We start from the raw sequence: 72,089 nt of genomic DNA on the forward strand, positions 1-72,089 counted from the left end.
GGATGATCTTAATTAAAAAAAAAAAAATAGTCTTTCCGATTCCTTCCTTCCTCCTCCCTGGTATAGACTATTCTCAGGGCCACATCAGAGAAGTTAATCATGTATTGTCCAATATTTCACTTTCCCTTTCTCTGTGATCAGTTGTTTGCTTCAACTTTGAAACAAGCAAAATTACCATCACGTGAAAGCTAACTCCCTGTAGACTACAGCCAGTTTAATTACTCCACTTCAAAAAGCCCAGTATCTGTAACTGTAATATCTCAGTGTAACTGAGCAGTGAACAGACATATTCCGTGGGCCACAGTTTGTAACAGTTGCAATAGTTGCAAATCAAATTCCTGGCTTCCTCTCCAAAGCGATACCTGCAAGGTAATTACAGAAGTCCTAAAATGTTCTACAAGGTTAGAAAGTCAGCATTATTTAAACTATCCGCATTTAGCTTTGGTATTTCATACTTTGCCTATTTCATGATCTTGCCTTCACCTTCCCCTAAACAAATCAGACTTGTCTATTTTCTTTGATTATTTCCCACCTAGACATTGAGAATACAGTTGATAATTATTACTGAAATCTCTGTAGTGATTGTAACCAGAAGACTTTTGTCTGCGGGAAAACGGGAAACGTTCTCAAACCACATAGGTGCATACATGAAGACATGAAGGCTCTGGATATGGAGGTGAGTCTCACCTGCAAAGTTAGGTGAGATGAAGCCCCCAGTTAAGCCACTCAGGTTATGTGAATTAATTCCCATGTAGTCTATTGAACTGAAGAAAAAGCATCCAAACATGGTCGCACTTTAGTCACTTGCAGTCTTTAAAGTTTGTCATTTTTATTAGGAGGTGAGTGAGGAAGGCTTTTGCCTGTGTTTACCGTCTAGCTTCATCTTTAGTTTTTTGGGATGGGCATAGAGCCAAGTCACCAACTGCAGGAACACAGCTGCTGCTCAGATCCCCCGGTCAGCTAAGACACTTCTCGGAAAGTGAGGTCTTCAAAGATGGGATACTGTCCTCATGTAGTAATCTGTGATCTGTGTTTATTAATGTCAGTATTAATAAACGCAGAGAAATAGATACCAGTCACTTGTTTTGAGTAAATCAGATCGCTATCTTCAGTAATAAGGGTTACAAATGAAAAATTCCTTCAGTAACATCATCTCAGCACAACTTTCTAGTGATAACTAAACTCTCTGTGATCTCCTAATTATCCTAAAATCCAGATATTCCTTCTCTACATTATGTAGAATCAAGATAGGCACTCTCCTTCTGGTGTGAATGCTATGAGTTATAAATAAGTAGCTTTCTACTCTTTTAAATATTTAGATTCTTCTCTAGTGAATCTTTAAATCTTTGTTCCAGGAATTGATCATCTTGTTTTGACATCAATGGCCAATACTGAGGTTATTGAGCGCAGTAATTTTACAGCCAGCTCCTGTTTTCCCTCATGTTTTACAATTAACCAAAGTGTTAGCAGAAATGTCAGCTAGGAAGAAAGCCCCTCATCATTTTAGATTCATCAGCTGCAGAAGCTACCAAGAAAAGTCAAAAACAAAAGCAAACATATGCCTTCATATTTACATTTAAAACAGGCAGCCCAAACAGCAGAGAGCCCTTTGCATTTGTTAAGCACAAACAAAGCATCTTCTTTACTGAAGTGTGAAGGTGACCGATAAATCAGGCAACAGTCTTTTATGTTAAGTGTTTAAAAAAATCAGAATTCAGGACAGAAAACACCACCTACACCTGGGAAATTTTCTTACCCAGAATTCTGCCTTGAAAATGGCTTCACATCAAAAACAAGAAATTTGACTTTGTACTCTCATTTTTATGGGGTTTTTTGTTTTGTTTATTTATGTACCTAATTTTTCTTTTTACTTCTTTTTCTTCCTCTGTAGACAAATCATCTGTTTGGATTAGTGATTTTTTTTATTCACTAACACATTTTCCTAATGGTACAAATTGATAAACTAGACCAATTTGGTTATTATTTATCTACTATTTTTCATATAAACCGTCCCCAAACCAAATTTCACCAGTTTTTCATTCAACTGAAAAATCTGTACGTACCTAAATTTTATTCAAACTTTCTGGTGCTCTGCAGTGAGCCAGATTCTGACTGAAAATTATTTTAATCTTTCCCTTCATGATAACGTAGCTCACTGCCTGAGCCACTTAAATCATGGGAATTGCATAGCTGTGCACTGTGGGGTACATAAAACAGGCTAGGACTTGTATCCACAGTTAAGGGTAAAACTATGAAGCACCTGAACTACCCTTTCAGTACAATTTTTTTCAGAAATTATTCTTATCTGAACTTTCCATCCTTAAAATAGTTCAAAATTTTGACGCTGTATCACAAAATTTATTCAAATACAGCTATTTTTCATGGGGCAGAAGAGCAGATGCTTGATCTGTTCTGACTCGGAGTTCCTTGCCTTTCTACAGCCAGTGCCTTAGTCATATGGGAACTAACACCACAAACATCCCATGTAGAAACGTCTAAGGGAGCTCTGGACTCAGCCATGGTCAGTAAGCCAAGAGGATGTACCTTCCATCTCATTTTTTCAGGTCTTCTCATTGTTAGGAAGAATTTTAAAACATTGGCTTGGAACCCTTTTGAAGGGAGCAGAGTACAAAGCATCCTGACCCTACAGAGATGAGTTCTTCCCTACTCCTAACAGCAAGTAACTAGTTAAGTGGTTGCATGGCTGTTCCTACCTTCTGTGGTGGTTGCTTTCATTTCTAGTGACCAGGATTTGGAAGCCCTTCTCTCTCTGTTGGAAACACCATATCCCTGCAAAAAGGGAACCCTTCCAATACTTCAAACCCTCCATCAATGGTGTTCAGCAATCACCTCAAGAAACACTAGTTGAAAACTTATGGATAAAACTGCATGAAGTATATGCAGTTATACTGGATAAAGTATGAAGCACTGTGTTATAATAGCTCTGTGAAAAATGGCCACTCCATGAAGCACAGAACACTTCTCATTGAGAGGCACTTCATCTACTAACTCTGCTTTACTCATTGGCTCTTCGGTTTCAGCTATTCTATATCAAATCTAGCAGCAGGGCCAGGCGCAGCCACTGCAGCTTCATAGTCTTGGAATAGTCCATGGCGTGGGTTTGGCCCAGTTTTGGATTTGGGTCCCGAGCACAAGAAAGATATAGACTAGGGGGAGTCCAGAGGTCACTAAACTAAGTGAACATGAGGTGGTCAGTAAAATAGTTGGGGGCTGGAGACATATATGACATACAAAGAGATGTTGAACTGAGGTTCTTTCAACCTGGAAAAAAAGAAAGCTAGTAGGCAGATTTAACCAAAGATTTCCACTATCTAATGGGAGTTAAAGAAAAAGGATAAGAGGCAGACTTCTCTCATATGTGCACAATGAAAAGACAAGAGGCAATGGACATGAGTAGCTACAAAGGAAATTTTGATTAGATACAAGTAAAGAAAGTTTCATAATAAGGGTAGGCAAACACTGGTACAGGTTGCTTAAAGAGTTTTTGAAATTTCCATACTTTGGAGATACCCATAACTTAGCTGGACACAGCCCTGAGCAACCTGAGTAACTTTTAAACTAGCCCTGTTTGAGAAGGAGGTTGGATTATGTAGCCTCCGAAGGTCGTCTTCTATTTCCAAACTAAATTATTCTATGATCTCAGGATTTTAAATTCTAGTAATTTATTTTAATAATATAGACATCTTCAGATTGTGCCAGCTGGCTTCTGAACCAGAGAAAGGACCCTGGCACTATTTATTTCTAATATAAATTGAGCTTTTCTGCTCCAAAGATTGGCCACTGTGTGCCAGAAGTCTCTCATTTTCTTTCCTTGTCTTCTGTGATTAATCAGTGTCATGCATATATAAACGTGTATATATATATATCTGCATCAAGAAGCATTTGCGGGAACAGGAAAAGATTTTTACATTATTAAGCACTTTTTTTCCTACTTTTTGTTTCCTATGGAAATTTTTGAAGAGCTATAACAAGGGAAGAAAGAAACCAAAGTGATATTTATAAGTACTGGTTCACATTCTAGGAAAGAGAGAAATACGGAAAATAGAATCCCTTACTACAGTTTTCCTGCATATTCAACATATATAGCCAGCTCTTTGTCTAGAGTTGTCTCTGGTCTTTCAATTTTAGTTAAATCAAGACCAGTTTATCTATAACAACAAAATATGACATATTTAACAAATAATATCCAAATTATAACAAACATACCATTTGATTTCCTGTTGCAACAAATCTTCTCTATTCTGCTTTTGGATGCGATATGTCAGGTGCTTTTCAGAATGGGAATGCTCCAAGATGTCTCACTGGTGACCCATGGCAAATAGACCTGTGCGATAGGAAAAACTGGGATTGGATGACCACTCCAGAGAAGACACCTTCTTCATGGCATAATGAACTAAGAAGTGAAATCTAATAAATCACCAGTATAGATGAACGGACAAACGAGATGCAGCTAATGCTTTCTTCTCACTTGAATCAGTTTTGGCGGTGGCCATGCTTAAGTCCTTCTCCTACACTCCTCTCCGCTTTTATTGAGCTTGGTACTAAACTCTCATCAGCTTTACTATGAAGAGGGCTGGATCTACTATTTTTATAGCAGGCCTTGAAGCAAGTTCTTTCTAATATATTAAAAAAGACACATATCCAAATGATTATTTAAGTCTTTTTCTTCATAATTAAGGCCTGAATCACTGAAGTAGTTAATATATACAATAACCTTTATACTGTGGCTGTACCCCGCAGGAACAATGACTGTGGTTTGAAAGCTGCCTTTGGGATATTGCCAACTCTACTACCTCTCAAAGAGTCAGGATGAAGGGTAATGGAATAAAAAAATTCCATTTATCCCATTGCTGGGTCAGTCTGGGTGTATCCCATGTATTAGGTTTCAATGAAAAGACAGAGTGTGTGTCTCCAAATCACATGCTCTTTGGGAATTTATAAAGGGAATACTGCAAACATGAAAGAAAATTAAACAAAGTAAAGTATGCTCAATGACTTGAAAGAATTAGAAGTTCATTTATTTTCTTTTTGTTCCTTTTTCTTTTTAGTTGGCCTTTCCAGATTCTTACTAAAAGCACAATTTAGTCAGAGGCCCTCTTCCTTTTTAATGCTAAATGTGTAGGTTGGGAAGTACACATTGTCTGGAATTCAGGGCTACAGATGAAAACCATCCACTTTCCTCCGACAATGCAGTCAATGACTGGCATTAGAAATTGTCCTGACTTCGGCAGATTTTACAAACTGCAAACCTGCTAAAACCAAAGATTTTTAGATCCTAAATTATCATCCAAACTACTATTACTGTATTCCAGATATTATCTACTTCCATTTCAGCCCTGGCAAACCTCCTTCCCTCCGATTCCACGCAAGCCAGTCAATCTGCCAGCTACAACTTCATATGATTATACTGGTAAGATAAATATCCCTCTTAATATAATTATGAATTGGTATTAGGTAAAGTGTTCGTATTCAAACCACCTGCTAGAGGTCATCATCATTATTATTATTGGATATAAATTCAAGAAAGCAACAAATGATTCCTACTATTCATGTCTACTAGACCCAGGTTTCCATCAAGATGACAAGAAGTCATCACAGGTCCCAGTTTGGGTGGGCTTGCATACCTTGATCTGCTATTGCCTTCCAGATTCTAGTGGCCTCAGATAGGAAATCAAGTGAGTGGCCCTCATCTGCATTTGCTACCTGTGTCATATTGTCTAGATACGGCCTCTAAAAGAGTTTTTGAAACTGTCATTTATAGACTTGTGTGTTTGACTCTCCATCAGAGTACAAACTACCATTCTCCTACATTGTTTTTGGCAGCAGAGGACAGTAATTATCCTCACAGAAGGATTCAAGCAAGCATGAACAGCTGGCTGTACAGACCACAGCAAAGGATACCTCGCTGGGAATGAGGCAGAGCTAGTCCCCTGCCAAAGGCTGGTGAACTCTGTGGGCTCAGGGTCCTGCCCAGGCCTTTATGGGCCCTGGAGGCACACTGCATCTAAATGCCCCAGGATAGTTTGGGCAGCTATCTAGTGAAGACTATCTATGTCTTAGCATGACATTAACACAAAATGAAAATGCAAGGTCCTTTCTCCTAAGCAAGGACAGGGGTGGATGAACTCCACTCAGAAGAAGTTCCAACATGGTTACATGAACCTGTGGCTCACCAATGGATTATATTCCAAGGATGTTACCTCAAAGAAAAATACTCCCCAAACTCTTGTTTTTTTGAAACTCAGCTTAAATCCTTTGTGTGAACGGGAATTACTAAAAATAAATGTCTACAGCAATTTGACATCTTAGATAAAGCTATATGTTTGCAATTGCCACATTAGGTAAAACTGAAGCTGACAGCTATATGAGCATACCAGTTGTCGAATAGTCACACCAACAAGTTAATTTCAAGAATCTGTCATTTACACAAACAAAGTGGTGATGAGCAAGGATTTATGAAACTCAGCTGCAGCAAACAATTGAAAATAAATTTTTGAACAGTCTCAATTCATCAACACTTTTATTTGAGGAACTAGGCACTAGACATCATGAAAAATGGGATCTAAGTACTTGCACTTGGATATTTTCCCTCCAGGTTTTTACATTGCTATAGGCAGGAGCAAGGTCACCTTATTGAAATCATCAGACTACTCAGAAAAACAGTATTACACTGTCTTCTTTCAAGCTTTGTAGTACATTCTCTGCTTCCCATCTCTCTAAGATAATGTCTGTGGCCTCAGAAACTTCTTTAGCTAATTCTTCAGCAGTTGAGGTTACATTCCACTCAGTTGAGCTAATCTGTATGCATTTAGATTTTCTAGCTAATTACTTTGCCCTATTTGTATCATTAGTTTTATTGTTGCTACTTTTAAGAGGCTTTTCCTACCTAACTAATTTCCAGACATTTTAGTCTTCCTGAAATACTGAGCTACGGGAGAAGGCAGCAGACTTCTGTTTCCTCATAATACCCAATTTCTGAAACTATTGTGCTTTCTCATTACTACTCCTCTTCTAGAAAAAAAAAATAAAAACTCTATTTCTCCTCTTAATGCCCTGTAGCAATAAGTTTTCCATATGCAAAAATGCCAACTTGTAGGGCATTTTCAAGTTACTCCTGGAATTTTAAAGGCTGAGAATAAAGTGCAGAGCAATCTTGTCCCTCAGATCCAACAACTTGTCAACACACTTTTGGAGCGAAGCAGCATGTTTGTACCCAGGCAATGTCATATCACCTCCTCAGATCACAACGGTTAAGATCTCCACTATGCAGCAGAGCTGTATTCTCACTTGTTCCAACTGCTAGTAGAAAAAACTTGCCCAGGTACTGCATGAGTAAAAGACACGATAAACCAAAGGGTTTCATTTATCTTTCTACTGCTGTGACACTGCTAATTGATCAAAATAAGACGAAAGGGGCTAACAACAGCTCAGAACAGCGGCACTTGAATAAAAATATTGTTCTTGAGAAAACACTACCTGTTTGGTGGACATTGAACTGATTCTCTTCATTTGGATTTACCTCAGATTGCTAGCAATAACACTGCAAGCATCCTAAAGGGAGCAGTGTAAATAAATATATGCAATGAGAATGTGCATATCAAGTCAGCTTTTGATGCCACCTAGACAGCAGTACCTTGAATATCAATCTGTTTAAACAAATGCATTTCTTTCTGAGGTGTGCTTTCAAGTTTACTGATGCTTTCTTTGCTTCTGGCATGTACATGGTCCCTTTTAAGAACAGGAGAAGAAAGAATCTATTTGTGATAAGCAGGGAGATTTTTTCTCTTGATGGTAATTTTCTTAAGCATTTTCGTAGGCTTGAGAGTCTGTATTTTTCTTTTCTGACAATACTCATCTGCCAAGTATGCTCTTTTATTAGTACAAACATATTGGAGGTGTTACACTCTTCTACCTTCTGCTGAACTTGACCTTGGAAGATCACTAGACTTGTTTGGTATATGGAAATGAAAAAGACCCCAGCTTGCTCCATACTATATTCTCAGAAAGTTGCCATCCTTTAATAAACCAAGGAACTTTACCTGGAAGTAAACAAATATATTGATATATTGATATATTTGAAACCAAATTACGGCAGTATTTTCTTTTCGGAAGCCTTCGAGACTGAAATCCTAACAAACAGCTCTTCATAAGATATACTTTGCCTCTTTTTATTTGCCTGAAATATTTTCTCCATTGCTTCATCTTTCAGCAATTACTCAAGCCAAAAAAATGCTGCTTACTGACATAAACATATTTCTAATATTTAAGCAAAACATACAAGCTATTCTCCAAAACCCAGGTTGACAGCAACATTTCCAAAATGAGACTATAATGTAATGAAAATATTAGCTGGCCTTGTTTCTGCACAGAGAATAAAAAAAAAATAATGAAATGTTGTGACAAGTGAGGACTGGGAGAATTTTCCAGACAAAGTAAAACCAAAGGAGCAGCTGGAGAGGAAGAAATCAAAACCTTACCCAAAAGCCATGTTTAGCTATGTGGAGTTATGGCTTCTCTTCGCATGTCAACGGACCCTCTGTGAAGGCACTCCCTGTTCCAAAATCAAATGGCTCGTCAGCTGGCTGCAAAGTCCACTTTCTCCAAAAGGCTTATTCTCACAGAATGATGAATTTCCTGTTTCAGATAGCAGATCTTAGTGCACCCCTGAATGCATGCCTGTCACTGAGGTTAGCAGTGATAAACATGGCAGGCTGATGATGTATTCCCAGCAGGACTTTGACATTGCTTAAAATAAGTCCCTATATGCCCATTTGTACAGAAACAAATCTGTTACTTGACTATGTCTCTTTCTCTTCAGCTGTTCAGTGAAACATTTCTCTGGCTGTTGCTCCTTGATGAACTATAGCTTTCCTATGAATAGCATTGTAAGATGATTTCTTTCTTCTGCTCCTTCAACTCCTGAAGCAAATGCTCTGGGAACAACAGGGTCTCCTTACAGCCCTGAAAGTAGATGAGGTTTATGATATTCAACAAGAATTTATTATGCTTTACCTTGCCTTAGCACTGTTCAGTATTTGCCAGTATTAATCCTGGTGGCATCCCAGGAGAGTCAGTAACCCAATCTCTTGGTATAGGTGGAGGAGAAAGGAGCTATGAGAAGCTCCACTGTCACCCAGTGTGTTGACTCTCAGAGTTCAAATGGGCTGTTGCCCATTCCAGCAGTATAAAGGAGCCCAACTGACACCGGGACTGAGAAAAACCTGGAATAATGGTGTTCTTTCATGAGATAGAGAAAAAAGCAGCCAACAAAAAATGGTCTTGGGCTTGTTGGAGTGTGGCCAGGATATTACTGTGCTGCAGGTGTTTTTTTTTTTTTTTTTTTTTTTTTTTTTCTCTGAGCTGTCTTGGAGAGTCATGGTGATCCTCGAAGAGTCAGCCATGAAGCTGCTCCACCTTACAAGCTATACACAAAGGAAGCACAAAAAAAAATGTAAATCCATCTGGGTGGAACTTCTGAACAGCAGCATTCAGATGATATCCAATAGCTAACATCCAATATCTTTAATCACATGTTCTGTACTTTGAGACTTCTGTTCACATGATGCCACCAAAATGGTATATAGAGGGAAAGGAGGTAGGTAGTAACTATGCAGGGCCTGCAAATGTCCTCAGTGCTCTGATGCTGGCCATTAAGGGAGAAAGCTTGGAGTGAACAGTGGATAAGCAAGTGTGTTTCACCTCCTTGCAGCCTGACATTCAGGCCACTATGCCATAGAAGCTGACAAACAATCTTTTCATCCTCTTGCCAAGGTGCTACATATCCCACTGTCTACTCAAGAAGGACGGTGATGCATTAGAGCATGTTAACCTATTTTCACATGACTCCGTATGACTAGAATCCAATGCATATTTCAAACCTTCTGGAAGACTGTGCATCAGATAAGAAAGGAATAGGACTATAAAACTTCAAGGCTTCAGTTTCAAATCCTATTTTATTTAACACCATCAGTTTTATCTCTGTGTCATTCCTGATGCCTTTATCCTTTATCGCACTTCCTTTACATAAACATCATTGAAGCATCAAGAAGAAAACTTATCTTCCGTTATCCCCAGATCTACCCTACAGCAAGTGTGGCACAGAGCATCACGCTGCATGCAGCTAGAGTAGGAAACTCATTTTGTTCTTCCTGTAGGGTTAATCCATATTGGTTCCTGAGATAAGCACAAAACCAAAATCCTGTGGCTATTGGTTCTTTCAAAACTCTAAACATCCTTCCAAACTTTCCACTGGGGAATGTCAAAACCCAAAGGTTTATGCCAGGATAAATTCTAAGTTGTATAACATTTATCTTCATATTAATGAATGAATTCCTTGCTCTAAGTCTTTTCTATTATCATGGTGATGGAGCCATAATCACAGGAATTATTTTTAGCAATAAATGATTTCTTTACTTAAGATGCTGGTCACTACGAGTGAAATCAGTGGAATAAAAAATTTCTGTAAAACAGAATTTAGAATTTTACATGTATTTCTGGAGTGTTGTTATCACTGACCAATAGATCTAGTGAATTAAAACCAAAGGTATTAAAACATTTGTGCCACCCACCTTTCCATAGATTTATTCTGATTTCAAGGTTGTAGAGGTAGGATTCAGCTCACTTGAGCTCTATGGCCTGTGATGGACGTATGCACCACTGGCGTCTACAGCACAAGTCATATGGTTTTAGAAATTTACCCTCCAATGGGATGATTTTCTCTCCAGAGGTGCCTATTCCTCTCCATTGCCTACAGAGGAGGTCTACAGTGAAGACTGCAGAGCGTCCTCTTGCTAAGATTACCTGGAAACAGCAGACGATTTGACAGGAACGTGAGTCTAAAGCATGCATGTGAACGGAATAACCAAAACTATCTGTTCTGAGACGTTTGCCCAAAACTAATAATGTTACAGGGGAATTATCAGTGATGTAGTTTGCTTTAAACCACATCAGCTGGATTCAACAATAGCCAGAGGATTACTGAGAAACTTTTGAGAAAAGACGGAGTCAGTCTGAAAAATTTGTTCAAATAAACCACAAAAATTTGTCAGAAAAAAAAGAGAAAACAATTATACAGACATGTGGACGAGAGCCTTTGAAATAGAGCAGACCCTGACTAAAGTCCCTATTCCTAATGAAGGGGAAGATCACTCCAATCTTCCACATGCTCTGCACACACCCAACCCCCTGCATGTTCTTCTGGGTCTCAGGAAAGCTTTCAAAGGTCTTAACATAAAATGGGGAAAATATCATTATTACACTTGATATATAGGGGAAGAATTTCAGTAAAAAGAAAAATTTTGCTAGAGCCTACCTTTTAACTCCCACTGCATATATGTAGCCTTTAACTCCATTACTGCTTTCCTTCAAAAAGACAAATATATGCTATTTGCTTTACACGGTTTTAAAATACTCTTTTGCAAATCAAGCATGCAACATTCTGAGTGAAAAATTATGCATGCCATTTTTTCCTCAAAATATCAAGACAAATGGAAATGCAGCAGACTGTTTTCCAATATATTTAAGAAGAAAAGAATTCTGAAAAAAATATTTATAGTCAGGATAACCGGAATCAAAAGTTATAGTTCTTCCTATCCATCAGTACAAAATCAAATTTAAAAAAGGGTCAAATTAAAAAAATAATATTCCAGAGTAACTAAATCAGTGAGTGACCCACTTCACATTTTGTCCTATTGAATCACCCCCCTCTCTGAAGTTTGTTGTTGTTCTGCTTAAAGGTCAAAAGCAAAGGAAAAATTGGGGAAAAATATTGAAAAACAAAACTGAAATTATCCTGACCATCCTGAAATATCTTAATAGAGGACTGCCTTCCAGGAGATGAATGTCCGTCTTTTTTTGAGTAGTAGATGCCTAAAAGGTGCCTTGCTTTCAGCATCCCATATCTAGCAAACTCTTTGGAACATGCTAGTAAAACTACTGACATGTTTAGGTGAACTTGTTTTCCTGTTACCTGATGGCTTTACATTTACCTTGCCTAAGCTCTCACAGCTCACATCATTATTTTATTCCTGAAAAATCCAACTCACTTATAGAAAGAACCTTATTTTAAAAACACCAGTGAAAACAATATTTTATGTTGATATTCAAAACCATATTTAATTTAGCTTGCTGCAAACTCTGGTTGTTTTAATATCTACACATAACTCCTACATGCATTGCAACTCATTTTTTTTTTCTTTTAAATCCTGATTTAAATCTTCTATTTTCGTCTTCCACTAAAGAAAAAGCTTACCATAAGCAGAAAGCTCCTCAGTAATCTCCCAAACTCCATGGGGAGCGCATTTGCTATGGTGCGGTCTCTGATCTTATAGCTTTACTACTGATCTTACAGTTTTTGGTCTTTTTACTCATAACTTTTTCTACAAAGCAAGTTCTTTCTATTTCAGTATATCAGAGTAACAGATATGAATTAAAGGGAAGAGAAAAAAAATCCTGTTCTTTTTATTCTGTCTTTAAAGAGATCTAATGGAAACAACCTCTGATTCACTCAGAGAAATATTTTCATGTCATTTTTAAGCACGACCTTCAAAGAGAGACAAAATACCTTCTTCGCTGCCTTAAAATACCTGTCTCTGGATCTAAACCTGTATCAATGAAACTCAAACACGGCCCCCTCGGTTCTGGCGAACCCACGCGACGCAGGGAGGAGCTCCCTCCCCAGGCCACTAGTGCAAGATGGCTCAAGTGGTCTTGAAGGCTTTGTCGGGCACCAATGCTTTAGGTCACCTCTGCGGGACCAGACCCTGCCAGGGCTGCTGCAGAAAAAGTCTCTTTGTGCCTTGCCCTTTGTATTATCCCTGAACAAATCTGCGCAATCGGCTGGTGGCCTCGGTTCTGCTGCGGGATGAGAGCCCGCTGCAATTTAATGATGTGCTGCATGGACAAAGTGCTTCCTTTCATTTGCTTTAAGCCTGCTGTTCTATGCCAGAGAGTTTTAGCTGGTGCCTTCCAACTTCTGTGTTATGAAAAATCATAAATTAGTTCCTTTCACCCTTTCCTTGCCATAAGTGATCTGTACCACATCCCATCAGTCATCACACCACATCACGTCACATCATCACATCCTTTTCCAAGTCAAATCAATTTAACCTCTCATTATATGGGATCTGTTCCATGCCTTGTAACATTTTTTTTTCGCTTTTCACCAGCTCTTCTCCTTTTCCACTCTTTCCTCCGAGATAGGACACCTAGACCTCCACATGGACTGTGGGAGTGCAGGCAGCAGCATGACGCCTTTTTCCAGCTCAGTTTCTTTGCCTGTAGTTCTTCACATTGTGTTTTTGTCTGTGACTGAGCTCACTGCAGGGGGAGAGTAAAATGAGATTGAAACACTGCCATATCCTGCCCATACCACCCTGCATCCTGCTTTGCACCGGTGTACGCTCTTGCAGTTTCTGAGATTTGGCTGATTAGCCCTCCTGACACTGTTGCTCCACGTGGAAGTGGAGTCCCCACTTAGCCAGGCTCTGTTGGGTACAGGGACACTGCAAAGAGCTAGGACAGCCTAGCTGTGGGAGGACAGAGTCCGGGCATGGTTTCTGGGCTCTCCTATCCATCTCCACTGAAGCCTGACTCAATTGCTCTCCCCTAGCCCTAAGCTTGCAATTCCCCTCAGTCTTCTTCAAGAAAAACAGAACAAATCTATGAATGGGCAGGAGAGCATCCACCTGCATGTCCTTTTAGGGATCAGCAACATAAAAACCTGGCCAGCTAGCACTCAACTGGACCAGGCTGCCCAAATTGTGATGCCTCCTGATGCCTAACGTGTAGGACCTCTTGGCCAGAGGCACTCACCCACTGCAGCCCCAGAGTCTGAGAGCATCTCCTCCCTTGGGAGTGGGCTGACCTGCAAGGGTCCCACAACCACAGGGGGAGCTGGGACTGGACACGAAACCCTGAACACCATTTGCCAGGGAATGCTAGCCCTCACACTTTGCTGTCAGGGCAAAAATATCTGAGCCACCTTAATTTTCTCCTTTGCACTTATGGAGGTGGAGGGGAGAAGTGGTACAGAAAGTACACATTTTGTTTTTCATTTGGAGAATCCTTTTGATCTGGATGGCAGAGACAAGGGCAAGTGATTTATTAACCTCAGGCTTTGGGTGTTCCTCATTACACTGAAACCGGACTCACCCTCTTTTTGTTTGCACTCGTCATGGCAAAGCACTTGACATGCAAGCTATGGAAACAGCACCAAAAGCTGCCTGAATATGACAACGTACAACTTTGTAATCCAAACACAGAGACGAAATAACATGTAACAACATCAATCCATTATCTTGCTTTATTTGAAAGCACATTGAGCTAACAAAGTGTGGAAAATAAAGCCTGCCTGTGATGCCATCAGTCTGGTTTGTGTGTTTAGGGAAAAAAAAAAAAAAAAAAAAGAAGAAGAAAAATAAAAGGAGGGCAGAGAAAAATGAAAACAACCAATCTTTGTTCCAATACAGTAACAACTAAATGGCCCCTAGTGTTAAGCATAGCCAGTATATTAATTTCTTTTTTTTTAACTAACTGCTTCATAACAAATCGTTATATACTACCAATATATTAACTCAGCAGCACTACTTGAGAACTTACACAGACAGTATTTACAGGTTCATGTCATAAATTTTCTTGTATGTTGTTGACTGTAATTCCAGGACTTTGCACTGACATATAAAGCATTTAAAACTGCAGCAGTTTATGAACTCTCCCACCTTTCTGACCTCTGAGGTCCATTAATAACCTTACTTGGATCTCTCCTGACACATATACCAAATATACCAAATATACCCAATATACCAAAAACATCAGAAATAAGTACTCTGTATTAATTAATTCCTTACAGCTGAATACAGCTTTGAACGTTGTTTGCAACACCAATGTGTTATCATATTTCTGCTGTGTGGTCTGGTAGGCCATTGGAAAGGTTAAAATAGCTTTAAAAAAAGATATAATGAAGCAGAAAATGGAGGAAGTTTAAATCATTCGGCAAAAGGAACAGCCCAGCCTTCGTCCTTCCTTCCATGTATGCTATCAGCCGGTTAAACGTGCAGTGCAGCAGGTAGGTCCTCGCAGTGGGAGGAATCATGATTGAATTACCTTGGTCGGATCTGGAGAACTAACCCCAAGAAACAGGGCAACACATCTGGCCCTTCTTGTGTCAGGCACGCTCCCAAAAAACTGGGCTGAAAACACGCATTTCTCTCTGCACTTCCATCACAGCTGCTGAGCACGGCCGAGCCGCTAGCCTCAGCGGTGTCGCTCCTGGTGCGGCAGAAACGCAGCCCACCGCCTGCCCTTGCTCTTCCCTCTGCACCCAACAACTCTCCTTATCGTGCGCATTGCAAACCAAACTCCAAAGAGTTAGTAAGGCTGCTGTGGCAGGAAACACAGGAGAGGAATAGGAAATACAAGATCTCTTTTTACATTAGAAACATCAGGCATAGATGCAGACCATGGACCTCTAAGGGAGCGAACCTGTTTTTACCAGGAAGGAATGTGATCCCCCTAACAGAGAAGGAAAAAGCTAGCTCATACATGCCCGTGATTTTTGCTCTGGAATACTAAGGACAGATGAGTATTATGACATTAAATGCAAACATAATTTTATTGCTGGTGCACTAAAACCATGAATATAGCACACACTGAAAACTACACTTGAATTATTCAATTTCTTAATAGGACACACCTTCAGGACTAGGAATGCCTTCATATACAATGAACACACCTAAGCTTTGAGGTGACTTTGGGAATTCAGTTGTTTTGCGTCAACATCACTAAATGTCTGTTGATATCTTCCTAAATTTAACTCTTTTAAAAATAAAATTCCCAAGAGATGAAAACATAGATCACAACTCATTAAAAAAAAATTTTAAAGATAAATTACTTATGTAGTTCCCCTGTGGTTATTTGGTATATTTTAATTTAATTATTTTGAGATTCTGAATTTGTTCCATTATTCTCAACAGCTCAATAGCATAACCAGAAATATTTTGTTCCAAAGAACTGTCTACAACAGAAATAACAGAATTTCTTTCAGCTTGAACTGCAAGTGTTGCAAAAATGATACCTCTCTAAAAGGTCATCTAATATTGGAGGAAGTAAAACTATTTCTTTCATTACAAAGATTTACTTGGCATCTACACACGCCACTGCATTGCACCAACTTTGGACTTTGGATCCACTTCATTAGACATGAAGTTTTGCTGTATGACAGTTCTTTGCAAGTTAGTTTTAGTATACACAATGCAATCAGTACAAAGGAGTCAATACTCATCTCCCCCAGTAATACAGCCACATGTTAATATAAGATAGTATCAACATTTTAATTAGGAATTTTTTCATAAAATCAGATATCAAGACTAATATTAACCATTGAGAAGAATCTAGAGCTGTAAATCATTTCTGGTAGTGGACTAGTTAATTTGTTCTTGAATATCTATGACAAATCACACCCCAACTCCATCCCTTGACATCTCTTCCAAAGCTCAGTTGTTCTTCTAGTCCAGAATGTCTAGTCTCAACTTTTTCTGCTTTAGCTTCAAGCTTTGATTTCTTATTCTATCACCTTCTGAGACTGTGAACAATTCCCTTCCTTCATTTACATTATTATTGCCTTAAAGCTATTTACAGACTAATATAATTTACCCTCAAACCCTTCCTCTTCTAGGCTACTTTGTTTAACCCTGTCATCTTCTCCTTTTTGCTTGCATTGCTAATATGTGATCATTTCTTTTCTTCCGTGTTGTATTTCCCCTTAGATCCTGTAAATCTTTCATAAGTTTTAAAAATGAAGGCAGCCAGGCAGATTCTTCTCTACATACAAATCAATCTAAAATAATGGCTTGTAATGCAGTATAAAGGATGTTCAGGTGCTTTGGAGGAACACTTTTCAGTGTTGTAAATTGCCTCCATGAAAGCAAAACCCTAAAGTAAGATACCTTCTTGATAAATTTTGCAAGACTGGCACAGAAAGAGCCAGACATTTGCAGCAGCCTCTGAGTTTAGGGTGCTGAGCCTCTTTCTGGCCTCTTTTTCCAACTGAGAAGACCTGTACATTTTAATCTCATACCAACTGTCAACTTCCACTATTTTCTAGATGTTTAATATTTGCACTAATGTAGGATGGTAAAATTTGATGTCATGTAAATATTCTTTGTTACTTAAAATCAGTTCTATACTATTTACCATCTCTGACTGAATTGAGCTCTGTGAAACAATCATTTTTTTTGATCTGGGCAATCTTTTGTTTATTTGGTATTTCACAAATATTCTTTGTCATTTTGCACAAAGACTAAGTTAAACATTGCCAAATTTTCCTTTAGCTGTTTCATCCAAAATACAGACTACAGGTCTGTCTTACTGACTCAAGGAGCATACTAAGCCTTTGCTATTTACTCACATTTAAGACTTCCATCTAACTCTTATGGAAGTTACTTGATTTAATACTGAATGTCTCTCTCAAAATAGATCTCTGACAAACTGAGTGGCAATTTTTTAGGTTTTTTTCTTTACCTGCTTAAGACATAAAACTACAGTCAGTGATCAATAAAAAGCACATTATACATGATTAATGAAGAGTCGTTTAGGGCTAGAAATAAAAAAATAAAAGCACAAAACTCTGAAACCAGGCATTGTATTTCAAAATATTTTGTTCGGACCTATAGGTTCCACCATCCAGAAAATGAAACAGGGGCATAACTGAAAAAATGAAGATTATGCCAAAGAAGACAAATATAGCTCTGTCACTCTATCCACCATGTACTAAATGAAGGGGGAATATAAGCCATCTTGAAAAATGACATAGACATACAAATAATAGAGAAAGCTCTGTATGGGATGCAGAATGGCTCAAAAATGTGTGAAAACACGGTGATGATAATGCAGGCCCCCTCCCCTCTTTGCAAAGCCCTAAAAGCAGCATCTCTCCAGAATTTCTAGTTTCAGGTGGCTAGAGGTCCTTCCTTGGGGTTGAAAGAACTACAGGGATATACATGACACTTAGAGGGATGCAGGTGTAAAGGAAACTAATCAATCATCCTTCTATCTTGGGAGAGAGAGAGAGAAACGAGTGTTGCAGTGAATATTATTTACTGGAAGCTTCTAACTCAGAGCAAGAGTCATCTGGAATCACCTTGAGCTCAGAAATATACTTTTAAAAACGTCAAAGAAGCTCTCTGAGGGAGACAGATGAAAGCATTTACAGATCCTTTGGTGAACAGGTGGATCCAGTTTCCAGAAATGTCTGAAAGTTCTTAGTAGGAAGAAGAGATGGAAGTGCAAGCATGAAACAGGTGATGCCAAATTACAGAAGAGCTGAGTGCCTGCTCAGTTAAGAACAATTCAGATTTGGTCTCCAAACTAAGAGCACCCTGCTCATTGGAGATGGGACCTCCTCCAAAAGATACTGTCCATACACAGTCATTCAAGAAAGAAGTTCCACCAAAGAATGCAATTCATTGGCATCGTACCTGTCAATTCATTAATCATACTCTCTTCATATGCTCACATTGACTTACTCTTTCCCTTTGAATGTCACAAAGCCAAAAATCCTCTGCTGCTTGGGATCTTGCAACATAGACCATAAATCTTTCAAACAAATCACTTCGTTTTTTTTTTCCTCATTATTTTTATTGGTGCAAAAATAAATCTTGCTTCAGCTAAATAGGTAAATATTCTCTGAAATCTTCAAAAGCTCACTACCATTACTTTCATTTTAGTGCACTGCTTTTGCCAGTTTCTCCTGTAAAAGTTTCTGCTTAATTCCCCTACTTGAAGTGTTTCCCAAGTATTGTAAATCTTATCAGCTACCTCTAAAAGGTTAAAAAATTTCCAACTCTATAGAGGAAGATTGAGAGACATTCTACATCTATAACTGTCAATGGCCTAATTAAAAGTCTTCATATCCACATGCTTTACATGATTTCACTGTCTGTAACCTTGAAACATAAATTAGCGACTCAATCTCAGTGGAACTACCTTACCTTCAAGGTCAGATCTTACCCCATGTCCATTATTTCCTTCAAGCCACTGACAGTGAATTCATATAATGTTTTGATTCTTGTCGGTTCTATATGAACACGCATATAGGATACATATCAAAAGATACATAATTATAGTTAACATTCTTAATAGCATTACTTCCACTGAAAATCATTTGGTTTGATGTTAACATGTAACTTCCTTAATATAACAAGGAAGCTCAAATATTGAAAATGCAATAAAGAAATTTTATTTCTGAGTCTTATTCCTTACTCATTCACAGAATTACAGAATGGCTGAAGTTGGAAAGGACCTCTAAAGGTCATCAAGCAAGGTCACCTAGAGCAGGCTGCATAGGACCATGTCCAGATGGCTTTTAAATACCTCCAAGGATGGAAACTACAAAACCCCACTTGGCAACCTTTTCATGTTAATTAGGTTTCACTTGTTGATGCTTTGGCTAATCTCTGGTCACAAAACAATGTAACTTTGAATCTTACAGGACATTCAGAAGACTTGGGTAGAAAATGAGAAATTCTTGGCCTTTTGATGACCTCAGATCAAGGTTACCTGCCTTTGTTTTAGATAATTGGGAAATACTAAACTTAACACACGGAGAGGACAAAGGCATGTACTGAGCATACACGGCAAATGGCTACCCAGCACTTTTTGAACATTCTTCCTCAGTCTATAGATTTCAAATCAGATCAAAATCAATGCTGAAAATTTTACTCCGTAGTAACACCTTTTAAGGAAAAGAGATAATCCATTAGATAATTCATCTAATATCAATGAATTGGATGAGATCCATGAGATCTTAGATTCAGAATCTGCTTTTAAATTACAGGACTGTCTGCTTGAAGGTTCATGGTTTTATTCAGAAAAATATCTTTGCCTAAGAATTCACTTGAACATATGCGTAGTATAAACACGTCTCTAACTTCTACTCAAACTGGAGTCCTATTGCTTCTTGCAGAACAAGACGTTACTCAGCAGTGGTGAAATTGGGCCTTCAAACAAACATAACTATGACACTGACTAAAAAATAAGTGTCTTCAAGTAAATCATATGAAACACATTCCTGATTCTGGAAGTTCATGTTCAGTTTACTAAATCACTAACCTATTGAAACAGTACATGTATCTAGTACATCATTACCTCTAATGGAATCAAAAAATATTTAAGTCTTTAAGTATATGAAATTCAGACCTACCACAAGTATGTGTCCATTCCTGAGCTAACCTCACAGTTGTTTCAGAGAGAGTATAAAACTTTAAAAAGTAAAAAGAAAAGTTTCCTCCACCAAAACTGCAGGAAGGGTTAGCCACAAACTATAAATTGATCTGTCCCAAAATCTGGCCAGAATAGTGAGAACTTATCAGGAACTGCGCTCCAATGAATCTTTATAAGGTCACAGTATGACTGCCTTTAATCAGACTTTAATTATGATACAGATATCAGCCAAGGCTTCTCTTGATGAAGAAAGGAATAAAAGCTACAGGAAAGTGGACAGAAAATTGTTAATGGCTTTGTAACCAAATCTGGAAAAATTGTAAATCAAAATGGTAAACATAGAAGAGAAAAAGAAGGGGATGTAAATAATTATGGCACAGATCCAGGGTAACTATTTTGGCTGTCTGATTTACTCTGCAGGTCTTTTCAAGGCATGCTGGTTTTCCATTAAGTATATTAGGGACGACTTGAATGCTTTCTTTAGGAGTGCTGGCTGAACCATTCCTAATCCTCTTCCTTCCAGGCCTCAGTGCTTAAATAGCAGACACAATTGCAGCTGTAAAGGACGTCTGTTCCCCATGCCGTATCCTTTCCCGTGAATTCTCTAATTGTGAGTTTGTATTCATATTTAGAAGCGAGGAAGGATTTGTCTTTTTATGTTTAATATTGACCTCCTAAAAGATGATAGAAAGTACAATATAAGGCAAAAAAGGTCAGTTAGCATTTAAGACAACGAACTGCTTTTTGCCATCATATATCATTAGCTTTCGCTAGCCAAAAATGCAAAGAGATGGACAAAATGCTAGTTTGCCCAATTTAGCTTGTATGGGGCTGAGTCCATTTAGGTTCTGATTTTTGTTACACAGAAATTCATGATTCCGAATTCTTTAAATGAAACTAATATTCGGGTAAGACTTCTTCCCCTCTAACTCACAAATACTGTCCATCTGCGATGCATTTGTGACCACATGAGCATTGCTTCTAAGCTTGCCTTGACTAAAAAAAAAATGTTTTTGAAAAGAAAAGGATTGAAACCAAAGTGGTTTTAAGATGGCTTGTAGCCACAAGGGTTTGGAGGGATATACAATCACAAAGGATAATTAATGGGGCTAATGTTGCTGTGTTTCTCCAGTGGGTGTTTCAGAGCCCTGATAAATCAAGCTCCTGCTCTGATTAGTCCTATAGGGAATCCTTTCTCTCATGCTCCGGTTCTCCAGTGACTGTAGGAGGAATCTAGGGAGATTAACTTTAGCAGAGTAAAACTGGCCTTTGTGAACACTTCACTTTTCCATGAGGGGAAAAATATCAATTCAGTGAGTGTTCAAGAAAAAAGGAGTAATTTTTCAAAGACTCTCAAGTGAAGCCAAGATTTTTATACAAGTGAACCACCTCTGTTTCTCCTTCCTCTGAGTATTTAAAATGTTTGCCCAGCCCTAATCATACTTTTATAGCTGGTATACAAAAAAAATACATTGTACATAGGACTAGGGAGTAAAATAAAACTGTTATCATGTTTTCATTTATTTACAGAAAAAGGAACTTGAGACAATATGATTGTTTGTCATCAGGTTTTCATTTGCTGCTCATGAAATGAGCCTTCACACTTCCAGTTGGGTTTCGTTCACTGCTGTCGAATCTCTATGTGCAGATATGGTATACATCCTATAGGGAGGAAGCAGAGAAGTTATATTGTTTACAAAAACAAGCATATAAACTTAATCAGTTCTCAGTGCTGGGAAGTGTTTTTCCCAGAACATTTTGTTCACCACACAGGCCTAGGAAATCTTTCATTCAGCATGAGAGACTAGATGAAACCTCCTTTCTCAGTTGGAGTGCTAACAGGGAGGTTAAACACAAATCCAGCCATCCCACACCCTGGAGACCTCCAAACTCAAGACAAAGCCTGTGGAGATGCTGGGGACTATAATGGCATCGGTGTGGAGGGCTCAGGAAAACACCTGTAAATTACTGAGGTTTTCAATAGGTCCCAGAAATCAAGCTGTAAGCCTTTCTTTTCCATTTAAAAATCAAATTGGTGTGAAGTTGACCAGAATTAGATCTCCTACTTGTGAGGCTGTGGATGGCAGGCGGCACGGCAGGTTCTTGCTCTGCAGTGAATGAAGGTCCAAAAAGCTATGTAGGGACTATCACTCATCTCCATTTCTGCACACTACATACAGATTTAGGTCTTTAAATTTATTTATTTATTTATTAACCTGAGTCTGAACCCTGTTTTTAAAATATAGCATTTTTCTGCCTATGAGATTGCTCCGGCCTAATCAAGGCCCCTAAAATTATTAGTCTTGTCACCCTGTTCACCTTGTACAGAAAACAGAGAGAGAGAGAAGGATACTTCAGACTTGTTTCCCATTTGCCTAAAACTGCCAAAGTAAACTGTCACTTAGGCATCTCAGTTAAATGCATGCAACATATTTGGGCTCTGTATGTTCTGATGCAATAAATCTGAATGTAAGGTTGTAGAATGACCTGCTAAGGGAAGTTGTGGAATCTTGAGGTGTTGACACCTTCTCTGGACATTACATTGAAAAAAATGCTAGAATTGGTAAGGAAACAATATGAATGATGAAGTAGGTCTTCATGCTTATAATAGATGCAATACGGAGGCAAAATCCAGGATTTTGAAGTAAATAATTCTCCTGGAATTCTAGGAATTTCCAGTCAGTAAGATCTAGCAGGTTAGCTGTGGCCTTTGTACCAACCTGCACTGTCAGAGTAATAAATAACATTGTCTCATTTTAAGTCTATCAGAAAAGAAAGATTCATGTAACATACCACAGAACTAAGTCAATTTTTTTTACTGTATTTACACAGTATTTCCATGAACTTCACTGATGGTCAGTACAGATTTGCCACAAAGATTTAGAAGAAACAGAAACTTATTATGAAATGTAATTACACTTTGTGCTTTTTTTTTTTTTTTTTTTTTTTTTTTTTTTTTTTTTGGTGGAAGAGAAAAGACAGTTTGCCTTTCCCCAAATCCCCCCCTTCCTATTATTATGATAAAAAGATAGATATAACCCCGATCTGATCAGGACAGGAGGGGAATGAACAGCTCTTTGGATTCTGTGTGTCTTCTATATAGGAGCAGACACAGACCTTGAATGGTACCTAGATGGTGACTGAGGAACTAACATCTCTCTCTGCTAACTCTGTGGTTGAAAGGCCTGGTATTAAGAGTTTAATTATATACGAATTGAACACTGTTCTCTTGCATTTTCTTTATTGGGAATAGAGGTCATATAAACACCTTCTGGAGGTGGCTTTTATGATGACATTTAAAAAAAAAGGAACATAGGAAAAACACCAAATTCAAAGGGATTGTTTCCCATCACATTAATGGACTTACAGTCCTTGTTTCTCTTTGTAAAGCTAGAATGATGTCATGAAGTTTCATAGCAAGAAAGACCCTGCATGGGTCAAGGTCAAAAACAAGAAATAAGATCAGAAGAGCCATGACTCTGGGCAGAACTTATGTTGGGTAAATTTTCAGAATGGCTTTCTAAAGCATTGTGCACTTAAAGATACCTCACTACTAAAAAAAAAAAAAATACCTGGATTTATTCAAAGAGCTCTTCTTCTTCAGTGTCTTCAACCCACCTGACCGGCAGCAACCAAACTTACAATCAATGACCTGGTAAATAATCGGGTTGTACATGGCTGCTGACTTTGCAAGCAAAGTTGGTACCACGGAAAACTGAATAGGAACTGAATCCGGCTGTCCAAACGCCGACCACACAGACACCACCGCGTAAGGGATCCAGGCAATGAGGAATCCTGCACAGATCAACATTGCCACCTTGTGAGGGGAAAATAGAAAAGGGAGAAAGGAGTTAATCTAGCAGAATTCTTCTTGCCGACAGCACAGCACACAGCTATGCAGAACGCCAGGGAATGCGCCACAGAATGAAAAAAATTATGACCCACTTCAGATAAATTTACAGCATGAACAAAACCCATCATGCATTTCACTTCTTTTTATTTAGCTCCTGTTTTCCTTTGACTTCTTACAGAATAGCTAGTGAGTCTGTTAACCCAGACTTTTTAAAAAGTCACAAGGTCAGTCTAAATGTGAGGAAACTAAATGCGATCTCAGAAAATAATAATTTATTGTCATCAAATTTAAATTATTTAAGGTGGACAATCCCTTTAAAAATGCAGATTCTCTTGTTTTAGAGCATTTAACATAAAAATGTGAAATTCTTGGAAAACTTTAGGAAGATCTGAAATTATTTGAAATTAATGCTGATTAAACTGGAAACATTTCCTGTAGAGTTTTTCTTTTAGGGGAGTTATTTGAAGAGTCCCTCATTCCTAGTAATTGGAAGAGGCTTTCCTCTCCAATATCCTATTCCAATCAAATTTCCATTGGAATATCCTATTCCAATCAAATACTCCTTGAAACTGTCAAAATAAACAGGCTCTTTTTTTTTCCATTTTATAATGAAATTGGCATGCAGCAGGTAAACAAAACGTTGAAAGATTTAATCAAGAGCAAGTCTTCCAAAATCTGGATTCTTTGAAAATCGGACTCCAAACATCATAAAACCAAAGTCTTAGATGAAGTTTCCAGGGCTGAAATGGGCCCTGATGGTATTTGGGAGTAGTAGAGTGTCTCTGCAGGTGAGCTGGTTTAGGAAGGGATATTCCTGTCTATGCCTGTTGCAGCTCTTTCTTCTGAATTACTCACTACAAGGCAGTGAGGGAAGAGCAAAGGGAACTAGGAAATGAAGGAAAAAGAAATTGCAATGCCCTGATCTAATGCAGGGCTGCTTCTCCTCTTATAGGCTCTGCTGATGTTGCATAGATGTTGTCAAAACCTGGTGCAACTGATAACCCTTCATGATGGAAGACATCTGCAAGAGGAGGAAGGAGAAGAGCTTTGCCAAAACAGGTTCATCTTGTGCCTGCACCAGGGGTGCGGTCTGTGGCCTACCTTCCAGTGAAAAAAAAAGCCAATAATTTGAATCCTTTTCCACATGGAAAAAGCAAGCATGAAGTCATTCAAGAAGGCACAGACTGCCTCTGGGAATACTCACTACAAGAGATAGAAAATAATGTGTTTACCTGTATAAACCAGAATTTTAAATTAATGGCAATTTAATTGAGAGTGACATCTCTAGCACATCATCTAGTTTTTCTTTTGCCAAATCATACTATGGATTTCATACTCCATTAGAAGCTGCAGATGCTTTGAAAAAACAAATGTCTACAGAATATTTGGGTTGAAATTCCTAGCAAATGAGAAATGCACTTCCTTATAATGTCAAGGAATGTAACCATGGAAATATTTAATTTAAATATTAAATAAAATATATGTGGAAGCAAGATTTATGATTCATTTACTTTACCTGAACCAATCTGTCTACACTCAATCACAGCATGACATAGCTTCATATCACATCATGTAATAACACATACTGAAGAGCATATTCTGTCATATTATACTACCATTGACAGACTATTATTAGCATCCTGACTGATATTAGCACATGAATGGTCATTTTGATTCAAGCAATCAGCAGGTTTGCAACACAAAGTCATCAGCAAGCAAAAGCTTTGGGGATATTGCGTTGTTCTCAACCTCTGGTTCCACATCTTGATGGCAACATTATTGAGGAGAAAACTTTATGCTCTTTTCTTGTCCATCACTTAAGATACAGTGAATATGAGCCAGGGATCTCAAACTGATCCTGTTTTAGAAGTTGTACTGTGGAGCTGAATGGGTTGTGATGGAGACTTATTTTCCAACCTATATATATCCCAACATCTTTACCAGCTGTATTGGCAGCACTGACCACACTGGTGGCAAGCTAAGCTTCCCAGATATACTCTGGCACAATGTCACTTACTGCCGTGTGTTGTATAAATTTCAGTTCAATTCCCCAAAATGTAATAAAATGAATGTTTGATCAGTCAAGTAATCAAAGCATGTTGCTTGTCTCCCTCCTGACCAGATTCACAGAGGCTCGTGAATCTTTTACAAGAAATTTCATTTTGCTTACTACAAGCCTTCATTTCGAGCAAATTTCTGGCAGAATAACTGGTATTAGCAAGGATCATGGCTGTCACCATTGCCAAAAAGAAAAAGAGATTAAATCAGAATGGGAAAATAAGGCATAGACTGAGAAGGAAAACAATTTTTATCACTTACGTGCATTTTTTCAGCAGTTTATGGCTGAACCTAAATGATAAATTATTCACATAAGAAGAATTGCAGTATCATAAGAGTGCCTTTTGTTTATATCTTCATTAACAGAGAACTATAAGCTATCTGCAAAGTAGTTGCGCTTGTCTCAAATATCTTAAAAGAACCCTTTACAGTAGTTTCTGAAAGCTAAAGGAGTTTTATGATGGCTACAGGGCTACAGAGAGGTGATACAACTTCTATAAGGTCACATAGGAAGTTTATGGCAGAGCTTCAGACTGAATCGTGATCTCAGGAACTCTGGTGCACCAGTCACAAAATGATGTTTCATCTTTCTTCGTATCCCAGCTTGACAGCATTGAAGAAGAAAGCTGGAACAATCACTTTGAGAGCACTGTCCTATCACTCAACATAGTAGACATAGTAGAGCATTGCTATACTGGGAACTAGATATAGCTGAATTTCTCCAAGGATACTTTTAGGGTCTAATGAAGCAAAGTGAGTTAAATTTTCCTACTTACCTTAGTCAGCTTCATTTCAAGTATGTGGCTGTTCTGAATCCTGGTATCATAGTGAGCAACCTCTTTGGTGGATGACTTGACTTTTAAAATGATTTTGACATAGGAAAACACAATCACTGCAGTTGGGAGCAGGAGGCAAAAGAAAAGAATACTCAGAATAAAAGCCTGTCCAGCCACTGATGCCTGCGCCAGCCACCAGTCCAGAGTGCAGGAGGTCCCAAAAGGCTCAGGAGCATAGTTCCCCACACCAGCAAAAGGCACCGTAGCCCAGAATGTAGCATAGGCCCAAATTATTGCCAGACAGATAAAGGCATGGTGTCTCTTTAGCCAGGTACCTGGAAAATAATTCAAGAGTTACGACTGCATATCCACGCATACTGACACAAACTTGTCTTCTATACATGCAGTAACAGCTTGTTTGACAACCACTGTAAGGTTCATCTCACCTTCTAAGTATCTACAGAGACACCTGAGCTAGCTACCCTAGGCTCCCTTCATACCTGATGAAGAGAAATAGACACCTGTAGGAAGGACTCCACCTTACATATTTTAGATCTTTACTTTAAGTTGTGATCTGTACTTTAATTACAACCTGAAAAAGTCCTACAAAAGCAAGCCAGACAGGTAACTCAGATACAGTCACAGGTATCTTGTCTAGCAGTTTTCAAAACTGCTTTCTGGTGTGTAGAGGTATATTCATAATGGCTATTTGCCAGCTGACATGGAGATCTGACCCACTTTCATGACTTACTTAAATTTTTGTTCATCCCTTTCGTTGTTCAGCAGAACGACTCACTAGCTGGAATTGTATGACGCAACTTATACGATTTCCTATTCCTGTTGTTATTTATTAGCTGTCTGAAGTTTGATCTCAAGACACTTCTCAACATAAGTCATTAACCCAAGGGACTGAAAGACAAGACTGTATGGAGGAAATAACACACAGGTTTATTTTTATCTTGTCATTCTTTTCCTATCTTTCATCTGTAAGAATAAGCATTGTACTTAGCCATGTACATGAGAGACTGATTTAAAAATAGATTGTAGTATATAAGTAGCAAAAAATGATTACTCTTATTAAGCTCTGTGAAATCAAAAATTTTCCCACTTTGTGGAATACTGCATGAATACAGAATATGCTATAGGTCCTGTCTTGGAGAACACTATTGAATCTAAATGTAGAAAAGTTCTTACTTTACACAGCGAGAAAGGCAAATTATAATCCATCTCCCAGATTTCACATGCGGTTTGTCCGTTAGAACAGTTTCCCAAGCAAGCGAGTACTCATGAACTAGGTATAACTTTAATTCTGTCATCTTAACTGTATTCCTCACTAGCTGGGCTAGTGCCTGAGGGCTAGAGTTCTCACCAAGAGTTTTGAGAACTGCTATGTGTTTCCTCACCCCAAGCACTATGCAACATGTCTTTTATATACACACACATATATATATACATATATGTGTGTGTGTGTGTATGTGTGTATATATATATCTGCCAAATGATCCCCACTCACCAGCGCCAGTAATTCCTCAGGTACGCATGGTCAGAAGTATTTGTGAGAGATGTTTTCACATTTCCTTGCCCATTGACTTTATTAAATGCTAACGACAGGCACAGCGTTGTGGGATGTATTGACTCACTGCCCATCTTGCATACAACCCTATTTCAGGTAATAAAAGCTTCAGCTTATCACTTATATTCAACATATTGGATTCATATAGGAATTACCAAGTGACATTCTATGACTTACGTGGAAACTCAGACTAAAATGTTATAATAGAGCTTTTTGCCTTAAGCTCTAATCTGTCTCCATTCCCCAGCCACTGACACAAAAACAACAGCAGTTTCTGTTGGGTAGCTTTCTTGAGGGTTTGAGAACGACTTAAAATAAAACCAAAACAAAACAAACCACTTCAATTTGAATGCACGCAGGTGCCTCTTCTCCAGCTGAATTTACCTCTCGAGATCGCTCAAAGGACAACGAGCACTGACGTACGCAAACACAACGCCTGAGAGGAAGGAGGGAGGTTTGTTGCATTCAGGTGGCAAAACTAGAGAAACAGTAGCACGAGGACCTAAAGATTGGCATTATTTTCATAGCTATTGTGAAAAATTTCACATGGAAGGAACAGGCAGCAAATCCTAGGCCTCGGGAACGGGAACCTGACCAACAGTCTTAACACATAAAATGGTTACATTAAATACATAGACTGAATTTGCTGCCTCTTTACTGTTCTCCATCATTGTGTTTAGACAACCATGATCAGATAGCATGGACAAAAACGATTTCAGTGTTCTGTCTCTCTTGAACTCAGATGTCGTGTTAGATACCTAAATTTGTTCTATGCACCAGAGAACTAAGTTGATAATACCCTCACAAGAAGAGAACTGAAATCCTGCTAAATGTAAATGATGTAGGTAAAATTCAGAGAATGAGATATTCCCTGCATTCAGATTTAGGAAAAAAACAAAAAACAAAACAAAAAAAAGCATACCCACAGACATTCCAAGATCTATGATGGCAGATTGCAGGGCAGTGCCACAGCTTTTAATTGACGTAACACTCAGCTATTGGACAGACCAGCTTACTCACACTTCCTACCTGAAAACATTTCTTAATATTTAACATTGCATGACTGATACTCATGTCATTACAAAGGGATCCATTGGATGTCCCTCAGTCACATGCGCATGGTGCTTCTCATACAAAAAGTCACTTTAAGGATTCCTCTTATTTTGTTGTGGAATTTGTCTTTTCCAATGCAAGAAAAATAACTTTCCAAACTCGGCCAAAATCCTTTAACTGGGAAGAATGGAGCATATAATACTTCATATTCAAAAGTGATTTAAGATATTGATGGATATGTTGATAACAGCTTTCATTGCTAAGTTCATTTCATCCTCTCGAGATCCACCTCCACATTAGAGAGACAACATATTTATTATGTCCTACCAGATAGCCAAATCTTGTAGATGCTTTAAATACCTTCCACTTATCTTAAAGGAATTTAGGCACCTAAAGAGGAATACTGTTGTGTCATGCCGTAAGACCCTGCAAGATGTGCAGTGTTTGAATTTGCTAACTTCAACAGGCCTTGATAGGCACAAAGTGGTTTATCCATGTGCAGTTTCTAAAACTCAAGGCCTCCATGTGCAATTACTGAAACTCATGGCTTATACTGGCAATAGAGGGACAACAGTGAAGGGAATATGACCAGCAATATAAATTTAGTTGAGACTACTTGGGCCATGAAAATATGCTTCTTTTATCTGTGTGTTCTTCCTTCTACTTACTAAAAGCATTTTGAAGAGCTTAAGGATAATTCGATTCTGGAAAACTTACAATACAGTGACAGGATAAAAAGCTTAAGATGCCTAATTTATCCAAGAAGAGGTTAAGAGCAGTGCTTTAGTGGTGGTGCAGGGCTTATGCAATTTAGCAAAGAAAGTGTAACAAGATCCCATAGCTGAGAGTTGAGTTTGAATTATACATTTTCCTGGACATTGGTTCGTGGACTAATCGACCGTCAGTGCTACTTACTCACCAGAACTTTACATCTTAAATTGGAGACTTTCTACTTTCCTGATAACATGATCTAATTCAAGAGAAGTTCTGATTTTGATTCAGAAATATTTGACAAAATTCTAGCCTATATTATGCAGAAAGTTGGCATAGATGATCAAAATAGTTGCTTCCGGTCTTAGGAATCCTTCACTATTTTATTTGCATTTGCTATATATTTGATTCTTCTCTTATTTCACTCTACTTGAGAGCAGAAAACAATATGCAATTGTTTTGTATTCCTTACCCTGTTTGCTCACAAATCTAATAGCCTAGAGCTTCTTGGAGGGGAGGAAAGGGGAGATGTAGTGTCACTTAATATAGTTTTTCTTTCGTACCATAAGACAAATGACAGATTTTTAGATATCTATCCAGGCTGACAGCTGTCATGGTAATAAGGCTCCCACAGCCATAGAAGAAACCAGCCCATCCGTACCAGCGGCAGCCCATCCATCCAAACACCCAGCGGTGAGAAAAGAAGGAAATGATACTGAAGGGTTTTCCTACAACTTCAAAAGGAGAAAAAAAAATGTCAGCTGAAATCCATCACTGCTTAAATCAGAAAATTCAGAAAAGCAAAATCCCCCTTTGCCCAAAGCTGATACCAGTAAAAATGCAGAAATGTGTTAACTCTGTAAAATGAAGAGGGGACTGTAGGTATAACAGATGCGATGACTTACGTGATCCCCATCCACAGGGCTTAGCCTAATGAAGCTTCACTGTTGCTTCACTGTGCAGACCACATGCACCAGAAGTTAAACCCATACCAATTGCTCTAAGCCTTTGCAAGCTCTTCCCATCAGGAAAATTCAGAATGTAGGTTAAGACCACATGCAAACACATGGTAGTCTGCAAAAAGTATGGGTAAATCTGGACTTGAGGATGGGCACAGATCCAGTTAGGCTACACCCCTGTAATCAACTGAGTATCTTCACACACAGGATAAAGAAACTTGCCTTCAAAGAGGACATCTGTAAATGTGCCAAGGCCCAAAAGTAGATGCATCCATCCTGTGTTAAAGCATTGTTAGGAAGGAGGATAGTGCTATGTTTGGGGTGCATGGATGTGTGCTGCAGAGGAGGTGGCTTTAAATTCCTGCCACATGCATTTCCTAGGTCACCCTCAGCAAGTCACCTGGCCACAGAGTGACTCGTTACTTAGCCATCGAAAGGCTACTCGAAGGGAAACACCTAACTCTTTTGGAGATGCTGTCCTAGTAGCTCGCTAGCTCAGTTCTCCATTTGTAAAAGTGGGTGGTGCATTATGGAAGAGGTTAGATTAGATAATATATTGTTCCATTCTGACCTTATAACAGCCTAATATTACTCATATTCTTCCCAAGTATTGTGAGAATGAGTAAGTTCAGACATTGGAAATTTCTAGTTGGAAATCTCCACCTCCTAATATTTATTATTTATTTCTTCATCTCAAACTAGACGCAAAAAAAAAATGGAATGGAAGAGAAACTCAATTTAATGGAAGAGCAAACTCAAAAATTTATGCTTTAGAAACATCAACATGTTTTCAGAATGCTTCATTTCTCCCTATGGGACCGACTTGAAATGCTGAAAAGCCTGAACTTATTGCAGCACTGAACTGCAACATTAAAATAGTATTTAATGTTTAACTTAACCTTCCTGTGACTGCATATTCCTGTAGGCACATTGCTGGAGCATCTCAAGCAACTGAGAGCATCTGCGGGTTTCCCTGGCTGAACTTACAGTCTGCAATATCAAGGCAGCTCAGTGAATTCCTTTATGGAAAGGGTGCTTCCAGGGAGCATGGCACACAGGAAAAAAAATAGTCTCTCAAACTACAATTCCCACAAGGCACCTTTCTGATGGAACTAGGGACACAAGTTTCTGTTTTGTTGAAGTCATCTTAAGTGAAATATTTTGGATGGTTCTGTAGAATATTCCAATTTAGATTAAACTGACCTGAAAGTAAATATTCCATTTCGTTCTCAACAGAAAACTAAAACATTTCTACTCCTGTCTAACACGCTCTAGATGACCCTGCTGAGCAGGGAGGTCGGACTAGATGATCTCCAGAGGTCCCTCCCAACCTTACTGATTCTGTGATTCTGTGTACATCTTGCAGAAAAGGGTCTTTGCTCCATCCTAAACCCATCATTCTGAAAATCCCTGAAAATGAGACATTTTTAAACAACATATTTTGTCATTCTTTTCCTTCAGCATAAGCCTTCAAAGAAAATTATGCCTGAGCCTGAAGCACTTTATCAAATCATATTTATAGGTTTTTCTCCAAGCAGAAAGGGTAAAAATGTATGTTCCTTTTCAAGCAAAAGCTGATCTATGAAATAAAGGCTTCAAGAAAAGCAAGATCTAGGGTAAATCCCAAGAGTCAGCAACTTAAATAATATAAATCATTGTCAGCTGTAAAGGAAACCACATTTAATTTGCACAAAACCAACTTCTCTGCAGCAGCACAGGAGTCAGAGCTTCGCATTAGTGAAAAATGAGCCTAATTTTGTTTTAAACAAGCAGCTAGTGCCACCCTGTGGAAATCTACAGGAAGCAGGTCCATCGCAGAGCTTGCTTCTTGAACGGGGGACCAAACCAAGTGTGTGAAATCTAAAGATTTTGGAAGGAGTCCCATCTCCAATAGATCCAACACAGAGAACACATCACATTTCTTAAGTCAACATCTTCATTAACAAATAAAAAAAGAAACAGAGAAAGAAATGAGAGAAAAAGTACGCATGGCTTCACCAATCACAATTATTTTTGATTATAAATCTTCTATACATAGATAAATTGAAATCCCCAAGGAAGAGAAGGTGACCAAGATCACATGGTATGTTGCTGACAAACCTAGAAAGAGAAACAAGAAGAGCTTGTCCTAAGACAGCAATCCCAAACCTGCTGTAGTTTGTATGTTAACAGTTTATATGGTTAAGGGTTATCTCTTAATGTTCTTTACACCCTCAGATTTGGCTAGATATATATTTCTGAGGCACCTGGATCCCTCCTGCAACATCTTGCGGCAAGAAAATACCATTTTTTCCAACTATAAAAAAAGAAAAATGGAAAAAAAAAAGTTGTTTTGCACTTATCATATCAGGATGCACATGGGAGCTATCTTTGAAGGCCTGCCCAATGCCAAAGCGAACAGGAGTTTTACCCAAGTCAGGATTGGTAGATTCAACCTTATTTTTCCCTATGTACTTACCAATTATTTCTATCAAGTTGTTCAAGAATACTTTTTTTCCTGTCCTTCTCTTTCACTTATATACAAATAATAGTACATACAAACAACATCAGTGGCAAAGGCATTTGGGGCTCCTCATGACTTCCAGAGGAGCTTCTCATGCTGCTGCCAAAAAGAATGGTAGGAAAGTAAAAATGAATAAAAATAAAACATCAAATTACCTGAAATGCCCAGATCACACACTGCCAAATTAACAGTCATTATCTCAGCAGGTCTTAGCTTCTTTTTTCTCTTTAAAGACATAAAAATAACATACCCATTTCCCAGAGTTGAAAGAATCCCTACAATAAAAAAAAGAAAAACAACTAAATTAGGATTCTCCTCAAAAACAGTAATATTATATCTACCTTGTGAAATTCTCTGGCATTTTCAACCTGAATCAATAGCCTCAGAGTTAGGCCTTTTAATTGAAAACACGATCATCTCTTCCTCATTATGTAGCCCATAAAGACATCTACCACAAACCTCTCCCTCTCACAACAAATGTTATTTTCCCTTTTGTAGCAGGCCGTTGCTTTTACCAGCTGAGCCTGCACAGTTATGGATTGAATGCATGTAGTAGAAACCCCGTATTTTTTCTGTTCTCATCAACTCCATTTGTCTCATGCTTGTTTAAACAACAATAGCGATGAAATTCAGCTGTCAGTAGTTGTGAGAACCAACCTTAATTTCAATAAATGCCAGAACAGAAGGTTGAGAGATACGTTTCTAAACCAATGTCAGTTATTAATATTAATATCGCATCACAAGCCTTACAATAGAAATTAATTTCTATCGTAAGATGAAAGAAAAAATAGAGAAAACATCTGATTTTACCTTCCAGCTGAGCTCACTGCATGAGGAATCATGCTCTGTTCAGGCTGGTTGGACTTTCTTACCCGCTGGCTACCACCCGAGGACTCATAAAACTTTGCCTGCAAGCAGCTAACCTACCATGGAGCTATTGCACTGACACCAGGAGCTATGAGCTTTCCCACCCCCTTCAAGAAAGCTATTTCTTCACCAGCTAATATTTGAAAGAGTTTGAAGCTGGCCTGGATGTTTTGCAGGCGAAAAGCAGCAAAGGACATAACATCAGTTCAAGAAAACAGAGTATAACAGCACATCTACCCCCAAAAGAGTCCTAAATAACCCAGCTTTCCTCTGACGAAGAGGCAGCCAAGTCAATTCTCGAAGTGCCTCCCAGCTTTCACATTGCCTTGCTGGTGCAAACTGCTTAACGGACAGTTTGCACTGTCCGTCCATCCTCCCCCACCACGCCCCCCAAAATGTGGCACATCCCTCAGCAAAATGGCAACAGCCACTGCAAAACCCATCCCAGCTGAGAGGTTTTCCACTGGAGATCGCAGGGCCATGATTTCATTGCAGTCACAGAGACATGGTGGGATAGCTCCCATGACTGGAATGCTGTCATGGATGGCTATGTGCTTTTTAGGAGAGACAGGCCAGGTAGGCGAGGTGGTGGAGTTGCTCTTTATGTGAGAGAGCAACTGAAATGCATCGAGCTCTGCCTAGGCGGGGAGGAGGAGGAGGCAGTTGAGAGCTTATGGGTAAAGATCAAAGGGCAGGCCAACACGGGGGACACTGTTGTGGGTGTCTACTACAGGCCACCTGACCAGCAAGAGAAGGTTGATGAGGCCTTCTATAGACAGCTGGAGGCAGCCTCAAGATCACAGGCCCTGGTTCCCATGGGGGACTTCAACCGCCCTGACATCTGCTGGAGGGACAACACAGCTAGACACAAACAGTCCAAGAGGCTCCTGCAACACATCGGTGATAACTTCTTGTCACAAATGGTGGAGGAGCCTATGAGGAAAGGTATCCTGCTGGACCTTGTCCTTACCAACAGAGGGGGACTGGTTAGAGATGTGAAGGTTGGGGGCAGCCTTGGCTACAGTGACCATGAGGTGGTGGAGTTCAGGATCCTGCAGGAAAGAAGTAAGGCAACAAGTAGGATTGCAACCTTGGACTTCAGGAGAGGGGACTTTGGGCTCTTCAGAGACCTACTTGGTGGAGTCTCACAGGTTAAGGCCCAAAAAGGAAGGGGGTTCCAGGAGAGCTGGCTAGCAGTCAAGCATCACTTCCTCCAAGCTCAAGAGCGGTGCATCCGTTGAGAAAGAAGTGCAGCCAAAGGGGCAGGAGACCTGCATGGGTGAGCAAGGAGCTCCTAGCTAAATTCAGACAGAAGAAGAAAATACACAGAAAGTGGAAGAGGGGACAGGCTACTTGGGAGAATTATAGGAATGCAGCCAGAGTATGTAGAGATGCGGCGAGGAAGGCTAAGGCCCAGTTGGAATTGAGTCTGGCAAGGGATGTCAAGGACAACAGGAAGGGCTTCTTCAAACACATCAGCAGCAAGAGGAGGACTCGGGAAAATGTGGGCCCGGTACTGAATGGGGCGGGTGACAAGGGATACAGAGAAGGCAGAATTACTGAATGCTGCCTTTGCTTCAGTCTTCACTGCCAAGGGCAGCCCTCAAGAATCCCAGAGCCTGGACGTGAGGGAGAAAGTCTGGAGAAGGGAAGACTTTCCTTTGGTGGAGGAGGATAGGATCAGAGACCTTCTGGGCAGGCTAGACATCCACAAATCCATGGGCCTGGATGGGGTGCACCCACGGGGACTGAGGGAGCTGACGGATGTTGTTGCCAGGCCACTCTCCATCATCTTGGAAAGGTCCTGGAGAACTGGAGAGGTGCCTGAGGACTGGAAGAACCCCAGTGTCACTGCAGTCTTCAAGAAGGGCAAGAAGGAGGACCCAGGCAACTATAGGCCCATCAGCGTCACCTCCATCCCTGGAAAGGGGATGGAAAAGCTCACTCTGGATGCCATCTCCAGGCATACGGAGGAAAGGAAGGTGATCAGAAGTAGCCAGCATGGATTCACCAAGGGGAAATCCTGCTTAACCAATCTGATAGCCTTCTCTGATGGAATGACTAGCAGGGTAGAGGAGGGGAGAGCAGTGGACGTTGTGTACCTTGACTTCGGCAAGGCTTTTGACACTGTCTCCCATAACAGCCTCCTAGGTAAGCTCAGGAAGTGTGGGCTAGATGAGTGGACAGTGACGTGGATGGAGAACTGGCTGAAAGGCAGAGCTCAGAGGGTCGTCTTTGGTGGCATGGAGTCTAGTTGGAGGCCTATGGCTGGTGGCATCCCCCAGGGCTCAGGACTGGGTCCCATCCTGTTCAACTTCTTCATCAGTGACCTGGATGAGGGGACGGAGTGCCTCCTCAGCAAGTTTGCTGATGCTACCAAGCTGGGAGGAGTGGCTGACACACCAGAGGGCTGTGCTGCCATTCAGAGAGACCTGGCCAGGCTGGAGAGTTGGGCGGAGAGGAACCTCCTGAGGTTCAACAAGGGCAAGTGCAGGGTCCTGCACCTACTGACCTTGTGGAGAGCAGCTCTGCAGAGAGGGTCCTGGGAGTGCTGGTGGATGACAAATCGATCATAAGGCAGCAATGTGCCCTTGTGGCCAAGAAGGCCAATGGTCTCCTGGGCTGCATTGGGAAGAGTGTTGCCAGCAGGTCGAGAGAGCTGATCCTGCCCCTCTACTCAGCCCTAGGGAGGCCTCATCTTGAGTCCTGTGCCCAGTTCTGGGCTCCCCAGGACAAGAGAGACATGGAGCTACTGGAGAGAGTCCAGCGTAGAGCTACAAAGATGATCCGAGGGCTGGAGCACCTGCCCTATGAGGAACGGCTGCGAGAGCTGGGCCTCTTCAGCCTGGGGAAGAGAAGCCTGAGGGGGGATCTGATCAATGTGTTCAAGTACCTGAAGGGAGGGTGTCAAGGGGACGGGGACAAACTCTTTCCAGTTGTCCCATGTGACAGGACAAGAGGCAATGGGCAGAAATTGAAGTTCTGCCTGACCGTGAGGGGGAATTTCTTCCCTGAGATAGTGATGGAGCACTGGCACAGGTTGCCCAGAGAGGTTGTGGAATCTCCTTCTGTGGAGATCTTCAAGACCCGCCTGGATGCAACCCTATCTAACAAGCTCTAGGTGACCCTGCTGAGGGGGGGAGGTTGGACTAGATGATCTCCAGAGGTCCCTTCCAACCTCACTCATTCTATGATCCTATGAAAAGGCCATTTTTACCTATAAAAATATCCTTCTGTGAAATATCATTCCAGGTGATTCTGGGATACCAAAAAAAGCACAGTAATAAATCAGTCTCCTTTTCCTTCATCTCAACAGGCATTAAAGCTTCTAGCAGATACCTAGTCTTTTTCCATATGTTCCAGAAAGATTCCAGCAGCTCCCCATCTGCCCAGCAATGAAGCCTACTCCAAATATATTTCTCTCATATACCACATAATTTTCACTGGCTTCTCTCGGTGGAGTCTGATGGGAGGTCCATGCCTCAGGAGTGAAGTGAGTACTTGCGACAGCCAGAATAAACCTGTCACCTTACAAAGTGCCGTGTTCCCCCAGAACCAATAAACCAAGCCTAGGGACATTCACGAGGCAGAGAGAAAAATGATTCCCAGAGGCTAAAACTAGGCTATTTCACAAGAAATATGTGCAACTGTGGAATTCAAGATTTAGCAAACTCAGGAGAAAAATATTTTAATTCTGAATTTTTCATTAATGAATGCACAACAGTTCTAACTCGAAAAAAATCCAGTATTTTTATATTGCCAGTACTGGTCTGTAGCTTATTTTAAAAAATCAAAAAATAGATCAGAACGTGGCTTATCTTTAATCTTAGGTTTTCTTGGTAAATTTGATTTATCCTTGGTGAATGAAGTTTAAAGAACATCCTATTCTTACAGATCTGAAAATTCAATTTGAATTATAAGTAGATCGGGTATTTTATATTCCATTCTTTTTTCTTTGCAGTTAAGTGAATGAATCTCAGTGTTGTTGAATATATTTTATCTTAATCTTCTTTTCATTCCCTTTTTCTCTCTAGTGAAAGTCAGGATATCTCATCTCATGTGCCAAGGCCCAGGCTGGAATACTTTTCAAAAGCACCTGACAGTTTCCCAAGAATTTCTCATCAGACTGGAAATCTAGAAAGATCTGTACAAACCTGAAGCAACTCTTCATTACTAATAGCAATATATCAGAGGATCTAAATCCCCGTCTAAACACAAACCTAAGGCTGGAAGGTGTCAAGTGATAATTTAAGCCCACCCTCATCTCTACTTGCGTTATTTCTGACAGTCACTTAGCTAAAACTTTTTTGAGTTCCTTGATGGTAGAAACTTCAATATCCCTTAAGACAAGCCATCTGAATGCTTTATTTTCCGTATCAAAAAGGTTTTTTTAGTGGCTAACTAAAGTCGTCTCCAGTGCAGGCTCCCAGGCCAGAGAAAAAGACAGAAACAGGCTTACGTAGGGAGTCTGCAGCAAAAGGGAAAAACACATAAAGGAACCAGTCTAAACAAATAAGACTCCTTTTCCTCAATCTGACAGCAGTGCTAAACCATCAGAGAGAAAAAAAAATACACTAGTTCAGGATGTTGCTTTCAATTAAGCTGTTTCATAACACACTGCGGACCAGTGCAACAACAATTTGTGAATCGATAGGTACTTGCTAGTTAGTTATCCGATGGCCTGCGGGTCTCCGCTCAGCCATGAGTCACCAACCACTCCTTACAGAAAATCAATCAAGTCAGTGATGAAAAACCTGGCAGAGGAAGTGACAAAGTAGACAAAAAGACCTGGATCCTTAAAACCAGGTGCAAGGTTTGCTTTCTTCTTTTTCTATTTTTTTAGACAATAAAAAAGATACACATGGAAATGAACTATTCGGATCAAAAGATCACATGTCAGCAAAGAATATTTCATAATTTTTCCAAGACCTCTCTTTTTCTAAGACAAAGAAAAGCATTCTTCTATTTTCAAACTGAAATATTTAAATTGTTCAGACAACCAGCCTGACCCCCAAAGCTCTGCTGAGGTTTCTGAAAGGCTCTCACTTTTGCTCACCCATCTACCAGCTTCTCCACTCTTGGAAACTTACTTTAAATTCACTTCACCTTACAGGCCTCAAGCACAAAAAAATGCCCAATAGCAATTCCCACCTCCTGACTCTCGTCTTCCAAAGCTAGTCGCGCTCTCTGTACCTCAAAGAGGAGAAAGTTTCTTGGAAGAGGTCTGCCAGGGAACCAGGGACACAGCTCAGTGCCAGAAGAAAATGGGCAGGTTTGGTCCAAAAAACAAGTTGCGGTAAAAATACAGGGAGAGGCTCATGGGGAGGTTACATGGTTTACAAAATAAATCCACAACACTGCATAATTACTACAAGATACCACTATGCTCACAAGCTGCTGAGGCACGGAGCTTTAACTGACTACTTTGAATAACTGGGGGCTCTGATCAGTGAAACAGCTGCCAACTAAAGTGCATTTACCACGTAAGCAAAACTGCTGTATGGAATGAGATGTCGCTGAAGTTTCACCGAGCTACACAGCCTTCTCCACTACCTTAGACAAACTCGACTGTTCATCCTAGAAAATCTCTGCACGGCAGTGCCCAGCAGAAATGTGGGTGCTCTGAGCTGTCAGAGCTGTCAGCTTAGCAGAGAAGGAACCTTGAGTTTATTTTTGTTTGCAGCAAGTAAAACAGCTACTCAGAGATTTTGCTGGGAGAAAGAAAAAAGATGAACTACCTTCTAAAATATCGTCGTTTTTTCAAGCTCTAAATATTATTAAAAGGTTGCCATCCACCTAAATATGAATGAGTAATAAAATGTGCATTTGCATGCTGACAGCTAATGGTAGTATTCTCAATACAATAAGCTAAACCAATCTTGTGAAGTACAACCTATGCACAAAACATTAGCCCAAACTAAGCCTTTTTTTTCCTAAAAAAAAAAGTGGTGAAAGAGTTCTTCACCCTATTTACACACAAGCAGAGAAGGAGGAGCTGACGTTCCTTCCACCTTGCTTCCCTGAAGTGTAATTCTGCTCTATTGATAGAAATCATAACGCGTTCCTCCTTCACAAAACCTCTGGAAAAGGTTTCTGACTTCTCTTGGCCTCTAATAAAACAATATTACACACTGCTGTCTAGAACAGTGGTCTAGGAAACAAGAAGCCAGTTACTGCATCTGAAACAGCCGAAGGCACAACTGACCAGCATCAAGGCAATGAAATGTAAAATCCACAAAATGGCTAAAACAATATCTGTGCAGGATGCCAGTGGTATCGTATGCTATAGATGCAAATCCAAGAAAGATGCAAATATAGCATTTAGATGCATATAATACAAACAGTATACTTGGCTCTAATAAGAGTCGGCACTGGAGTGTGTAATCACCAGCAGGGTAATGTAATTAGCCAAGTCAAATACAAAGCAAACACATGAAAAAGGAAGTTAAACCCAGAAAGGAAAAAAAAAAAAAAAAAGTAAGGTATGATTTCTAAGGCAGAGCTTTATACGTATACGGCAGAGCTATAGCTTGAATTTTCTTGGCTTGTGCCACTGAGTGCATCAAGTCCACGCTGGATTGGTTGATCCCCAGCCTGCCGCATGGCGAGCAGGTGGGAATCTAACTGATGGGTTATCAGCCACTTTTAACTGTTGATTCAGCCTCCTCTTCCTACACTGCTCATGTATATCCGCGCCTGAATGGCCAGGTTTGGATTTTTTCTGGAAATTTATTATTTCTGTTCTTTGCCTTAATTTTATTATGTCTGTGTTTTTCAAGACTTTTCACACCTGGCAGGGGTATTTCTTTGGACGTGGATAAATCTACACTAAATACAGCCAATATACCAAAGCAACACAAGGTACAGCAGAACGATTCATTTCGGCTATTCAGACATATTTTCTGGGATTAAAGCTAAGTTTGCTCAACTGAGAGAAATAAGACAAAGGATAGAGGAATGTTTTGGATGGTTCGGTGAAGACGTCTGTTTGCGTAGCAGCCATAAAGGAAAAAAAAAGATAAGATAGAGAAAGCTAGGACAGTGTGAGAATATTGAGACTAGCAAAGGGTCACTGAACAGAGCAGAAATATAGCTTCACCTGCAATTTGTTTAGTTATGAATTCTTATTTGAATAGAGATATAAATGGAAGACTAATGAAGGACTGGTATTATTCAAACCTTAGTGAGATTTCCTCAGCAGAAAATATTAGATTAATTAGATCAGAGGAAAGCCAGTGAGAGAGAGAATAGGCAGGAGGTATGCAAAAAGTGGTAAACATAAAGGTAGGGCCAAACAGTTTTATATTAAGTGCAAAACTAACATAACGAGAGAATGAAACCAAAAGGGAATAAATTTGAAGGAATACCCTGTAGCCCTCAGTCCAGAGTTGTCAATGACCCAGAACACAGCTTGGTGCAGTGCTGTTGTGTGACCTTGACTCATTTTAACAGATTTTGAGCAACGAGAAAGTATATAAGGTAAAGCCATAAAACATAAGGATAAAAAAGTCCATAAAATCATGGACTGAAATATAAGGGTTGAGACAACAGTTAGCAGCTCAACTATTTGAAAGGAAAAATACTAACACAAAAAGATACAAACTCCCCAAAAGAGCAGAGAGTCAGAGGATGGCAAATCAGCAAAAACAAGGACTAGCATGTTCTGTCAAGCAATGGAGACCGGTATTTCCCCAAATGAATGAGAACTGCCTGGAATATAAATACTTTACCAAAAATCAGACATATCTATTATCTTACATACACTTACCCAAAAAAATAATTGCATTTATTCTGCTTGCAGAGTCACTTTGCACACGATAAAAGATGCCAGGACAAAAGTATCTCAAGTGAGGGGAGGGTCACAAACACAAAATACTGTTCAATATAGTGAGTAACAAAAGAATTGAGGCTAAGAATGGAACAAGATTCAAATGAGCATTTTTGAGGACGTTCTCTTTTGCTGTGTAGACACATGAGAGAGGCACTGCAAACAGGATGTAGAACCCACACTGCATAAGGGCAGAAGTCAGCTTTGTCCAGGAACAATTAATCTGCAAGACAGTTACCTATCAGTGGAAATTATTAGAGGATTTCTTGCAACTTTTCATGGAAGGTCCACTAATAGTCACTTTTGGAAACAGGCTTTTTACCTACTTAGACCAGCATTCTGTTATGAGGCTAACCATATTTCTGATATGTTCTTCTCTATCTTTGCCTAGATTTTTCCTTCTAGTATGAAGAAACTTGTAATTACACATCTGATGCCCAGCAGTCACTGCCTTCTTTGTGAATGCCTGAAAGGGTGCAGTGACATATTCATGTTTCAAAAATAAATTAAAAAATCATTACCAATCACTGTCAAATAAATTCCAGCTACTATGTCAGCCTCTCTAGAAAGCTTTGATGCAAAGGGGTCTTCTTTCTGGAGGTAGTGTGGGAGGTATTCATCCTGGGATGAAGTGTTGTGATCTGATGCCATCCCATTCAAGTCCAGCTCAGTGTCTGAAAAACAAAAGAATAGATTCTGCTACAGATCACATCCACTACCAGAAATTGCAATGATATTTTCATTCATACAACCCTCTGATCTTCATTTCTGTTCTACTAGCTCCCACGGCATATCAGCATCCAACTCAAAATTGCGCAAAGCATCCTGCCATGATTTATTTCATGGCTTTATTTATCTAAGTATATCATTATTCATACGGCACTCATCACAGTAATCCATTTGAGCAGCATCTAGCAACTGCTGTATTGCAAGATTAAAGCCAGAGGGATCTGAAATGCCTTCTCTGAATATCTTAAGGAACCTAATGCTACCAGTTTTGTGTAAGAGTCAGAATCTGGGAAAACTGAGTAGGGCAATTATTTGTGTCTGAATAGCTTCATTGTTCGATGTGTTTAACGCATGTTGAATTTGTTGTCTTTGTCTATTCAGTCTGTTCTAATGATACCTAAATTCTAACTGAAATTGGGAATTATCAGTTAGACAGTCAAAGCAACTTCTTCATATCTTGAGGGGCATTGTGTCTACAAATGGTAGCTCTGCAAGTTTTATGGTTAACAGTTGTATTCATAAATTCTCCTTAGAGTTATTTAGGTGATTCTACTGTAAATAATTTGTATGGTTATGGTTATGAGCAGTAATTAGGTATTATGGTTACAAAGAAGCAGCAGTGGTACTGAATAATAGGCAAGTAATAATATGCATCTAGGCAAGCTCATTAATAGCTGGAATTTTCTTACTGTTTCTACTTTTATGGAATGGACTATTAAGTGTAAATGTGCTAAAATAAATATAGTGAACCCTGATATGGAAAAACTAGTATCTACCAGGCTTCCATGCAGGTTACTCCTCCAGAACAGCTGAAGAAGTAGAGTGAGGAATTCTAGCATAAGATGAAAAACAATGAAAACAGTGTTTGAAACCACCCAGCCAAGAATTGTTCTGGACATTCAGCAATCTCAATTCTTTTTGCCAGTGTCTGCTCTGCCTATGAGGCAGGCGTGGCACACAGGGACTTCAGCTTTTCCATACATTTTTCAGTGAAATCTGGGACAAATTATAAAGCTTTATATTTCTCCCACCAAAACATGAATGCACATTGAGCACAAGCTCAGAGTCTCAGCCTTCTACTTCTTGGTGGAGAGAGTGGGCTAAGCTAAGGTGACACTAGCTAGCTTAGACTGAATCATCATCTACAGATGCCTGCTCTCAAAATATGACAGGAGTCCACAACAGCCAGGCATCTAACTTCAGGCACCTCAGCAACTGAATCAAGCCCTGTATATGTACTTTAGGGTGTGAGGACTCTATAAAGCACACGGCTGGCTGCAGCTGGAGGCTACAGCACCTCTTTGTCATGTAGGTCACCTTCTCTTCTGCATCTTGAAAGTGGACAGTGTTCTCAAGAACAGTCCAGCATGGCCAAACCTGAAGCAGATGACATCCACCTACCCCTAAACTATCCACAACCCCCTCTCCATTTGTCCCTCAACCTTTGAAGACAGATTTAAATTAAGAGAAGTAGACTATAGGAAGGCACATTGTCCCTCCAGGCACTGACAAAAGGCTATTAACATCCAGCCACATTCCCCCTGCTTCCAGATCCCGGCTCCTCTGTGGCTACCACCTCCTACTTTAGGATGAAATCAGCATCACAGCAGTGACATTTGTATGCCTCATCTAGAGAGGTGTGTATGTGTTTCCCAGATTGAATGAAGAACCACCATGGTTGGTGCATCCTTTAGCACCAAGGCCCCAGCCAGCTGCTTTGGTTGATGCTGAGGTGCATTTTATTGTTATCAGTAACATTTCATTGGTGTGATAATGGGAACTTGGTGATTCATAGGATAAATTGAAAGATGAAACCACAAAATGTTACAAGAAACAAAAAGGTGTCCCAGGCATGCAACTCCAAGTAGTATTACAGTCTTTCAAGTTCAGCAATTTCATTGATTTTCTTTGTTACCAATGATGGAAAAACTAAGCAAAGGCTGGTTAATTAAAAAAAATACCATGGGTGGCTTCATAAGCCCTCTTCTTCTTCCACAACCTTCGTGAATAAGCAGTTCACATTTTTCACTGCTCCCTTAAATTCAGATGTCAAAAGAGCTGCCTGGGCTTGATTAGGTGCCACAATAGGGCAGCCTGGAGGTGGCCTGGAAAGACTATCTCATACAAAAGGTCAGGTACTAATCTGAGAATACCAGACAATACCAAGTCAAGTACAAATCTGAGAAACAAAACCATCAGGCTAATTTTCCTCCCCATCAAATCACAGTCACAGGTCTTGATCCAGCTGCTGCCTTGCCTCTAAAAGGACCCCTATGCCTTTCTGTCCCCCAGCTTTAACAGTCCTGCCAGTTTTATGCAGCTGCTGCATTTGAACCACGTAGCGGTTGAACTGATGAAAATCGAAAAGCACATCTGGAACTTGTCAGGACAACTTGGGGGTGATATAAAGAAATATCAAAGTGTTTAAGGGTGTGCTCCTTTCCTGAGTCACACTAAAAACTCCTAGTCATGACAACGTTAAGTAGTGCCTGAGAGAATATTGTCTAACTTAACAACCCCTCACATAAAAGCAGTTTTATAGTGAAAATTTTAACTTCTGCATATGCTAACTTCAGCCAGAAGCCCAGACATTATTGATTTGTAGCCTATCTCTGAAGGGAAGGTGCAGGTTTCCCATTCAAATCAGAGCCATCGGACAGATATGAAAGCTTAATTGGTCAAAATGGACCGCAATAATATAGCAGAGTTTGCTGTTTCTCTCAGTATAAATTGTTACCTGTGTGTAAATATTAATGTTATGATAGACTAGTCCTATTCGGCTGCTGAAAGAAAAGAAAACAGCTTATCTTGACTTCAGCCAGAGGGAGTACAGTATTTATGGGAACACAGACTTAATGAAATTTTTCTGCAAAAAGAGAGAGGAGACTAGTGTCTAACTTCCAGAAAGACGCACACACAAAGTTTCCTCATTAAATTAATTATATCTGGGAAACCAAGAATGGGAGACATTTCAGGTATAAGAGAGCTCATTTGGAGTTTAATTTGGCAAGGGTTGTCAAAGACAGCAAGAAGAATTTCTTTAAGTAAGTCAGCAACAAAAGGAAGACTAGGGAAAATGTAAGCATGCTACTGAATGGGGTAGTGGTCCTGGTGCCAAAAAGTACCAGAAAGACAGAGATACTGAATGACTTATTTGCTTCAGTTTTTACTACTAAGAGCAGCTCTCAGGAAACACAGATCCTTGAGACCAAGAAGAAGGTCTAGAGAAAGGAAGATTTTCTCTTGGTGGAGGGGGATCAGGTTAGAGATAATTTAAGTAAATTTGACATCTGCAAGTCCATGGGCCCTGATGAGATGCACCCATGAGTGTTGAGGGAGCTGGCCAGTGGCATTGCAAGGCCTCTCTCAACTGTATTTGAAAGGTCATGGAGATCAGGAGATGTGCCTGAGGACTAGAAGAAAGCTAATGTCACTCCAGTCTTCATAAAGGGCAAGAAGGAGAAAATCAGGGAATTGCAAGCCGGTCAGTCTCACCTTGATCCCTGGAAAGGTGATGGAACAACTCATCCTGGCTGCCATCTACAAACATATGAAAGACCAGAAGGTAATCAGGAGTAGTCAGAATGTATTCATGAAGAGGAAGTCTTGCTTAACCAATCTGATGGCCTTCTGCAAATGAATGATGGACTGGGTAGATGAGGGAGAGAGCAGTGGATGTTGTCTACCTTGACTTCAGCAAGGCTTTTGAGACTGTCTCCCGTAACATCCTCATAGACAAGCTGCTGAAGGGCTCACTAGATAAGTGGTCAGTGAGGTGAATTGAAAACCAGCTGAATGGCACAGCTTGGAGAGTTGTGATCAGTGGCATAAAATCCAGTCGGAGGCCAGTCAGTAGTGGTGTCCCCCAGGGAGTCAATACAGAGTCAAGGATTGTTAAACTTACTCATCAGTGACATGGATGAATGGACATAGTGCCTCCTCAGCAAGTTTGTTGATGACACCAAACTAGGAGGAGTGGCTGATACAGCAGAAGGCTGTCCTGCCATTCAGAGAGACCCTAACAGATTTGAGAGACAGGTAGAAGGGAATCTCATGAAGTTCAACAACGGAAAGTGTAGAGTCCTGTGCCTGGGGAGGAATAACCCCATGCACCAGTACAGGCTGGGGGCTGACCTGCTGGAAAGCAGCTCTGTGGAGAAGAACCTGAGAGTCCTGGTGGACGAGTTAACCATGAGCTAGCAATGTGCCCTGGTGTGCCCCTATGGTATCCTGGGCTGCATTAGGAAGAGCATTGCCAGCAGGTCAGGGGAGATCCTTACCCTCTACTCAGCCCTGGTGAGGCTGCATCTGGAGTCCTGTGTCAGTACAAGAGAGACATGGAGCTACTGGAGCGAGTCCAGCAAATGTCTACTAAGATGATGAGGGGTCTGGAGCATCTCTCACATAAGGAAAGGCTAGGAGAGCTAAGACTGTTTAGCCTGGAGAAGAAAAGTCTGAGGGGGAACCTTATCAATGTGTGTAAGTATCTAAAGGGAGGGTGATGGGGCTAGACTCTTTCCGGTAGTGCCCAGCAATAGGACGAGAGGCAACAGGCACAAAATGAAACACAAGCAATTCCATCTGAACATGAGGAAAAACTTTTCTACCGTGAGGGTGATAGAGCACTGGAACATGTTGCCTAGACAGGGTGTGGAGTCTCCATCCCGGGAGATATTCAAAGCGTCCTGTGTAACGTGCACTAGGTGACACTGCCTGAGCAGGAGGGTTGGACTAGATGATCTCCAGAGGTCCCTTCTGATCTCCACCATTCTGTGATTCTGTGATAAAAAGCTACTTTGCTCAATTTACACAAAAAGTGTTCCAGTAAAACATAATATAGGATTTTGATACTAGATTATGGCTTTTAAAGCTTTTCCATCATCCTAATTAGCAAAGGAACTGATGCATCTTCTACAAATAGAAGCGATCCAAATCATTAAGAAGGAAGTAAGTGTACCCCAAAAATCTGTTCAAAAGTCAAATCTCACACTTTTAGGATATAAGAAACAAAAAGGAGATATAATTAACAAGGCAGAATAATTATCATAACTCCAAATCAAGAAAAACCATAATCCTGATCAACATCTGGTGTCTGCTAAGTGTTGGGTAGAATAAACACAGAGAGGGACAGCTTTTAAACTATCAAATAAAGCCTAGCAAATTTAGATAACTTGCATTTTTCAAGATGAATTATTCCATGAAACAAGATTTGAACGAACTCTAATACTAGGGGGTTTGGGGGGAGGGAGTGTTGTTTGTTTCTTTGAGATACCATGGTTTTACAAAGCAGATCAAAAAGTTTTGAGGAAAATTTTAACACAACCTTCACCAAAAAAAATAAAATAAAAAAAAAATAAAAAACTAACAGCATTATGTAACTCAGAAGCAGGAGTTACTTAGTATAAGAATGCCTGAGCAGTACAAATTTGTAATTTGTACCATAGGAATCACAGAAACTGAGCTACAACCAAGTGCTACCAAAAGGTTCCTCTGTGAACGTTACTAAGGCAGAAATGCTTTAATGTGACTGAAATGAACACACAAGGAATAGAATATTACAATCAAAGACATGAACCATTTATAAGTGTCAGAATAATTTGTGGAAGCAGATGAATTTACTAAGAGATAAATTGTAGTTGGAAACAAAAGAGGGCCACAGACCCAGCACAACCTTCTAGTAAGAATTAGTAGAGTTCATTATTAAAAAAAAATTAACACAGCTAAAACAATAACTATCAACTATGTTAATTAAGAAAATAACTTTCTGCCCTTTCATGATGTGTAATAGCTCTTAAAAATAATACAATTATAACTAATTTTATTTCAAGTAAAAGACAAAAGCTAAAAGAATACATTAGCACCAAAGTGTATTATTATTTTTCTAAGGGAGTATTATTATTTTTTTCTTTAATTTGTTCAATGACATCTAATCCTCTGAATTTCCATAATAAAGTAGCCAAGTCTCAGTGCCAACTGGTTCTCAATTCAAATTATTGAGTGTAATTTTTATTCTAAACCACCCCTGCACTCCATATACGTTTGGCATCCACTCACTTTGAGAGTATAACAAGAACAAAAAAAAAAAAAAAAGAAAGAAAGAGGAAACCAAGGTTATAGAAACAGCTAGTTATAAAAAAATGAGTAACTTCACAGCATTTTTTTGTGCACAATAGGAATACCCAACACGTATAATCTTTGTAATGAGGTTGTGTTAGCATCATATATCACTTCTCCTTACCAAAGTGTGACAGGAAAAGGAGAAGACTCCATTGCACCAGCTGAGAGCTCAAGGAGCTGCAGGTAAGAAGAATCTGGTGCTAAACATCAAATAGTTTTGTAGAGTATGTCTTGCAAACATGGGCCACGAAAGGCATAGGCCACCAAAGGGAACACACGCATTGCCTTGTCCTTCTACACCCATCCTGGCTGCTACGCTCATGATGAGTCCAACACATTTGCTGCCAAGCACCGCTACACCATTTAACTATCTGCTTTCCTGTGCTCATTTTTCACATATTTGATAATGTCTCTCAAAACTAGTTTTAGCTGGTGACATGCATCCTCAGCCAGGTATTTCTCCAGCAGTCTGACTAGCTGTTGTATTTAGGAAAGTAAATAACCAGAATACTTCTCCCAGAATGACCACTAAGCAGCGCCTCTTTTTTAATGTAGTGAGATCTACTGTCAGTAGGAGAGATTTCTTCAACAAAAAACATCATGATTTAATCTCAGCTTATATTTAAAAAACCTGAAGACTCATGATTTGAATCTATCTCTTCTTTTTAATACGTAACCTCTTTAATCACCAGACTGTTGGTTAGTCTAGGATAGATTCTCTTGCTCACTCTTAGTGAAAGGAACAGTCACTTTGAATAATTATTCACCAGCTTAAAAGTTCAAACTAAGATTTCCTACATTTCAGGTGATCTGTGTGTTCCACCACACAAGACGGTAGCTTCTTTTGTGCTAATTAGGAAAGAAAATGGTAAAATGGAAATATCTCATATTTCTCCCACAATAGAGGCTGGAAAAGCTTTTGGAACGTCAACTTTTGGGGTTGATACTGGGAAAATATTTTTCTGGCCAGCTGTCACTGAAGATCTGCCTAGCTAATACAACGCAACATCACATAGCAATAACGCAACGGGATGAGTAGAGGAAAAGCTACAATCACACGTGTAGCTACATAATGTGGCTCCATCTCCGGCTGAACATCCTACTGAGAGGCAGAATATAAATTCAGGGGTTAAAGTCCCAGCTAGGTGCTTCTACTTTCTTTTGATCTTGCAAGTATGCAGTAAGACTTATTATTCTGTTTTGATGACAATGTAATAATCATTATAAAAAAGTAGAGCAACAATCGACTCACGTGTTTACGTGGGTGTCTGTACCTACCTTTACAATAACAAGCAGGACACACCTACAGCAGTGGATCTGTAGAGCAGAACAGTTGTTTCTGAGGACCTCGCATCCACTCTACACACATTTTACTTTGGAGCAGCTCTAGTTTGCTCCCCTGGACCAAATGCTGATTCGAACCTTGAGCATATCTTCCAGGTTTCTCTCTTCTGAAGAGAATCTGGCTCCTGGACTGAGACCATTCCCTGATGCAAACCAAGGAGTGGTGAGTACAGACGGCTGGGAGAGTCGCTTCAAAAACACACTCCTACTAATGGCAAAAACATGAATGCAGACAGAGCCTTAGTGGTTGGGAGCCCACCTCTAGTGGCCTGATCATCAGAAACCAGTGACTGGCCCTCCTCTACGTCATCCACTATATGAGTCATGATCTGGGCTATTTTCTATTTGGAGTTTCCTCTAAATTAAAATAAAATTCATTTTTCCTGAGTTGCGCATTTTTTGAAAGCTAGCCTTCTAAGTGTTCTCAACGAAAAAAAAATAACAGCAAATACAAGCAAATAAAGTGAAAAATAAGGAAAAAAATATCTCCAGACTTTTTTTTTAATAATAAAGTCCTTTATTCTGATTAATAAGCATATATCAAAAACCAGATAAGATATATCAAAAACAAGCACTGGCAAATAAATCAGTTCTCCAAGACTATTTTCTTCTTGCTCCCTTGCAAGGACAAAGGCTACCACTTTGCAGCAGGTCTCTGATAACCAAAGTGTGGGAACAGAGCATCACGCCACAGCCTGCTGATCTAGCTCATCTACAGGCCGTCTTTCCAGCACATCCAGTGCTGAAAAGCCCCTAGTGCCCATGAAAACAGATTTAAAGCCAGAACAAAAGACACCAATGCTCTGCTTCCTATCAGAAATGGACTTGTGCTTACTCCTGTGCAGCAGACATTCATATTTAATTAATACAAACAATTCCACTTTTAAATAATATATTCTTTAAAATGGAACTATTCCACTATAGCTAACCTCAAGAGATCCAAAATCCTGACTCAGGCTCCATAAAACAGCAATATCAGGCCTCAAAATTTCCCAGACTAGAAAGAAGGTTGGGGCTTTTTCGTTTGGTTTTAATTAACGCTATTTCTCCAACCCTGCATTGGTTTTGCTCCCCGCTGCTTTCCACAGCTCTCATGGGGGCTTTTCAGCATGTCCTCCATGGTTTGGCAGGCCTCTTCTCCCGCTGCGCCGAGGAAGGCAGCTGCAGCAGCTTCAGGCTACTCGTGCAATCTATCCAGGCTGCTTTTCTGGCCGTGGAAACTTCACCTCCCACTACGACCCTGACAGTGCCCACTTTTTCCATGCTTGCCCTCAGGTTTTCAAGTCTTCTGATGATAGTCTCTCCTGCAGCCTCCAGTCTCCTGAGGGAGCTGAAAGGCCAAGAGGATCGAGCTCAGGACAGTCCCCAGGAACCACAGAGCCTCATCTCTTCTTCTGCTCGATGTGCAACTTTCGACAAACGGCTCAATCTCTTTCCCCAAAGGGGAAATCGACTGAATTTGCATCTACGGCAGAGGTGAGCCAGTGGGCTAATGGGGGCAGCTGTAATGGCACAGAAGTTGGCAGTATGAGAAAGAATAATGCATTCTGCTAATATGGAAAATCATTATAAAGCACAGACTGTCCTAACAGATTCAAAGGCACACAACACTGTTTTGAAGTAACAATCAGCTTATTAGTTCTAGAAAGAATAAACTGTGATTTTGCAGGTGATGACCTACATAGAGACCTGAAGCTGTGAGTGAAGCATGTATTTTTCCTTTTTCCCCAGGACAACACCTTTGAAAGAGAGCTGAATGATGTCTGTACAATAAGCAGATCCAAATGAAAATTTGAGACTCAGCTCTCAGCTGTCTGTTACATTTTCAAATTTTGACGTGCAAAATCAAAAGCGCTGTGTTTTCAAAGGGCTGTATTTACACTGTTACTCCTCAATATCCAAAGCATATATAAGCGCATTCACAAGTCTGTGGCCATCTGAAATTTGTGATTTATTTGTATGGAGAGGCGGACTCAACAAAGCAACCAGTAATGCTCTCTGCGACGTAATCCCTGCTGATATCCCGGGCAGCAGCCAGAACCTGTGTTTGTATCCAGTGAGCAAGGTGTGAGGGCATCCAAATTGCAGAAAACGTCTCTGTCCTGAGAATAGCACCATATTTGAACAAGGTAGGCATGGCAGCAGCCTTCACAACAGTCATCTCTGATTTGGAAAGTAAGTCTGTAGCTGCTCACTCGTGCTGTTTATATAACCACCTATTTGCAGTTTCCAAGAAGTCAGTGCCACTGCACTCGATGAGACGTTTGGAGTATTTAGCACTAAGTAGTTCCACGAAATGTTAGTGAAGGGTAACTGGGACTTTACACCCTTCAGGAGACAGACCCTGAGAAACAAAACTGTGACATATGATCATTGCAAGCCCTGTGACTGCAAGAGGCTGGAAAGGACCTCAAGCAAACAGCTAGTTCTTACTTGATTTCAAGGCAGGCTGAACTCTAATTATGTCATTATAGATGACTGTCTAGTCTGTTCTTTAAAACATTTAACAATGGAAATTTAATGGCCTCTCTAGGTGAATTTTTCCAAAGGTAAATTAAAATTGTCAAAGAAAATAACTTTGAACCAGTCATATCTTAAACAAATCATATCCTTAGATCAGAGAGAGACTCTCTTTCCCAGAAGACCTCTTAATTTCTAATACAGGCAGATCCTTTGGGAAATAAAATACTAGCGATTAAGTTCATTATTTTAAGAGTGCAGTTAAGGCAAATTCAATAGTCTGCTGAATTCAGCTTTGCTAAAAGACTTATTAATGCAAAACAAAGTAGGAGCAGTTGCTGCGTTGTGCACAAGAAAGAATGTTTCAAGTGTCCTCAACAGGTAAAATACATTACAAAGAAGTGCACTTTTATGGTGACAAGTGTCATTACTTTGGCAAGAATCAGGCACATTAAAAGTGCTTTTTAGGGACTCCAAAAAGACAGAAAAGTCATCAGGATCTTATTTTATGAAATATAAATGTATAAATATATATTGCAAGAGATATAGTTGGGGGAAGGAGAGGAGAGAGTGTTAACAGGAATCCACTTCGTACGAATCTGATCAAATTCAATTATTATTTTGCCAGAAAAGCAAAGAATGTTTAAGAAACACTGAGAGAAATTTCATTTGGGAACAAAAATTAAAGCAAAGAACTCCATAAATCTTTGAAAAGTAATAATACAGATTTCCTTCTGCTTAGCTTTTAGTACATGAAAACCAACCAAACCAGAAAGCATCGTGTACACCAACACCACAGCAACACACAACCCTGCACCCTGAGCCATGTCCTGTTTGGAGGACATTCCCAGTCACCTCACCTGGTCAGCAGCTCTGCTGCTGCCACTGATAAAGCATAGTCACAGCTTGTCCAAGAAGATGGACACATTTTACCAGGGGGCCTACTTGGATTAGAAGATTCATCCCCAGATTCAGGTCCTCACTGTGAAATTCCTTGACACCTTCGAGGACCAATACAAGAACCAGATCTTGCTTCCGTGGTGCAGCATATTAGGAGCAAAAGCAGTATATTCCCAGTGTAACCCAGCATACATCCACATTTGAGTTCCCTCTGCTGATGGTTTTCAGGGCATTTACTCCTACTCTTTCCTGGGACAGGCAGGAGTACATTTTCTTGCAGTGCCAAGCCTGCAATAAAGTTCCTGGGAATCCCTGTGGTGAGCAGACCTTCAGCCACGAGATCTGGCTGCGGCTAAGTGATGCTGACTTACACAAGCTGAAGATCCATCTCTACCTCTCTTCAAATCTTGCAAAGTGAATCTGTTTAGGCGTGAGCCCGAACAAAGTAAAGGAAAACAGAGCAGACATGTCACAGAATCTGAAAAGGCTGCAAAGAATCAGAATCGGAAAACTTCTGCAGTAGCTGCAGCACAGAGGCAATAAAGCAGGTTTTGAACTGCTTTCCTGGTGTTGCCTTGGGAAGAAAAAAGTGCTTGACACTCAGATTGCTGGAGCTGCCTAATCAGCAGAGATGGGCTAGACAAAAAGGAAAAGTAGACATAACCAAAGCATGTTTCAGAGAGGATAAAAATGAAGCTCAGTAACCCAGCAAGCACAATTTCAACTCAGTAAATGGAGCTTGTCAGAAAACAGTACCAATCGTACTACTACAGGAGAACATACAACGGGGAAAGGCTACAAACACCAGACAAACCAAAGCAGCACAGAAAGGCAATCCCGGTTCACAAGATACATCGCCTGCAGTTTGTCTGAAGATGACTGCGACTAGCTCCTGAAACATTTTTAGGTGGAGTTTTCCCATTTCGGAGCCTTGCCTGTCCCTGCCCACCCTGCACAGCTATCCATCTGCCCATTAACCGAGCGTCCTGGTGACGAGCAAAAGTCTAATCCTAACACAAGGAGAGAAAAACGGCTTCCTGGCTGACCAGCCTGTGCAATCTCATTGATTCTGTTCTTGTGAAAGAGAATAAGACCTTATAACAGAGCTGGAGTATATACTTACAGAACTGTTTTCCAGCTGATAAACCTGATTAGAGTGATTTAGTAATTTGCATGCAGTCGTACAGCGAGGCAGTGGCTGGGGATGTAACTTGGGAATGTCACGTCCCTGCCCACGATCTCCTTGCCGGATCTCTCACCTCTTATCACAGGCTAAAATTGATATGAAAATTGTCCTTTTTTTCTTGCCTTTTTATTACTGGGCCAATTTCTGTGCAAAAAGGTGCAAGGAGACAGTACCTTCGTCCAATTCAGCAAAGAAACACTGTCCAGTCATTTCCTAACTGCATGCAAACACTGAGATTCTCTGATACGTGACTCCCATAAGAGTGCTTAACTGTTAATTTGCCATTAAAAATAGCTCAGAAGTCCAATAAACACAAAGAGCTGATTTCTCTTTGGTGAAAAGTGCCACTGTGATGACTTACAATTTTGCACCTTCTGGCAATTACTTTCTCCCTAGGAGCAGCAAGCAGAGAGCTGTGAGAAACGGACACGAACACACAATTTCAGGAAATACTCTTTCTGTAAAAAATGGTTTGGGGACATTAGTTTTAATTTCTGACTTTGAAATCAACCAACCAATATGTTTCTGATGTTACCCAGTGACAAATCGATCATTTGTCACTCCCAAATTAATTTTTTAATAAAGGTAATGCCAGATCTTTATACACCTCCAGAAATACAGAAGGAAATACTCTTCCAGAAAGACCAGTATTTATTAAAATTCCATAATGCTTCCCAGTCATATTACACCATAAAATTGTCTCTGGTTATATCACACATGCTTAGTGACCACAACACTATCAGAAGGAGTGGAGGGGAAAAAGAAGAAAAGAGACTCGGCAACCACTAAATATCAACACTTTCAGAACACTGTTCTGACTTTCTTAGATACATTTAAGGCTGCTAGGTCCTAAAATCTTTATGTGTATGATGAAACAGCTTATTCTTCCAGGAAGAAGGAAAAAGGTGGTATGATAATTGAGAGAATTGTATACGAAACTAAGTATTAGTTAAGGCAACCTGAATACGAACCTAAATTAATAAAATAGTGAATATACAGAGGAAAACCACCTAACTGTGCACATACAAATGCATTTTTGCACTTACCTTTTGTGTGTACATACCCACACTTGCAGCATTTAATTTTTTTCCTAACAAGAACAACAGGAGAAGCAGGACTTACCTTGGTCTCAAACTCTGTGTAGAGCATTCCCCCTATAGCTTCATTGCTGCTTTTATTTTAATGTCCAGCTCGAAACAATCTTCAAAAACCGTAAATCCAAAGCTCATCTGATGCCTCAGTTTTTAGAATTCAAGAGGCAGAGGGGGAAACGCACGCTGCAAAGACGAGCTCTCTTTTTCCTCCCCTTGCTGAGTTCGGTAGCCGGCTCTGGATGTTGTGCTGCTCGTTCCTCCCTCTCTCACACTTTCACGCGGTGCTGCTGAACATCCTCAACTCCACCGAAAGAAATCACTTTCTAGAGCACTCAGCCCCCGTGTCCTCCCCAAGCTGCTTGCCAAAGGAGCAGTGACATCTCGGAGAGCACCCCCGGGAGCCAGCCACCGGCTGGGAAGGGGTGTAAGGCAGACCTGCAGGAGCCGGCCAAAATCCGTCCAACCACATGTCACATGCTGCTGGATCCCTCCTGTGCGTTTCGGAGAGCACAGCTGTAATCCTGTTTATTACCCATGTCTCAAAACTCAGAATGCTTTTAGACTTGAAGGATTACATGTTTTTTTTTCTCATTAAGTTCATCTCTGGCAAGAGAGGAAAGAAATCTGTAATCCTAAAAGGTCCTTTACAGATTTAATAAAAGCATCTTTTGGTATTCTGTTTCACAAATGCATTCACTGTTTCACTAATGTTCTCCTAACCCCCGGTCATTTGTAAAACTGTAGAGGATAGTAAGAAGCCATGTGTGTAAATCATCACTGTCCTGAAGCCAGTACCTTTTTATATCAGCTGAAGACCTGACTTTCAAGGACCACCACAATAAAATAAAATTGGATGTCTGCAAAAGAAATTTACAAAAATGAAAGATAGAAATCAACCCCATATTTTTCCACACCAAGGAAGATTTCTGAGTCCTTATGGCTCTGCTCCACAGATTCAGTTTGCTTTTATCAACGGTCTGCTCAAGAAGCAGTTTCCTGGGTATTGCAGCAAAATGAAAGTTATCCTGGATATGGAAAGACTATGGATTGCAGAGAACATTTTCTGTTATCCTATAACCATAGACTAACCCTGCCACCTTTCTACTAGAGGCTAGAAATTAAGAAGCTGAAGAAGTCACTGATGAATTTTTCACAAATAACTAGCTCACATGATGCTTTAATACTTTATACCAAAACACGTTTTATTTGCTTTATTTTAAAAAAGAATCACCATAAGCTTCATTAGTGTCTGTCTGCTCTTACCTAGACATGATAGAATTGCAGCCTGTAATTAAAAGATCGAAAAAGGGGGAAAGGGAGGAAAATAATGTTAAGACAGGAACAAGCAAATTTCTAAAATTTCTGATTTTAGAAAACAGGATAGGGCAGCTGACATCGTTCTAAGCCAGGGGCAGAGTCTTACAGTAAGTCTGGCTATCACTCTCTGATGGTTACATAAAAAGAAAAGCAACATGTTTTTGCCTTTCTCTAGTCTAGGGACAGGAAAGCATATGCTAAAAGCATAATTTGCTTTAGAGAAGCCCAGTTTCAGACCGGATCCAGCTAGTCCATCTAGTCTGCAGCCTTGCCACCTTTTATCTATCCCTACACATACACAAGTCCTTCGTCCTATAAGCACAACATATAAAACGAGAGATTAGGCATCTCCGCAGTGACCTTCTGATCGACCCCAAAGTGGCTTTCAGACTATAGCATCAAGAACCTTGGATGTAAGTGACTTCAGGACAGTCCACTAAAGAATTAACACAAACATAGTGCTTTATACTAAACTGACCTGAAACTGTTTTGCAGAAAATGCTCCTTGTTAATATCATCTTTTATTTACTGGGTGAAAAAACAAGGCAGAGAAAGGTGAAAAGGACACGTTTCAGAAACGACAATTCACTTTAGGTAAGATTTTCAGTCTTCCAAATCGGCAGTTTGGTGCCAAAATGGCCCTAGATGCCAGGAAAGCTCTTGAGGTGTGAAGGTCCAACTCCTCCAAAACCACTCCTGCTCCACCACCCTGCAAGTCTCAAATTAAAGAGACCAAGTTAGCAGGCTGCTTTGCAGGGGCTAAGTCCTGAAAACAGATGCTATGTAGTAGCTTCTCCCACCCCCCCCCCCCTTAACTTTTTTCTCACACACATGGAGAAGAAAGAGAAATAGCTGTAGTTACTAAGGTTTAAAGAGATCAGTATTACATGGAAATGTCAAGATTGTAAAGAACAAAGAAGAATAGGTGAAAAGGAGGAAAGGGGAAAAATGGGTGCAATTTATAACATCACTGAGCACCTTTGGCATCCGGAGACAACAGGAGCATGGTTCTCCTCCAAAGCAGTACCAAAACTACTGCTCTTTAGGACTGCCACTGAAATTTCTGACCTATAGCATCAATTGTTAAGGACAATTTTGACATCTGCTATGGAGCCAAACACCTGCAGATATAAAGCATAAATTGAAGTTGTTCCAGAGCATGTCACTCATCTCCAGGAAGGATTTTGCTATATTGCTTTGCAAAAATCACTGCAAACAGCTCATGAGAGGCAGCAGTGGAAGAGAAGTGAGTTTATTGCTCAATTTATTGTGAGTGGTGTTGGTGATATGGTGCTGCTAGCAACAGATTATTCACCTCAAGTCTTCATCTTAGTCTGAGGATTTGTCTCAACTAGTCTTGAGTTGCTTTGTGTGCAGCAGGCAGGCGACTAAACTCTAATAACAAAAACTAACGGTCAGATTTTTTTTTAATCTACAGTTCTTATTCAGTAGCCTTAAACCTTGGATATTTTCATATTTAGTAAGATTTAGCCATAGCATGTATAGCAGAAGCCCAGTAAACAACCACAAGTGAGCAAAAATCCTAGTATAGCATAGAATCACAGACCAATGGGAAAGAAGCACTGGGAAAAAACAGTATAAAAATATCATCAAACAAAGCCCAAAACCAAGGAGGATCAGAAGAGGAAGAAGCCGTTGTCATCAACATCAGTGTTCACCCAGTGGCAACTTGGGGCACTACTACTTGCCATGGCAGCCCCTGGTGAGAAGACCACTGGCCAAGTGCCTGCAGCAATCCACAGAGTGAGACAGTAGCTTGGAGAAGAGGGGCAGCAACAGAAATAATGTTGTTATTACTATTAATTATACAAGTAATTTCACACCTTTTATTTTAATTAAACAATTTGGATTATGGAGATGTGGGTTTCATTTTAGTTGGATAGGTAACAGCTTTTTCCTTATTTTAACAGGACTAGTAATTAGTTCCTTGATGTGCATATAAGGTGTGCTCCCCTTCTGTCCATAGTAAGATCTTGAGCATACCAGGACAGGCTTAGCAGGTGGCACCAACAAAAAAGCTGAGAACTCTTTGAAGAAGTAGTTTAGGTGTGTGGAGGCACAGGGAAGGTGCGACACTTAAAAATTCAAACTGTGGAACTTTTTTCAAGAACTTTGGGGAAAAAAGAGATAGTTTGGAAGACAAGAAATCAGATATATTCCAGTGGTTGGAGATAACCAATAGCTGCTGGTCTTCTAAGCTTGGAAGAGTCCAGATGGCATATACCTTTCATGTCAAAACCATCACAAACAAATAAATGAAAAATCAACAGTGAATATGCTTGGGAGAAAACAAAACTCGTTTTTAGAAATCAATCAGCAGTACAGAAGAAAAAAAAACATTCAGGGGGAAAAAGTGCTTTGGTCTATAGTTCAGCTGCACACAGTGAATAAGTGCAGAAGGGAAATGCTGGTATTTTCCTAGCAAATAATTTCTTCCATTTCTAAAGAAGCATTGTAATGAATTAATGTTTTTTAAAAAAAGCCCTTCAAAATATCAGGATGGCAGTGCTTTAATTATGGTACTTTACATCACTGTAACACGTTTTTTCCTCTCTCTCTCCAACAACCAACGTAAAACAGTAAAGCCTCATGTTAACTGCGTCATTTGCACCAGTAGACAATATTCCTGGTATTGCAGGTATAATGTTAATCCAAATTTTATGATGTCAAGTGCCAGATGCAGGCAGCCTTACAAGTACCTTCTTTCCCATGTTTATATAAAATTTTGTAGCCTGATGTGTAATGTTATCAGCTGAGATAAAATTTAAGAAGCAACTTCCTCCTCTGCTTATGAAATTTCAGCTTGGCTACCCGTAATGGCTTGAAAGAAGGGAATCTGAGTGCAAGAGCCTCATCCATCAGGATGTGTCCGTACAAATTATTCTTGTGGCACATGCACTCTCCCTCATTAAGAAATAGATGCCAGGACTCATTACAGAGCAGGCACAGGGCAAAGCTGTGCAAATCTCCAAGTCATACATCATGACATGTGACAGGACAAATTAACATAATGCCAGTGCAAAGCTGAAGACCCAGAACAGCTCAGTGGTGGTGGATATCATCCTCTCTCAGGGCTTCATCTTCTAGCTGCCAAAAAGTGTTAACTGATCCATTGACTATGCTAAATCTAATAGCACTGTTTGGGGTGATACTTTAAATATTAATGCTGGGACCCAATTTCCCAAGTGAAGCTGTTGTGCACATGCCCAAACCTTCCCTTTTGGCATATCACTGCATGAGCTCTAACCTGCCTGACGCTGAGATCGTTACTGCAATGACTGACCAACCAAGAAAGGCAGCCAGCACACCAAATAGTCATAACACAAACGTATCAGTCCACTGCTGTCAGTGTGAAAGTTGGTGAGAAGGTATAGATTTATGGAGTGGAGGAGCTATGGTATTTCAAAGCAACATAGAAGTTTGGCAGGAGGATTTTTTTCATGTAGATATAGTTTGAGAAGACATGTCAAGCAGCTCAGAAGTGTATGCAGTTCTTGCACTATACAATAACAAATCTAAGAGACCCCTGAAAACTCTATGTCTCCAGAGAACAGAAAACTGCTGCTCTCAAAATTTTCACTGATATCCTCTCTCAGATAGAGATGAAATGATGTAGGGATTCTATTCTAAACAAAGAGTCAAAAAAAAAAAAAATAAAGGAAATGAAGGAAGGAGGTGATAAGTAGCATGTAGAAATAGAGACTGTTGTCATTTTTTGACCAAGAAATGGCCTGGAAAGCTAAGCAAACATAACTGTGGAAGTAGAATATTTTAATTAGTAAGAGTCCTAATTGGGGGGGGGGAAGGAGGAAGAAAAAACATAAATGAAAGAGATGGGAAAACACACGTGAAAGAAATAGCACATCTATACTGCACTACAACCTTAAAAACCCTTTTCATCCACAAATTTCAATTTGTCTGAAATGGCAAGATATCACTGACATCTTTTTCTCCATTCATTTTAGATACCCGTCTTTCAGGTGGTCCCTATGCTACACAATTCTCAGTTAAGCATCCAAGTGTACAGTGAATAACATGCCCTAAGTCACATTCTGAAGCATGCAAACAAAAACCAGAATTGTATCTTTTAGCCCCTAGGGCAAGATCTCTCTCGTTTATCAACCTGTCCGCTGTATTTTAGCCATAAGTTTCTTGATGCAGAGTCTGGCTTTTCTTCCAGACACAGTCATTTGTATTAGAACCACCACTAACTTCTGACACTGATTAAATACTCTATTTGCCATGATACACCCTAATCTAGCATTTCTAACTAATAAGTGTAGTATTTTTTTAGTTACAAAATGGACATCGATAAGTTTCTGAGAAATTACAAGGGCATTGGAAGCATGAAAACTCCAGTATATTTTATTCATCAAAACACAGCGCTCTCTCCCATACACATTATAGGTAGCTGCATATAGGTAGCTGACCATCTGTATGTATCTTACTTCCTCAATAGCCTGTCTCAGGCAAAGACAACACTTTCATATCTTCTACTTTCTGCCTGTGGCTCCTAGGCTGCTGAGAGGAGAAACGCGCAAGATAAATCATCAAGCCCAATAAAGACATATCTAAATAAAATGCAGCAGTCCATGTGTGAGCGAGCAGATTATTGTACTTAATTCTATTCAGATGAAACATATGCAGATAATTATCCTAGAAAAGGATAACTCAAGTCAACCTCAAGATGCTCCTCCCTTTTCCAATTCACTAAAATTTATGTGAGTCCGTGTTGTCTGGAGTAAGTTTGTGCCCAAGCTATTTCAATCATCAAAATACCAAGAAAAGAGATAATTCATCCTTTCATCCCTCCACACCTTATCTTCCAAAAGTCACCAACATGTTGTGTTCTAGTCAAACACAAGTTATCCAACCTAAAAGAAGCCTGAGGAAGCGGCAGGCTTTGATGCACAAGCAAGTTACAGTCTACCAGCTGGTTTGTGGTAGCTGTGTGCACACACGCTCAACCCACAGTCCAGTCGAGCCCTCCTTTTCCAAAAGTCTGGAAGTACAAAATTGAAGAAGGGATAACCTGACAAACATCTTACATCTGCCACAAGCTGTGAGCATGCTCAGCCAGTTCACACGAAACAGCTCATACCTGGGAATTTGCTCATGCCTATGAACTCTGTAGGAAATGCTGAAGTCTGCACCAAAAGAAGGAAATCAGAAAAAAGAAGACTAGTAGATCCTTTTGGTCTCAAAATTTAGTGTCTTCTGTGTACACCTGGGGTCCAAGTATATAGTTGCAGTTCCTTGATGGTACCATTAGCAAAAGCCACAATAACTAGGCAGATGAAGAAACACGCACGCCTAAATTAAATGAGATGATGGTTATAGGAACACAAACATTCTTACCAGCACTTTGACTTCTTCAAAATAAAAAGCAAAAGTCTGCTAGATTTGTTATTTAACACTGATTTTCAGACTCTTACAGTTTAATTGCCATGCTGAAGGATAAAAATGCAACAGTTATTAAAGTAATTCTGAATTCTACAACTTCAGAAAATAGGCACTATCACTCTCGTCACATAATTACATAAGTATTTTCACATGAAATTTAACCTCTGTGGGAAAACTCTCTCCAAAGCCTAAAGGGAAATGAACTAACTCCTAACTTTAACTCCTCCCTTAGTTCTTCTGAGAAATATTCTTTGTGACCTCCTGTAATACGACAGGGATAAACACGATCCGGACAGTGCAATTACGGTCTAAGATTCTGGTCTTCTGGACTTTGTGCTTATACAGTGGTATGAAAGAGAAGAGTTTATTTCTGAACACAATCTAACTTTCCAGTCTAAAATGTTCTGCTGCTTTTGGTCACACTTGCAAACATGAATAGTCCCATTCACTACACTGTCTGTGAACTTAAATTAATTACTGCTAAAAAGAAACAATTGAATTAATGAATTCAACAAACTGCCATGCAAGTATATAAAAATACTGTCTGACTTATAACTAATTCAGTTTCATGGACTATATATTAATATATATACTGGTCTTTATGGGCATACAAGTTCTCTCTCTTCCTTTGTAGTCAGCTTTATAACCCTGGTGTACAGCCCCCAGTTTTCAGAAAAGCTGCTCCAGTAACAAAAAAGAGAAAAAAACAAGAAGCAAAGATAACCTCTCAGTTACTGCTAACTACCCATGTAAAATTGTGGTATTTGGAGCAGGTCTACTATGCATTTAAGGATGAGAATAAATTGTTACAAACAATTAGTTTTTCTAAGTACTCTAAGAGCATTTTCTACCAGGTTGTCTTCCAAATCACAGGTCAAGATGGCGTCAGACTGCACAAAATTTTGCATATAATTTCACCTAAGATTAGTTGATGAAATATGAAACATCTAAATTTAAACTAACCAACTATATATCTTTTAACTCTAAGGATGACGAAAAATAAACATAAAAGAGCACTTTTCATGTGGAAGCATTCTTTCAAAAAAGTTCTTTTAAAAATTCGAAATGAAAATTTTTGAAGTGAAACACATCCTGAACAGTCATATTTATTTTTTAATAGAAAAATAAAACTTCCAGAGAAAATAGAATGAAATTAAACAGTTGAACTTGTTTCTTGTGTTCCTAAGGAAAGGAGGTCTACATGTCCAAAAGTTTCCCAATAACAACTTTTGAACTGACTAATGTCCTCCAAAATAAAAAAGAGTAGAAATCTCAAATATAATTATATCCATTTAAATGTTTTGAAAAATCAGTAAGAATGTAGGTAAGAGAGATGCAAATTGTGACCCCTGGGGAAGAAAGGACATAAAACAACTCCTTCTCATGCTCCCCAGATAGAGAGTAATGAGGTGGCCAACATTTATTTAGTGTCTGATCAATTAGATACCTGATACTCCAGCACCTCTTTTTATCCAATACTTCTCCTACGACATCTCCTCAAGTAAGAAACATGGAAAGAAGGTAGTAAGACTGTTTGGAGGGAAAGGGGAAGAAATGAATTAAAGGAAGGAACAATAATAGGGAAAAAAAAATAAGTTTTACTAATTCCAGTACCACAGACCAACAGGTTATTTGCTTGTACTTTATTTCTTTGAAACAGTAAAAGCTCATCAATTTGACAAGCTCTACCTATGACCTCTTTGGGTTGTTTGTCTGGCTGACTTGTGTAGACATCATTTTTAAAAAAGGAGATGTATCCACTTACAGTCTACAAAAAAAGGCAACAGAATAAGCAGAACTAGAGAAAACATTAGAAAAGATAGTAAAGGAAAAAATGTCAGTTAATTTGAAGTAGAAACTTCAAGAGAGACCTCCGGACAGTATTGATATGCGTAAAATTTGCTTCCTGCCTATGTTAGAGAGGACAAGAAGGAAATGGGACTAACATTTACACAAAAGAGGTTCACTATAGACATTCAGAGAGAGAGGAAAAAAAAAAAAACAGTCTAATGGTAAGGACAGGTAAGCACCAGAATAGGTAGATCCATTCTTGGAGGGCTTTAAGAACAGCTTGGGCCAAAACCTAGCAGGAACAGGTTCAGAAGAGCTGAGGGCACAGAGATGGACTAGATGGCTTCTCAGATTCCCTTCTATTACTGTTTTGAGCCCAGGTAATATAGCCATACCCATTAACAAAAACAGCCCGTAGACCAAGTAACTATCGATGCAATCCGAACTGGGGAAAAAGGCCACCCGTCAAAACAGGGAGAGCAGTTTCGAACTGGGTGCTGAAGAGAGAAATAGAACAGTTCGGATGGGTTCAGAACTTGCTTCCATCGTACGTCTCTCTGTCTCATACCATCAGTTTAAGAAAACATTCCAGCACATCTGTTGACAGCGATTATCCTCGCGGGGGGTTACACTGATGACAACAGGCCTCCAGGCTGCTCTTGCCGGATCTGAAACGAGAGACCGCCTGTTTGAATCTTGACTGCTTTAATGGTTCACACTTCATTTGGAATCCCTCCTTTGCAAAAAATTGAAATAAAATAGCCCTCTTAAATGTTTCCGTTGATGGAAGAATTTCTTCCAAATTAGAAACTAGAGACCCTCCAGCAATTTCAGCAATGATTGCCTTTTAACTGCTAGAAAGTGTAGCATCTTCTCCTTATCTTTCATTTCCCTTAATACAAAAACAAATTCCCATTAACTATTTCTGCCCACATCTAATTATTAAACACCTTGGTAGCAATCTGAGGAAAGGGAAAAAAAAAAAAAAAAACAGCTCATGCCCAGATTGTTCCTTTTCCCCACCTACAACCTCTTTATCTTCATTGCAAATGAAAAAGGACTAAAGATGTCTGTTTTTAATTCTCCTGTTTATTAGACAAAATTCAGCTTCTCCATTTCTCTCCTGTTAAAGTAGAAAATAAAACATGATAACTTTTAAAGCTAACTTCAGAACTCTCACTCCGTATTTGTTGAATTCTCAAGACAGTTCAGGGAATACTGTTGTAATGCTATTTAATTAAGACAATTAACCCTAAAGCCCAAATTCTGATCTTTAGAATAGCATTAGAAGAACTAATATTCAGAATTCTGGCCAAGATGGCCAGTGTCCTCCTAAGAGCAAAAATATAACTTAATAGCTAATAGTAATGAGGCTCCTTTTAATTACACAGATTTAGGGATCAGCTAAATACAAGACAGCACCTACTTGACCGTCTTTCACACAAGCAGCTTTCAAAAGCTTAGGGTTCTACAGCAGAAGGAAGTCTCTGATAGTCAGACATGTCATTAACAACATTTCGAATATAAAGGAATGTGATTTTTACTTCCCATATGCATGGACTAAGGTAGGAAAAAAAGGAGGTGCTTATTCTAAGCTCCATGGCCATTTCTCCATCATGAAAATCCTCTCCCACTCTTCTCATGATACACATCTCTCCCTTGGACAGGGTGTCTCCACGTTTTCATGCTGGAGTGGCTCCCTTCTACGAAGACGAATCATGTTCCTGTGCATCTTTGGCTGGGGACAAGTACTGGGGTTTTAGCTTTGCTACCTACCATTACTTAAACTAAAAACTTCCCTAATATTTTTGTAAATTTTAAAGATAATTTGGCTTAGCTCAATGATTTAAAACAACAGTTTTGATAAGATTTTATCCAATGTTTCACAATAATTTTAATTATGAGATAAAAGTTTCTGCTTGTGCGGTGACCATCTCTCCAACAACATCACTTTGCTTTTATTTTATTATTCTCATTTCAGCTCCTGTTCGTTTAGTCTTTGACCACACTGGTAGCTTTTCAGTTCAGAAGTGCCATTATGCCAATACATACATACGTATACCTCCTTTTCAGTAAACAGTTAGAGAAGGATTGGCTAGAAGTTAAAATTACTGGTGGAGCCCAATATGCTGGAAGCTGCTGTGTCTTGTCTTCGCTCACAGGTTCAAGTCAGGTAAGTGAGCCCAGGATTTCCTCAGGGTGATGCTCCTGAGGGAGAGAGATAGGGGAAATAGTTTTTATCTACATCAGTTGACGCATCCCCTTTATCATGCAGGCCCTACAAGCAGTTGCATCTTGCAGGTGAGGGCATAGGGCAAGGATAAGAATTCCTTAAACTAACATTACTGCCAAGACAAAGGTACCTGGAACTGCATCCTGACTCACAAGAGTTCATGCAAAAGCATGTTAATTTGCAACTATATATGTAGATGATATACTTTAAGTGTCTCTTTCCTCTGGGAGCCCTTTGAGAACAGTGCACAAGAGAAGAACACAGATGCTTGTGTGTCAAGCAGAAACAGGGACATAAAGAGTGATTGCAAAAGAGGAGAAAAGGAGAGGAGACAAAGAAGAGGCAGAAACAGTAGTTCCAGCTGGACGGAATTGAAGGCATTCAAAACAGTAAAAAATGGAGAGGAGAGAGAAAAGTCTTGAACTAAAATGGGTTAGAAGATGAAAAAAACTCAAAAGACAGGAAAAAAAAAAGGAACATTATACTATTATTATATAGTCTCCAGCTCACTGCTGTTTATCACTTGCCCTTTTCCTTTCTTCGCCCTTCCTTCTCAGGTGCTGCTGTTGCCCTGTACATGTCACACATTTTAATCTTTGGACCACAATCTCCTCACTTCCCCAGTCCCACAAGTGTCAGGTTAAAGTCTGTTTACCATGCTCTATTTACTTTCAGAGAAAGAAAAACAAGTAGCCATGAAGTGTTGAGGAGGATGTTCTGCCTATGCTGGGTTATTCTCATCATGGCCTGCCAACGCAAATTGTATCAGCTTCTTAAAAAAAGTATAGAAGCTATGAAATTCTCTATGTGCACAGTAGTAAGTAGATTCTACTATAAAATTAACACTTTTATACTAACAAAAGCAACAACAACAACAACAAAGCCCTAAACAGCATTACCTTCAATGCAACAAGAGGTGGCAGCACAGAAAAGTGGTAAGTTTCCCAAGTTGCCCAGAGGTAATAGCAGCATTAGTGATTGGAGATGGAAGTATTAGCTTGATGAACTTTTGACATTGATTCATTGCTAGTGGATTTGTTAAGATAAAAAACATACTTTACAAGAAAAAAGTATAGTTGCAAGAAAAAAGTCATTGCTTGAGCAAGCTAACTTCATTTTTGTGGAAAATCATACAAAGGAAATACTTGGTTTTGACCATATGACAGAGACTTTGTGCATGTGTTTGTGACAGATGAGCATGTTTAGCACCAGGTCTTGCATAATGTTTTCATGACCTTCAAACATGGATGGAAAAAATCATACTTAAGCTTTTAGATATCTGTTCAAAGAATAAACCGGTGTTTATTTTTGTATAAATACACCAATACTCACCCATTTGGTATCACTTGTGACAAGATGTAAACAAAATGACACAAAACAACGAAATCATTCCCAAGGAGCAGAAGACATCTTAGAAATACCCCAGAATACCAGCTATCCCAAACCCTGGGCTTAGCAATTACTGAAGCGAAGACCACCAAAGGAGAGAAAAGGACAAAGAACAAGCCAGGAAAAAAAATTGTAAACTGTCGAGTGCAAGAGGTAACCGGATTCGAGTCTGGTGTAAGTAATTTTTCACCATCTTCAATTCACAAGACCTAGAAACAGCTGCAGACAGCTAGGTAAAACAATTCTAGAAGCAGATCACTAACCTTCATCTAACGGAGCTATGGTATCTGGCCCCATTTTCTTGTCTGCTAACAGATTTTATAGCTTGCATGGAGATCATTAAAGGTAATCCAAAGCATGGGATGCTTATGCATAGAGATGGGTGTTAGAGATCTCTTCTCATTGGTGGTCTACCATAGACAGCAGTCTGGAAACAGTCTCCTTAAAAGTAAGCCAACTGCTTAGTTTTATACCTTCTTTGTCTGAGCTGGTCCCACTATGATGATGTTTCTATCATGTTGACTGTCTCCAGAGTGCCAGGGCTTTTTGATTAGTTCTACAACTGCAAAAGTGGTGCCATAAAGTAGCAAAAGTGTGAGTCAACCCCATAGCTAAGCATGCTGCCTCATCCTGACCATGTATGACTAGGCACGCCACTGAAGGAGAAAAAAAGGTGAAAACAACATTGTCAGTTATGCTAGATGACTATCAAAGAGCCTCCACCAGCAACAACCAAGAAACAGAGGTTCATAATTGTAATTATGTGTCTGCACATGTCAACCCATGCAAAACCACCCATCAGAAAATAACAGCAAAGACTTCAGATCATTTTTCACCTACTCTAGTTGTATCTGTGTTTACCACAAGAGAGTTACTGTTTTAAATCTGCTCAAGAACACAAATTAGTCATCTTCGCTGCTAATCCAAGGTGATAAAACTCTTAATCCCAAATGTTTGTTCATTCTTCAAGTTATTCGTACTATGTGGATGAATTATTGAAAGTCTTATAAAAACTAGAGAAACTATAATCAATGTCTACTAAAACACTCTGATAAACTTGTTTCTTGCTTGAAGACAGTAGGGAAATAAGAGGAAGACAAGTTGCCCTCAGAAGAATTGCATCTCAGCGCACATCTAGTCTCCAGAAGCTACTCATCATCTGAGCTTTGTCTATGGGGACGTTGGCACTTCCAAAGGCAATTTATCTCATTTACCTCTTTTTTAGAAGGAAATTGTGATTCTTCTACTTCTCCCTTTCCTATTAAAATAGGATGGAGCTGATATTACAATCTTGAAGATAAATTCATTTAATAATTTGGGTCTCACCAGTTAAACACTTCTCCCTCATTTTTTCGGGGAAACTAATAGGTATGTGCTTACCAATCCTAGCTAAGTAATGAATCATCTTTGTAAATATAAATAATATTTAAACATTTATAGAAATAAGTTATAAATTTATTTATTGAGATCATATATAAATGTTTGTGTTTAATGTGATTTATAAAACTAAATGAATTTCCAGAAGAGAAAAATATATAAAATAGGAATGCATAATTAAAGAGAATGTTTGGAGATATCTGTCTCATCACCTTGAACTGCAGGCAACCAGTTTGCAGTTTGTAAACAGATCATTCTCCATCTTCTTCCCCCTTTGTTTTTCTTAAATAGCTTGAATAAATATTCTTTTTGCTTTTTGAATATTTGTTCTTTTTGCTTTTACTGGAAGGTCATTTCAGGACGTCAGTGTTCTTTAGAAATCTTTCTGTATGCCTGAATACATAAATATTTGTTATTATTTTGAAGCTGTCTTGTAGACAGATTATTGTCAGATTATTTTTTCCCCTTTCCAGAATTTATTTCCCCAATATACTACAGGACTCAATGTCACTTTATCCTTCACTTTGCTTTCCAAATAAACAAAATACAATTAGTTTCTTTATGAAGAGAGGTTCCCCATTTCTCAGATCATAGCTACTCTCAGGATCTGCTTTAGTTTATCCATCTTTATTCCCTGTGAGACATGACATCCTAGATGAGGTTTTATACGTACCGAGTACAAGGGGTTTCATCTCCTCCATCCTTCTCTCTCTCTCTCCCGCCCCCCCCCCTTTTTTTTTTTTTATCTCATACAGTGTAGAAGTACATTCAGCTTTTTGACAGCAATGGACTGAGGGTTGATGTTCAGCCTGTGATGGGCCAGTCCTTCATTTCCAGTCCTTGCCAAATTCAACAAACCACATAATAGGTAGTTATTGTTTCCTAAACATATATCCCTGCATTTCATACTTACCTGCCTCTCTCCATTTCCATTATTTCAGACTTCGGAGTGATTCCTTTTTCATTAGCCAAATGCCTACTAGTAAATTATTCCTTGGCACCGGATCTCAGTCACCTATACTTAGGTGTGGTCCCTGGCAGTTTTCGAGCCAGGGCAAAGCAGCATCAGAAAATCCCAGACACAGTTCAGGAATTACTAGGGTTCAGGAACCATTCCCAAAAGGTTGTTTGGATGAGGTCGTCCTGCTTTGGTGGCCAAGCGACCTTTGACGCAGTCAAGTGCCGTTTGGCATCAGGACCAAAGACTCAACTTTGATACTTACTTTCCTAGTACTGATGCACCCAATGTCTGCTCTTTGATCCTCATTCTGGACCAGCAATGCCTCTCAGACTCAGGGTCATGGTGGGGGGTGAAGGTAGGTAAGCAATGATGCTTTCTTCTAACAAATCACTTCTCTGGTTGGGTCTCCCAATCCTGTTTCAACAGCACATGCTGCTGCAGCTCTGTGACTCTCCATCTCTCCAAAACCTTTAATTAAACATTATATATTATTACGCATGTGTGAAACAGGGGTGGGTAGGTATTTAAGTATTGAGGTTTCTAATCCAAAAAATTTGGAAGTCTGATTAAGCACGATCAGTGATACAGCCCTGGCTCATGGTTGGTGATGTAAATCAGTTTAAAGCAGTATATTTGTCTTTTGAATAAAGGTAGTTTTTGCCTCTGTATGGCAGTGAAGAACTATGATTATGAGAGTCTATCACTTACTGAGAAAAAATATTGACATCTAATTTTAACCTCCTAATCTATGTGGTTTGTGAGATGTGGTTTAATGCTATATAACTGAATATGAAGCATTGGACCACTGCACTGTAACAGGCAAGTAGTGATTTTTATTTACACTGAGAAGGTGTTAAAATTGCTACACAACATCTAGCTACAAATGACTACAGCAAAGAAATTTCAAGGCTATCACAGAATTTCAGAAACACTGTGATATGAACTTAGAGGAGAATAAAGCTTTATAGAATGAAGATCATAAGGCATTATCAAAAAGGAACATTTTGCCCCTTTTAATACTAAAGCCTATAAGCAATCTGGCTTCTTCTTCTTCTTCTCTCTCTCTCTCTCTCTCTCTCTTTTTTTTTTTTTTTTTTTAAGTTAGTAATTAAAGTAATATCCTCAGATAATCCTGACTGGCATTTTTGTGTCACTCCAAAGCAGTATTATACAAGATAGTTAAAGGTAATAAAGGGAATCAGATTCCCTCATATAAAAAACTGATCTTTAAACAGTCATCATTCTGCAGATGCATTTATAGCAACAAAAAGTGGAAGAGCAACTCTTTGAAGGGAAGCAGCACCAAAAAACTACTTTTGCAGTGATAAAGCAGTATAAGTGTTCTGCT

The 72,089-nt window shown here is 39.6% G+C and overlaps 1 protein-coding gene across 1 annotated transcript; it reads right to left on the reverse strand.

The window, feature by feature from the left end:
• Positions 1-21,836: 21,836 nt before the first annotated feature.
• OPN5 (opsin 5) lies at positions 21,837-56,304 on the reverse strand. The gene is made up of 7 exons (XM_062573120.1): positions 56,278-56,304; positions 42,941-43,118; positions 33,880-33,999; positions 30,826-30,996; positions 26,926-27,260; positions 23,811-24,055; positions 21,837-21,900 (listed from the first exon to the last, which is right to left on the reverse strand). The coding sequence occupies exons 1-7, from the start codon at positions 56,302-56,304 to the stop codon at positions 21,837-21,839; spliced, it is 1,140 nt and encodes a 379-aa protein (XP_062429104.1).
• Positions 56,305-72,089: the final 15,785 nt, after the last annotated feature.

This window comes from Rhea pennata, chromosome 3 (assembly GCF_028389875.1).
Source record: "Rhea pennata isolate bPtePen1 chromosome 3, bPtePen1.pri, whole genome shotgun sequence".
NCBI classification, from domain to species: Eukaryota; Metazoa; Chordata; class Aves; order Rheiformes; family Rheidae; genus Rhea; species Rhea pennata.

What these genes read in the sequence shown, in the direction of transcription:
- OPN5 (XM_062573120.1), bottom strand. Translation starts at nt 56,304, where the DNA reads ATGCTCTACACAGAGTTTGAGACCAAG. An exon ending in ACACAGAGTTTGAGACCAAG is followed by an intron (nt 43,119 to 56,277) that starts GTAAGTCCTGCT and finishes TGTGATCTGTAG; the next exon opens with CAGAATCTATTCTTTTGTTT. An exon ending in GTGTGATCTGGGCATTTCAG is followed by an intron (nt 30,997 to 33,879) that starts GTAATTTGATGT and finishes CTCCTTTTGAAG; the next exon opens with TTGTAGGAAAACCCTTCAGT.